This window comes from Pristiophorus japonicus, chromosome 7 (assembly GCF_044704955.1).
Source record: "Pristiophorus japonicus isolate sPriJap1 chromosome 7, sPriJap1.hap1, whole genome shotgun sequence".
In the NCBI taxonomy this organism is placed as follows: domain Eukaryota; kingdom Metazoa; phylum Chordata; class Chondrichthyes; family Pristiophoridae; genus Pristiophorus; species Pristiophorus japonicus.
The window spans coordinates 235,433,900-235,505,988 of NC_091983.1; positions in this window are offsets into that span (position 1 = coordinate 235,433,900).

Genomic DNA, 72,089 nt, shown 5'->3' on the forward strand with positions numbered 1-72,089 from the left:
ACATTACCCCCAATACCATGTGCTTTACTTTCGCACACCAATCTATTGTGTGGGACCTTGTCATATGACGCTTGAAAGTCCAAATACACCACATCCACTGGTTCTCCCTTGTCCACTCTACTAGTTACATCCTAAAAAAATTCTAGAAGATTGGTCAAGCATGATTTCCCTGTCATAAATCCATGCTGACTGGACCGATCCTGTCACTGTTTTCCAAACGTGCTGCTATTTCATCTTTAATAATTGATTCCAACATTTTCCCCACTACTGATGTCAGGCTAACCAGTCTATAATTTCCCGTTTTCTCTCTCCTTTTTTAAAAAGTGGTGTTACATTTGCTACCCTCCAGTCCATAGCAACTGATCCAGAGTCGACAGACTGGTGGAAAATGATCACCAATGCATCCACTATTTCTAGGGTCACTTCCTTAAGTACTTTGGGATGCAATCTATCAGGCCCTGGGGATTTATCAGCCTTCAGTCCCATCAATTTCCCTAACACAATTTCCTGGCGTCCTGGGCCCAATATTTATTCCTCAACCAACATCATAAAAACACATAGATTATCTAGTCAATGATCATGATACTGTTTGTGGGAGCTTGCTGTGCACAATTTGGCTGCAGTTTTTCCCTACATTACAACTGTTGGATAATTCCTTCTTTATCCTTTAAACACATTTGCACAAGTAGAGACAGTAATATGATTGATAATTCGCTTCATTTATTACCAACCAAACACTGCTCTTAAACACTCAAACCAACCAAACATTAATCTTAAGCACACTAACCATTATTTTGACTTGTTGTGAATTGCTTGTCCTCTACAGGGACCTGTACACACTGCACATTCGGTACACGTATTCTTCATAAAGAACACTGTTGCTTCTGTGGGCCCCACGCTGCCATCCTTAAAAAGGAAATGCATTCCACAGGTAACTGGTGTGACGTTTCTCCCTGCAGCAGTGCCCTTTCTGGCATCCTTAAAAGGGAAATGTACTCCTGCAAAACACATTGGTGTCATTGCAGGCACCACTTCTGGCACCCTTAAAAGGGAAATTCTTTAATGGGAACATTACAAAACCACTATCAATTATGGGGACCTTGATCACGCAGCGCAAGAGGTATAATGAAGCTGGCAAGTAAGTGAAGGGGCGAAGGGAAGGAGAGGTGTGGAGGGTAGTGTCATGTATTCAACTATCATTTAACCCATGTACAAGCTGACCCAAGTTGTACACCTTGAGTACATTGACCACAATGGGGTGAACTGGTGGGAGACACTCCTAACCTGGACTTTCAGGTATAAAAGGGGAAGCTCCACCCATCACTTGAGGTCTTGGTAATAAAGGTAACTGGTCACAGAGTGACCTTCTCTCAAGTATGGGCCTTGTGTACATTTATACTGTATAGTAAGGACATATCATTGGTGACGAGAAACTGGGATTTAAACCACGCGAGCATGGCCACTAGCAGCACAGAAGAGAGGTACTGTGTTGGTGATGATTGGGATGCATTTATTGAGAGACTACAGCAAAGTTTTGTCACTAAGGAATGGTTGGGACAGGATTCGGCCGACAAACGCAAGGCTCATCTACTGATGGTTTGTGGATCCAGAACATACTCCCTGATGAAGGACCTTCTAGTGCCAGAGAAGCTGGCGGACAAGACGTTCGAAGAGCTCAGTAAGTTGATCGGGGAACACCTTAAACCAGCGAGCAGCATGCACATGGCGAGACAGCGGTTTTACACGCACCTGCGGCGAGAAGGGCAAAGCGTTCCAGACTTCGTGGCAGATCTCCGGTGACTGGCGAGCCGATTTAAGTTCCCAAATGCATGCAGAGCAGGAATGCTGCGAGATTTTTTTATTGAGGGCATCAGGCTCGCTGGGGTTTTCAGGAAACTGATTGAGACCAAAGACTTGACCTTGGAAGCGGCGGCTCTGATAGCCCAGACATTTATCTCAGGGGAGGAAGAGATCAGAATGATGTATGACAAAAATCTTGGCTCAAATGCGGCAAACGACCAGGGAGTCAACATTGTTAATACGGCACACAGTTCTCTAGGCAGACAAGGGCAATCGGACATGCCCCAGCATGTAGTTGAACCCAAACGGGGAATTCAACAGAGACAATGGCTAGCTGAACGGCGATTCAGGCCATCGCAATGGACAATGCAGCCAGTAATGGGTTCATCGACACCTGTTAATGGTGCACTTAAGGAAAGTTACAGAGACAGTCAGAGAGGATCAACCAGTAATGGACCTTTTGTTTCCAACAACGAGGCCATCACACAGCCAGAGCTTGCAGGTATCAGCAATATATCTGCAGAAACTGCAACGTCAGTGGTCACTTGGCGCGTATGTGCAGGAAGCCTGCAGCCAGTTTGATGTTCGAGGAGGATGGGCCCAATGTAAGCCCTACGAAACCAAATGAATACTGGGAGAAAATTGCTGGAAGCTGAAGTTCAGCGAGTTCAGGTGGAGCACATATACAATTCCGATACCAGGACGCCACCGATAATGATGAAAGTGCTCCGCAATGGCATCCCAGTATTGATGGAGCTAGACACGGGGGCCAGCCAGTCCCTGATGAGTATCAAACATTTCAAAAGGTTGCGGGTGTCCAAGGCCAGGAGGCCAAAATTATTGCCGATTGACGCAAAGCTACGGACATATACAAAGGAGATCATTCCAGTGCTAGGCAGCACCACGGTAGTCATGACCCACAAAGATTCGGAGAACAGGTTGCCACTCTGGATTGTCCCGGGGGATGGTCCCGCACTACTGGGAAGGAGTTGGCTTGCTGTCATGAACATGAAATGGGGCGATGTCAATGCAATTTCTTCTGTGGAGCGAGTATCATGCTCACAGGTCCTGGACAAATTTGACTCATTATTTCAACCCAGCATCGGCACTTTCATGGGGGCTAAGGTAGTGATTCACATAAACCCGGACACCAGGCCAGTACACCACAAGGCCAGAGTGGTGCCGTACGTGATGCGGGAAAAAATAGAATGCGAATTGGACTGCCTGCTGAGGGAAGGCTTCACCTTGCCAGTCAAATTCAGTGACTGGGTGAGCCCGATCATGCTGGTGCTCAAGGCGGATGGGTCGGTCAGGATTTGTGGCGATTACAAGGCCACCATCAATCGGGTGTCACTCCAAGACCAGTACCTGCTACCGAGAGCGGAGGACCTCATTTTGCCACCTGATAGCATCGCACTTTTTTCAAAATTGGACCTGACCTCAGCTGACATGGCCCAGGAGCTGGTGAGTGACTCGAAGAAGCTGACCACCATCACGACACACAAGGGGTTGTTTGAGTATAACAGATGTCCGTTCGGGATTCGTTCGGCAGCTGCGATCTTTCAGCAAAATATGGAAAGCCTCCTCAAGTTGATTCCAAGGACGGTGGTTTCTCAAGACGACATCCTCATCATGGGTCGTGATACTGAAGAACACCTCCACAACCTGGAGGAGGTGCTACGCAGACTGGACCGGGTAGGGCTGCGACTGAAAAAGGCGAAGTGAGTCTCCTTAACTCCAGAGGTAGAATTCCTGGGGAGGAGAGTAACAGCAGACGGGATCAGACCTACTGCATCCAAAACGGAAGTGATCCAAAGAGCACCCAGATCCCTTAACACGACGGAGCTGTGTTCGTTCCTGGGACTCCTGAACTATTTTGGTAAAGTTCTTCGCAAATGGAGCATGCTGTTAGAGCCGCTACACATGCTCCTACGCAAAGGTCGGGATTGGGTCTCGGGGGACAGCCACGAACGGGCATTTGATAGAGCACGCAATTTGTTATGCTCCAATAAACTGTTAACGTTATATGACCCATGTAAGAAACTTATTTTAACTTGCGATGCATCGTCCTATGGGGTCAGGTGTGTGTTGCAACATGTGAATGCCAATGGTCAGTTACAGCCGGTAGCTTCTGCCTCCAGAAGTCTGTCCCAGTTAGAAAGGGGCTACGGGATGGTAGAAAAGGAAGCGCTAGCATGTGTATATGCAGTAAAAAAAAAAAAATGTACCAGTACCTGTTTGGCAGGAAATTTGAGCTGGAGACGGATCACAAACCCCTAACATCCCATTTGGCTGACAACAAGGCCATAAATGCAAATGCATCGGCCCACATACAGAGGTGGGCACTCACGTTAGACGCCTATGACTACACAATTCGGCACAGACCGGACACTGAAAACTGCGCCGATGCACTCAGCAGGCTCCCACTAGCCACCACTGAGTGGACAACTGAGCATGATGCTGAGATGGTCATGACTGTTGCAGCTTTCGAAAGTGAAGGCTCACCTGTGACAGCCCGTCAGATTAAAGTCTGGACAAATAAAGACCCACTACGGTCTTTAATTAAGAAATGTGTCCTGAATAGGGACTGGGCAGCCAAGTACGGGGCATGCCCAGAGGAATTTAAACCATTTCATAGGCGCAAGGATGAACTCTCGATTCAGGCCGGTTGCCTACTATGGGGAAACCGAGTCGTCATGCCCCAGATGGGCAGAGAGGTGTTTATCAGAGAACTTCACAATGAGCACCCGGGCATTGTCTGATGAAGGCAATTGCCAGGTCACACGTTTGGTGGCCAGGGATAGATGCAGACCTGGAACTTTATGTTCGCAGTGCAACACTTGTGCTCAGCAGGGCAATGCATGCAGGGAAGCCCCCCTTGGCCCTTGGTCCTGGCCCGCCAAGCCATGGTCACGCATCCATGTGGACTACGCAGGGCCTTTCATGGAAAAAATGTTTTTGGTTGTAGTAGACGCCTACTCCAAATGGATTGAGTGTGCCATTTTAAATTCAAGCACATCCTCTGCCACGGTAGAAAGTCTACGGGCATCATTTGCTGCCCATGGTCTACCGGATGTCTTGGTCAATGACAATGGCCCATGCTTCACAGGCACTGAATTCCAGGACTTCATGGCAGACAATAGAATCAACAATGCAGTTAATCAAACGGGATGCTCAGAATCCAAGGAGGTTCCCTACAAAGCCGCCTATCATGCCTCCTGTTGACCAATAGATCCCGACCACACTCGCTCACGGGTTCCACCCGCAGAGCTGCTGATGAAAAGCACGCTCAAAACCAGGTTATCCCTTATACACCCTACTATGAAAGAAATTGTTGAGAGCAGGCGTCAGTCACAATGTGACTACCATGACAGGAATGTGAGGGCATGATGTATTGATGTCAATGACTCTGTTTTTGTCCTTAATTATACTGCAGGGCCCAAATGGCTTGCAGGCACTGTGATTACCAAAGACGGGAATAGGGTTTTGGTAGTTAAACTTACCAACGGACAAATCTGCCGCAAACACGTGGATCAAACTAAAAAGGAGGTTCAGCAACCCCATAGAAGAAGCAGAGGAAGAACACGACGTAGAGTTTACTCCACCACAGGTGACCGAACACTGGAACCAAGTGGAGGAGAGCCCAGTCACTGTGAGCAGTCCGGACAGGCCTGAGGCACCGCAAACAGCAGACACTCAGGCTAGTGCCCAACAACCGCAGCCCCAACTCAGGCGCTCCACAAGGGAGCGTAAACCACCAGAGAGACTTAACCTGTGATCCCAATAAGACTTTGGGGGGGGGGGGGGGGCGGGGAGGTGATGTCATGTATTCAACTATCATTGTAACCCATGTGTAAGCTGACCTAAGTTGTACACCTTGAAAACATTGACCACAAGGGGTGAACTTGTGGGAGACACTCCTAACCTGGACTTTCAGGTATAAAAGGGGAAGCTCCATCCACCTTCATTACTTGAGGTCTTGGTAATAAAGGTAACTGGTCACAGAGTGACCTTCTCTCAAGTATGGGCCTCGTGTGTATTTATACTGTATAGTAAGGGCATATCAGGTCGAATGAGAGGGGGATGGTGGGGAAGAGAGGTGTGGGGTAAAGGAGAGCAGAGGGAGAGAGCGAAGGGGAGGAGAGGGGAAAGGGGAGAAGGGAAAGGGGAGAAGGAGAGAGAGGAAAGAACAAGCAGAGCAGGAGAGAGCGGGAAGTGGAATTAGAGATGAGATTGAAGGAGAGTGAGGATGGAGGAGGGAGGGAAGGGGAGAGAGGCAAAGGAAGGAGAGAGGAGGGCAGAAGAAGAAGAGGGGGAAGGGAGAAGGAGGGGGGAAATGGAGAAGTAGAGAGGGGAGAGAAGATGGAGGGGAGAAGAAAAGAAGAGGGGGAAGGGGAGTAGGATAGAGAGAGAGGAGATAAGAACATAAGAAATAAGAGCAGGAGTAAGCCATACGGCCCCTCGAGCCTCCTCCGCCATTCAATAAAATCATAGCTGATCTCATGGACTCAGGTACACTTCCCTGCCCGCTCCCCATAACCCATTATCAGTTCATAAACTGTCTATATTTGTCTTAAATTTATTCAATGACCCAGCCTCCACAGCTCTGAGGCAGCGAATTCCACAGATTTACAACCCTGAGAAAACATTTCTCCTCATCTCTGTTTTAAATGGGCAGCCCCTTATTCTAAGATTATGCCCCCTAGCTCTAGTCTCCCCTAAGAGTGGAAACATCCTCTCTGCATCCACCCTGTCGAGCCCCCTCAGTATCTGATATGTTTCGATAAGATCACACCTCATTCTTCTGAATTCCAATGAGTAGAGGCCCAACCTACTCAATCTTTCCTCATAAGTCAACCCCCTCATCTCCGGAATCAACCTAGTGAACCTTCTTTGAACAGCCTCCAAAGCAAGTATATCCCTTCTTCAATATGGAAGCCAAAACTGCACGCAGTATTCCAGGTGTGGCCTCACCAATACCCTGTATAACTGTAGCAAAACCTCCGTGCTTTTATACTCCATTCCCTTTGCAATAAAGGCAAAGATTCCATTGGCCTTCCTGATCACTTGCTCTACCTGCATACTAACCTTTTGTGTTTCATGCACAAGTACCCCCAGGTCCCGCTGTACTGCAGCACTTTGCAATTTTTCTCCATTTAAATAATAACTTGCTCTTTGATTTTTTCTGCCAAAGTGCATAACCTCACACTTTCCAACATTATACTCCATCTGACAAATTTTTGCCCACTCACTTAGCTTGTCTATGTCCTTTTGCAGGTTTTTTGTGTCCTCCTCACACATTGCTTTTCCTCCCATCTTTGTATTATCAGCAAACTTGGCTACGTTTCTCTCCTTCCAAGGGACTGAGTGTAAGAGAGAGAGACAGAGAGAGGAGGGGAGAAGGAGAGAGAGAGAGAGAGAGAGAGGGGAGGGGAGAAGGAGAGAGAGAGAGAGAGAGAGAGAGAGAGGGGAGGGGAGAAGGAGAGAGAGAGAGAGAGAGAGAGAGGGGAGGGGAGAAGGAAAGAGAGAGAGAGGGGAGGGGAGGGGAGAAGGAGAGAGAGAGGGGAGGGGAGGGGAGAAGGAGAGAGAGAGGGGAGGGGAGGGGAGAAGGAGAGAGAGAGGGGAGGGGAGGAGAGAAGGAGAGAGAGAGGGGAGGGGAGGAGAGAAGGAGAGAGAGAGAGGGGAGGGGAGGAGAGAAGGAGAGAGAGGGGAGAGAGGGGAGGGGAGGGGAGAAGGAGAGAGAGGGGGGAGGGGAGAAGGAGAGAGAGAGGGGAGGGGAGAAGGAGAGAGGAGGAAGGGGAGAAGGAGAGAGGAGGAAGGGGAGAAGGAGAGAGGGAAGGGGAGAGGAGGAGAGAGGAGGGGACTATTTGCATTGGATAATCCCTCAGAATAAAACAAAATGTTTGCTTATAAAGAATTAACACTGTCTGTAATCTGTCTTTGACCCGGTCTTCTGAACAAAAATCTCAGTCTCCGGGATCTCGGGAAACAGCTGATTTTTGTAAAAAATTATTTGTTTGGGAATTGCTTGAAACCAAACTTCGCCCCTGCTCACCCTCACCCCTCCCAACCTGCACCCTCCCAAACCCACACCTCAAAACCTCAACATCCCCGAGCCCAACTCCCCCATCCTACACCCCCCAAACCACATCCCCAACACCCCCCAACCTACACTCCCCCAAAACCCCGCAACACCGACCCCCATCCACCAAACCACACCCACAACAAAACCCAACCCCAACTCCCCCATCCTACACCCCCAAAACCACATCCCCAACACCCCCGATCCTACACCCCCACAAAGCCACACGCCCAACCCTGACCCCTCCATCCTACACTCCCCAAAACCACACCCCAAATAACCACACACCCTTCAACCCCGACTCCCAACCCCCATCCGACACCCCCCAAACCCACATCCCCAACACCGCTCTTTCGAAGAGCAATCCAGTTAGTCCCACTCCCCGCTCTTTCCCCATATCCCTGCAATTTTTTCTCATTTCAAGTATTTATCCAATTCCCTTTTGAAAGTTACTTTTGAATCTGTATCCACCACCCTACCAGGCACTGCATTCCAAATCCTAACCACGTGTTGTGGAAAAAAATATTTGCTCAGACGCCTCTGGTTCTTTTACCAATCACATTAAATCTGTCCCCTCTGGTTATCGTCCCTTCAGCCACTGGAAACAGTTCCTCTTTATTTACTCTATATAAACCCTTCAGGATTTTCAACACCTCTTCAAATCTCCTCTTAGCCTTCTCTGCTCTAAGGAGAACAACCCCAGCTTCTCCAGATACTCCTAAGTCTCTTCTGCATTCTCCAAGAATGCAGGTCTTTCCTAACATGTGGTGCCCAGAATTAGACGCAATACTTCAGCTGGGGCCGAACTTGTGTTTTATAAAGGTTTAGCATAACTTCCTGACTTTTGTACTCTATGCTTCTATTTATAAAGCCTACTGTCTCTCTCTATCTCACTGTACCCGTGACCATCTGGCACAGATCACAGGGAGACCCGGACCTCCCGATACTCACATACAAGGGGTCACCGTGCAAGGGTCCCTTGACCAGAATGAAGCAAGGGTACTGGAGCAGATTTACAACTGCCGCAAGAACCAGTAGCAGTCCATAGACCTTCCCAAAGTGGCGGGAGGGAACCTGCAGAGAGAGAGGAGGAGGTTCAGAGAATTACATCGGGTCGACAGCACAGAAAAGACCATTTGACCGAACTGGTCCATGCCGGCGTTTATACTCCATTCGAGTCTCCTCCCACCCCTCTTCATCTCACCCAGTCAACATATCCCAATATTCCTTTCTCCTTCATGTGTTTATCTAGCTTCCCCTTAAATGCATCTCTGCTATTTGGTAGCGAGTTCCACACAGCTTGCTTGTGTGTAAATTGGTTGCTGCGTTTCCTACATTGCACCAGTGACTGCACTCCATAGAAACATAGAAATTTAGAAATTAGGTGCAGGAGCAGGCCATTCGGCCTTTCGAGCCTGCTCCGCCATTCAATAAGATCATGGCTGATCATTCAACCTCAGTTTCCCTTTCCTGCTTTTTCTCCAGATCCCTTTGGCCATAAGGGCCATATCTAACTCCCTTTTGAATATATCTAACGAATTGGCCTCAACAACGTTCTGCAGTAGAGAATTCCACAGGTTAACCACTCTCTGTGTGAAGAAGTTTCTCCTCATCTCGGTCCTAAATGGTTACCTCTTATTCTTAAACGGTGACCCCTAGTTCTGGAACTCGCCAGCAACAGGAACATTCTTCCTGCCTCTACCCTGTCCAATCCCGCCAGAATTTTATTTGTTTCTGAGATCCCCTCTCATTCTTCTGAACTCCAGTGGATACAAGCACAGTTGATCCAGTCTCTCCTCATATCAGTCCTGCTATCCCAGGAATTAATCTGGTGAATCTTCACTGTACTCCCTCAACAGCAACTCCTTCCTCAGATTAGGGGACCAAAACTGAACACAATATTCCAGGTGTGGCTTCATCAAGGCTCTGTACAACTGCAGTAAGACCTCCCTGCTCCTATACTCAAATCCTCTAGCTATGAAGGCCAACGTGCCATTTGCCTTCTTCACCGCCTGCTGTACCTGCATGCCAAACTTCAATGACTGATGTACCATGCCACCCAGGTCTCGTTGGCTGAGAAGTGCTTTGCGATGTCTGGTGGTTGTGAAAGGCGCTATATAAATCCAAGTCTTTCTTTTTCTTTTCTTTACTCTCTGGGTAAAGATGTTTCTCCTTTCCTACTGGATTTATTGGTGACGATTTTATATTGATGATTTCCTAGTCTTGGTCCCTTCCCACGAGTGGAACCATCTTCTCTAATCATAGTGTGTGTGTGGGGAGGCTGAATGGACTCCTGGTCTCAGGGTCCAAGATTTACCTGTGTGTGTGTGTGTGTGTGTGTGTGTGTGGGGAGTCTGAATGGACTCCTGGTCTCGGAATCCCAGATCTAACAATGAGTATTGGAGTCTGAATGAACTCCTGGGCCCTGAAATTTGGCACCTTAGCGCCGGCAGTTAAGGCCGGTTTGGGTTAGGGGGAAAAATGGCGGCTGCCTCGCTTCCACCCACTTCCGGCACGGCCCACACTGGTCGCCATCTTGGTGCGAGCGATAACACGGGCGGGACGAGCGTGTGCAGGCCGTGGGCAGAGTCGGCAGATCGTGACGTCAGTCAGCGTGCAATGCTGATTTGATGCATGACCTGCCATTTTGGACATCGCCGTCCCAAACAACGGTTCTCCGAAACACACACAGCTGGACATGTGATCAGCTACACGAGGGACTCCCACCAGCGCTATTTAAAGGGAAACATTCAACTTGCATTTGTATAGCGCCTTTCACGACCACCAGACTTCTCAAAGCGCTTTACAGCCAATGAAGTACTTTTGAAGTGTAGTCACTGTGGTCAGTTGATTATTTCTCTTGTACTGGCTCTTGCAGTGTTCATATCAATACTGGCTTGTTGGAAGACATTTATAACATTGTTAAAGTATGCAGGGAGTGCTGCTGGACATGGGAAGGCATTGGTTGGAACTGGAAGGCCTCTGACTACACCTCTTGCTACCAGTCAAGGGGGCTCTACCTGTAGTCCCCCTCACACTGCAGCATAACAGGGAGATGGAGCAGTGGCAGCAAAGACAAGCTGCCCACAGTGGGAGGTGGAGGAGGGGGAGAAGGGCTGTCAGCAGAGGCCTTACCCACCGAGGGTCTTCAGGGAACACTTCTCATCCCTACACCTAAACCAGGAGCAGTGTGTTGGAAGGCTCCATGTCACCAAGGATGTAGTCACAGATTTCTGCCACCTCCTACACCCAGACCTGCAGCCTGAGATCGGGGCGACGACATTGCTGCCAGTGGCCCTCAAGGTGACTTGGCCCTGAATTTTGCCCCAACTCATTTTTCCAGGCTGAAACAGGCGACAGCGCTAATTGTCACAGTTTGCTGTCCATCGCTACATCTGCTAGGTCACAGAGGCTCTGAACTCCAGCAGAAGGGACTTCACTGTCTTCTCACATAGAAACATAGGGCTAGACTGTCCACTTTCAGGCTAAGGCCAAAAAAAATGGAGTTTTGGTCACCTTACTTAAGGAAGGATATACTAGCTTTGGAGGGGGTACAGAGACGATTTACTTGGCTGATTCCGGAGATGAGGGGGTTACCTTATGATGATAGATTGAGTAGACTGGGTCTTTACTCGTTGGAGTTCAGAAGGATGAGGGGTGATCTTTTAGAAACATTTAAATTCATGAAAGGGATCGACAAGATAGAGGCAGAGAGGTTTTTTCCACTGGTCGGGGAGACTAGAACTAGGGGGAACAGCCTCAAAATACGAGGGAGCCAATTTAAAACCGAGTTGAGAAGGAATTTCTTCTCCCAGAGGGTTGTGAATCTTTTGAATTCTCTGCCCAATGAAGCAGTTGCGGCTAGCTCATTGAATGTATTCAAGTCACAGATAGATAGATTTTTAACCAATAAGGGAACTAAGGGTTACGGGGAGCAGGCGGGTAAGTGGAGCTGAGTCCACGGCCAGATCAGCCATGATCTTGTTAAATGGCAGAGCAGGCTCGAGGGGCTAGATGGCCTACTCCTGTTCCTAATTCTTATGTTCTTATGTTCTTATGTTTTAACGAGATTGCTTCTGGAAATCATGGGTGGGGTGAGGGTAGAATTAGTGGGACTGGCACTTGAAGTAGCAACACTGGCTGGAGGAATGGGTGAGATGGAGAGCGACACAGTTAATTCAGAGACTAGGTCCTGAACTTAAAGAAAGGAAACTTCGATGGTATGAGATGTGATTTGGCTCGGATAGACTGGCGAACGATACTTAAAGGGTTGGCGGTGGATAGGCAATGGCAGACATTTAAAGATCACATGGATGAATTACAACTATTGTACATCCCTGTCTGGCATAAAAATAAAACAGGAAAGGTGGCTCAATCGCGGCTAACAAGGGAAATTAGGGATAGTGTTAAATCCAAGGAAGAGGCATATAATTTGGCCAGAAAAAGCAGCAAACCTGAGGACTGGGGAAATTTCGAATCCAGCAGAGGAGGACTAAGGGTTTAATAAGGAGGGGGAAAATAGAGTATGAGAGAAAGCTTGCAGAGAATACAAATACTGACTACAAAAGCTTCTCTAGATATGTGAGGAGAAAAAGATTAGTGAAGACTAATGTAGGCCCCTTGCAATCCACTCTGTATACCAGAGCTGGCTGTGGTGTCCCTCCCATTACCGGCATACATAGAAACATAGAAACATAGAAAATAGGTGCAGTAGCAGCCCTTCGAGCCTGCACCGCCATTCAATATGATCATTGCTGATCATGCAACTTCAGTACCCCACTCCCACTTTCTCTACATACCCCCGATCCCTTTAGCCGTAAGGGTCATATCTGACTCCCTCTTGAATATATCCAACGAACGGGACTCCACCACTTTCCGTGGTAGAGAATTCCACAGCTTCACCACTCTCTGGGTGAAAAGGTTTCTCCTCATCTCGATCCTGTATGGTTTACCCCTTCTCCTTAGACTGTGACCCCTGGTTCTGGACTTCCCCAATATCAGGAACATTCTTCCTGCATCTAATTTGTCCAATCCTGTCAGAATTTTATATGTTTCTATGAGATTCCCTCTCATTCTTCTAAATTCCAGTGAATACAAGCCTAGTCGATCCAGTCTTTCCTCATATTTCAGTCCTACCATCCCAGGAATCAGTCTGGTGAACTTTCACTGCACTCTCTCAATAGCAAGAATGTCCTTCCTCAGATTAGATGAAAACTGAACACAATATTCAAGGTGTGGCCTCACCAAGGCCCTGTACAACTGCAGTAAGACCTCCCTGCCCCTGTACTCATATCCTCTCGCTATGAAGACCAACATGCCATTTGCCTTCTTCACCGCCTACTGTATCTGCATGCCAACTGTCTATGACTGATGTACCATGACACCCAGGTCTCATTGCACCGCTCCTTTTCCTAATCTGTCACCATTCAGATAATATTCTGCCTCCCTGTTTATGCCACCAAAGTGGATAACCTCAAGAGAGAGGGGAAACTTTTAGAAGCGGTAAACAGGGACGAAGTTAAAAGTTACTTAGATAAGTGTGGATTAATTAAGGAAATCTAGGATACATGGTGGTTGAAATTTAATGCAGCAAAATGTGAAGTGATATATTTTGGTAGGAAGAACGAGGAGAGGCAATATAAATAAAAGGGTACAAGCATAAAGTGGGTGCATGAACAGAGAGACCTGGGGGTACATGTGCACAAATCGTTGAGGGTGGCATAGAGTACAAAACCAAGGAAGTGATGATGAACCTTTATAAAACACTGCTTCGGCCTCAACTGGAGTATTGTGTCCAATTCTGGGCACCGCACTTTTGGAAGGATATGAAGGAGTTAGAGAAGGTGCAGAAAAGATTTACGAGAATGGATCCAGGGATGAGAGACTTCAGTTATGTGGATAGACTGGAGAAGCTGGGGTTGTTCTCCTTGGAGCAGAGAAGATTGAGAGGAGATTTGATAGAGATATTCAAAATTGTGAGGGGTCTAGACAGAGTAGATTGAAAGAAACTGTTCCCATTGGTGGAAGGGTCGAGAACCAGAGGACACAGATTTAAGGTGATTGGCAAAAGAACCAAATGCGATGAGAAAAAAAAAAAATGATGCAGCGAGTGGTTAGGAACTGAATGCACTGCCTGAAAAGGGTGGTGGAGACAGACTCAATCGTGGCTTTCAAAATGGAATTGGAAAAGTAACTGGAGGAAAATAAATTGCAGGGCGATGGGGAAAGGGAGGGGAGTGGTGCTCTTGCAGAGAGACAGCATGGGCTCAATGGGCTGAATGGCCTCCTTCTGTGCTGTAAACAATCTGTGATTCTTGGAGAGACCTTGTGGACCCAGCCATGATACTGTGTGTGGTGGGCGATGTCACAGCTTCCATTGCAGCACAGGCGGAAGCGACGCAACGTCTCACAGCTGCAGTGGAAGCTGAGTGCCGCCATCATGGCTGGGTTTATGAATATCGTATGGGGCTTGCAGGGTGTTGCAGGTCAGTAATCTGGCCTCTAACAGATTGCTAGGAATGCTGAGGTGCCGTCCCGGGGAGTGGCAGTGGGTCTGTGCAGGACCCTCTCTCAGTATGACAGCATTCCTACTCCCACCACTGCCACTCTGTCATTGTACTTGCTGCTGCCTGTCAGACAGCCAGCCCAGATGGTGCAGTCTACAGCTGGGCCTTCTAGATCCACACCTGGTTGAGGTGGTCCTGCAAGGCCAGCTGTAGTCTCCCCCATGGAAACTCAGCAGCCTTCCACCAGCCATGCTTCAGTCACTGAGGGAGCACTGCGTAGGAGCACGAGAGTAGGAGAGGTCACACAAACGGCAGGCACTAAGGGATTGCACAAGTATGATTGGTTGATATTGCACTGTTAATTGAATACTTATAAATTCATTAATTTTGTTTAGAATTTTTGTTTTGTGGTGGCTCTCATTCCAGCTTTGTGCCCAGGAGGATGCTGCGATGTTCTGTGACAGAGGGATGGTATGATGGGGATGTGGTGAGTGACAGGGATCTGGGCCTTCATTCATTGGAATCTGACTTGGATGAGACGACACGGACAGCCTGTCCGGAAGGGGAATTTGCTGCCTGCCCCACAAGAACATAAGAAATAGGAGCAGGAGTAGGCCATTTGGCCCCTCGAGCCTGCTCCGCCATTTAATATCATGGCTGATCTGATCATGGACTCAGCTCCGCCTCCCTGCCCGCTCCCCATAATCCTTTATTCCCTTATTTCTCAAAAGTCTGTCTATCGCCGCCTTAAATATACTCAAAGACCAGCCTCCACAGCTTTCTGGGGCAGAGAATTCCACAGATTTACAACCCTCAGAATAAATTCCTCCTCATCTCAGTTTTAAATGAGCTATCCCTTATTCTGATAGTGGAAACTAAAACTAGGGGACATACTATGAATGGAAATATCCTCTCTGTATCCACCTTGTCGAACCCCCTCATTACCTTCGATAAGATCACCTCTCATTCTTCGGAACTCCAATGAGTATAGGCCCAACCTACTCAACCTATCTTCATAAGTCTACCCCCTCATCTCCAGAATCAACCTAGTGAACCTTCTCTGAACAGCCTCCAATGCAAGTATATCCATCCTTAAATACGGAGACCAAAACTTTCGCAGCACTCCAGATGTGGCCTCACCAATACCCTGTACAGTTATTGCAGGACTTCTCTGCTTTTATACTCTATCCCCCTTGAAATACGGAGAGACTGGATCAACTGGGCCTTTATACACTGGCGTTTAGAAGGATGAGAGGGGACCTCATAGAAACGTATAAGATTCTGACGGGACGGGACAGCTTTGATGCGGGAAGAATGTTCCCGATGTTTTGGAAGTCCAGAACCAGTGGACACAGTCTTAGGATAAGGGGTAGACCATTTAGGACTGAGATGAGGAAGAACTTCTTCACTCAGAGTCGTTAACCTGTGGAATTCCCTGCCGCAGAGAGTCCATTGCCAGTTCATTGAATATATTCAAGAGGGAGTTAGATAGGGCCCTTAAGGCTAAAGGGATCAAGGGGTATGGAGAGAAAGCGGGAAAGGGGTACTGAGGTGAATGATCATCCATGATCATATTGATTGGTGGTGCAGGCTCAAAGAGCCGAATGGCCTACTCCTGCACCTATTTTCTATGTATCTATGTTTCTAAATAAAGGCCAACATTTCATTTGACTTCCTGATTACTTGCAGTACCTGCATACTAACTTTTTGTGTTTCATGCACAAGGACCCTCAGGTCCCTCTGTACTGCAGCACTTTGCAATTTTTCTCCATTTAAATTATAATTTGCAATTCTATTTTTTCTGCCAAGGTGGATAACCTCACATTTTCCGACATTATACTCCATCTACCAAATTTTTTCCCACTCACTTAGCCTGTCTATATCCCTTTGCAGATTTCTCGTGTCCTCCTTACAATTTGCTCTCCCACCCATCTTTCTATCAGCAAACTTGGCTATATTACACTCGGTCCCTTCATCCAAATCATTAATGTAGATTGTAAATAGTTGAGGACCTAGCACTGATCCCTGCAGCACCTAACTAGTTACTGTTTGCCAACTGGAAAATGATCCATTTATCCCGACTCTGTTTTCTGTTAGTTAGCCAATCCTCTATCCATGCTAATATATTAATCCCAACCCCATGAACTTTTATCTTGTGCAGTAACCTTTTATGTACCTTATCAAATGCCTTCTGGAAATCCAAATACACCACATCCACTACTGGTTACATCCTCAAAGAACTCCAGCAAATTTGTCAAACGTGATTTCCCTTTCATAAAACCATGTTGGCTCTGCTTGATTGAATCATGATTTTCCAAGTGTCCAGCAACTGCCTCCTCCCTACATCCTCGTTTTCCTGATCTTCCACTTCCTTTTTCTCCTCTTCCTCTGCTTCCTCATCCTCCTTTTGAGGTGGTCCCACAATCCCTGCAGACAAGGGCAGCACTCCCTCAGTACTGCCCCTCTGACAGTGCAGCACTCCCTCAGTACTGCCCCTCTGACAGTGCAGCACTCCCTCAGTACTGCCCCTCTGACAGTGCAGCACTCCCTCAGTACACTTGATGCTCTATCACACACAATCCTACATTACCTGAATGTTTGTTATGAAAAAACACCTTCCTCCCACTGCCATCAGACAGAGCGCAGGGAACAACAGTGTTGCTGAAGCTGCAACAGAGGGGGAGAGGGAGTGTGAGAAAGAGAGAAAGAACTTTCATTTATACAGTGTCTTTCACCACCTTAGGACGTCCCAAAAACTTCACAGCCAATTAATTACTTTATCTTATTATTGTAATGTAGGAAATCCAGCAGTCAATTTGTGCCCAGCAAGCTCCCACAAACAGCAACCTGATAAATGACCAGATCTGCTGGTTTTTTTAGTGTGATGTTGGTTGATGGATAAATATTGGGCGCCCTTCTTCTACTCAATGGAAAAAGAGGGAGGGGTTCCGTAAGGAGCTCTTGGGGCCACTGGCCAGCGACAGATCCCTCGCCTCGGATCAGAAGGGCATCAGTGCCGAGGCCCGTATCTACTATGGGGCTCTGTTCTCTACGGATCCGTCCTATCGAGGTTGCTCGCATTGTTTTGTGCGAGGACCTGCTGAAGGTCAGCCCGAAGGGTGGTGAGCAGCTCGAAGCCCCGCTAAGCCTGGGGGAGCTGGCCGGTGCCCTCAGCCAGTTCGAGGGGCAAGTCCCCAGGGCTGGACGGTCAGACCGTGGAGTTCTGGGATGTTCTGGGGTGGGCGACTACCTGTGAGTCTGGGGGAAAGTCTGGAGGCCGGGGAGATATCCCTCTCTCAGCGCAGGGCAGTCATCATCCCGCTGCCCAAGAGGGAAAATCTGCCCCTACTGAAGATCTGACGCCTGGTCTCCCTCCTCAGCACGAACGACAAGTCTTTGCTTGCCTTGGCACCATGCTGGCCCAAATGATCCACCCCGACCAGTTCTACACAGATCAGGGCCGGACCATCCACAACAGCATCCATCTGGTTCGGGACCTGGTCCACCATTCCCAGAGGACTGGTCTGTCGGTGGCATTCCTTTCCCTGGATCAGGAGAAAGTTTTCAACAGGATGGATCACGAGTGCCTCTTCAGGATACATTCAGCTCATGCGCACATTCAGATTCAGGACACATTTTTTAAAACTCGAACTGACTTGCGTGGAGTGTCTGATTAAGGTCAACAGGTCTTTGACAGCGCCCCTTGGCTTCGGGATATGGGACCGTCAGGAATGCCCCTTGTCTGGCCAGTTCCATGCTTTCTGTCTGGAGACTTTCCTGCATCTTTTGCGGAAGATGTTTACGGATCCTCTCCAAGGGCCTAGCGTGGAGGTCGTGCTCTCGGCTTACGTCGCTGACGTGCTCCTCATGGTCACGGATGCCGTTGTCTTGCGGAGGTTGCGCGAGTGCCAGCGGGTCTAATCTGCCGCGTCCTCTGTGAGGATCAACTGGGAGAAATGTTCCGCACTCCTGGTCAGTCAGTGGTGGGAGGAGCTCAGAAATTATACCTGGAGTACAACTCATCTCCTCAACCTGGGAGTTTACCTTAGCCCTGCTGAGGAAGCCTGGCTGGCAAACTGGCAAGTGCTGGAGGCTAAATTCACTGCTCACCGAGGGCGCTGGACAGGACTGCTCCAAGTGCTGTCCTACAGGGGTAGGGCGCTGGTCATAAACCAACTGATGGCCGCTATGTTGTGGTACTGGTTGGTCACTTTGATACATCCCCCGCCCCTCCCCCGAATCTGTCGCCAAGATTCAGAAGATGCTTGTTGACTTCTTCAGGGTCAAAGGGAAGCATTGGGTCTGTGCCATGGTTATCCTACTCCTGCTTAGAGAGGGTGGTCAGGCGCTGGTGTGGGTGTGTACCCAGGCTGTGACTTTCTGTCTTCAGACCCTGTAGAGATATCTGTACGTCAGGGATCTTCCCAGATGGTGTGCGCTGGCGACGTATTTCTTCCACTAGCTGCACGGACTCAATTATAGCACTCAGCTCCTGCCAATAAATCTGGGGTGTGGCTGGGCCTCCTTGCAGGAGCTGCCTGTCTTTTACCATGTAATGATCAGGATCTGCAAAGCTGTCACCTCCAGCCGGAGTTCTCCCCGGTCAGGAGTGATGGCTATACTCCAGGAATCCGTGCCTCCACGTCCGCGTGTCACGTGGCTGGCAGAGGGAAAGACACTGGCTGGCAAGGTGACCAGAGTCAGGGACCTATTGGATAAAGGAGGAGCGGGCTGGATGTTCCATGAAGAGTTAGCACAGCGCATGTCGTGGCACGGTATCTGGTCCATGGCCAAAGCCATCGAGACGCTAAAAGAGGAACTTAGCCCTGAATCCACGAGGCGTGTCGAGGAGGCGCAAGTGCGTGGAACAATCCCGTCTGTGTTTTCTCATCGGCACCAGGGCTCGAATCCTCCCTCGGGATCCGGCGCCTCACAGCTTGAGCAGTCTCCTGGAGATCCCTGCCGTCCTTTTCCACTCTGCACGGAGGGGTTTCCTGTACGGGCTGCTCTTGCACACTCTCCACTTTGTCTTCCTCGTCTGCTGTCCGGACACGCCTTGGCGGGCCATCTTGCCCTCCGGAGGAGGCGGGGCTCCCCAGTGGAGGTCACTCAATGTGGGACTCCTCCCCTTTTCTATTGGGGAGATGGAACCAGCCATCAAACACTGAAATCAACATGGAAAAATTGTCAGTAACTAAGGACTGGTGCTCTATCCTTCACTCTATCCAACTTTTATAATGCTGATAGAGTTAGATGAGGAAGGATGGGAGGAGGCTGGAGTGGAGCACAAAAGCCGGCATGGACTGGTTGGGCCGAATGGCCTGTTTCTGTGCTGTATATTCTACGTAGGTATTGAAGGACCATGTGTGGGACCTCACTGGGTTCTGACAGGGGGAGGGGCTAGACTTACCAGCAGTGGAGAAGGCGATGATCAGAGTCGCGGTGGTGTGGAGGAATCTGTGGAGATAAAAATCAGAGCTTAGTTTGAACTCCTTTGTCCCCACATTCACCTCCCCTTCCCCTGAAAGGAATGAGCTCCCAGATATTCAATGTCTCTCACCACCTCAGGACGATCCAAAGCGCTTCACAGCCAATGAAGTACTTGATAAACAGACCCAGAGTACAAAAGCAAGAAGTTATTGCTAAATCCTTCATAAACCACTGGTTAGGCCTCAGCTGGAGCCTTGTGTTCAATTCTGGGCACCGCACTTCAGGAATGAGGTCAAGGCAATAGAGGGCGCAGGGGGGATTTACCAGAATGGTACCAGGGATGAGAGACTTCTGTTATTTGGAGAGACTGGAGAAGCTGGGGTTGTTCTCCTTAGAGCAGAGAAGGTTAAAAGGATAATTGATAGAGATGTTCAAAATGATGACCGGTTTTGATCGAATAAATAAGGAGGAACTGTTTCCAGTGGAAGGAGGGTCGGGAACCAGAGAACACAGATTTAAGGTCATTGGTGATAGAACCAGAGGCAACATGAGGGACAAAATTAAGCAACGAGTTATGATGATCTGGAATGCACTGCCTGAGGACGGTGGAAGCAGATACAACAATTTTCAAAAGGGGATTGGATAAATACTTGAAGGACTATGGTGGAAGAGCAGGGAATGGGTCAAATCGGACAGCTCTTTCAAAGCACAGGCAGCATGGGCCAAATGACCTCCTTCTGTGCTGTATCAGTCTATGATTCTATAAGTGCTTTTTAAAGTGCAGCCACTATTGTAATGCAGGAAACGTGGCAGCCGATTTGTGCATATCAAGCTCCCACAAACAGCAATGTGATAATTGTTATGTATTGAATAAAGAGTCTGACCAGATACTGTGAGCTCAAAGTAAGGTGTGACCGCAGTCCTTTATTACAGGTCTCCAGAGTGCCTCTACAGCCTGTGAGGCCTTCTTATGTACAGGTGCTCCCAAGCGATTGTGGGATCCCTTGGGACTCCAGGGGATGAGCCCTCCAGTGGTTAAACAAGGTATTTACGGGTTTACATATGTACAAATAATGATCAGCTTTTTTTATTGATGTTGATCAATCTTAGCCCCAGGACACTGACCCTCCCACTGAAAATGCTCTCCCTTATCCCATTGTCTCCTGTGCCCTCTCTAAACCTATCGTCATTGTCCCAGTACTGAGGGAGCACCGCACTGTGGTAGGGGCCGTACTGAGGGAGCACTGCACTGTGGGAGGGGCCCTACTGAGGGAGTGCTGCACTGTGAGAGACAGACTATTATCTGAATAGTGACAGATTAGGAAAAGGGGAGGTGCAACGAGACCTGGGTGTCATGGTACATCAGTCATTGAAGGTTGGCATGCAGGTACAGCAGATGCTTAAGAAAGCAAATGGCATGTTGGCCTTCATAGCGAGGGAATTTGAGTACAGGGGCAGGGAGGTGTTACTAGAGTTGTACAGGGCCTTGGTGAGGCCACATCTGGAGTATTGTGTACAGTTTTGGTCTCCTAACTTGAGGAAGGACATTCTTGCTATTGAGGGAGTGCAGCAAAGGTTCACCAGACTGATTCCCGGGATGGCAGGACTGACATATCAAGAAAGATTGGATCAACTGGGCTTGTATTCACTGGAGTTCAGAAGAATGAGAGGGGACCTCATAGAAACGTGTAAAATTCTGACGGGTTTAGACAGGTTAGATGCAGGAAGAATGTTCCCAATGTTGGGGAAGACCAGAACCAGGGCTCACAGTCTAAGGATAAGGAGTAAGCCATTTAGGACTGAGATGAGGAGAAACTTCTTCACCCAGAGTGGTGAACCTGTGGAATTCTCTACCACAGAAAGTTGTTGAGGCCAATTCACTAAATATATTCAAAAAGGAGTTCGATGTAGTCCTTACGACTAGGTGGATCAAGGGGTATGGCGAGAAAGCAGGAATGGGGTACTGAAGTTGCATGTTCAGCCATGAACTCATTGAATGGCGGTGCAGGCTCGAAGGGTCGAATGGCCTACTCTTGCACCTCTTTTCTATGTTTCTGAGAGGGGCAGTACTGAAAGAGTGCTGCACTGTGGGAGAGGCAGTACTGAGGGAGTGCTGCACTGTGTGAGGGGCAGTACTGAGGGAGGGGCAGTACTGAGGGAGGGGCAGTACTGAGGGAGGGGCAGTACTAAGGGTTCGCTGCACGGTGGGAGGGGCAGTACTGAGGGTTCACTGCACGGTGGGAGGGGCAGTACTGAGGGTTCACTGCACTGTGGGAGGGGCAGTACTGTGGGAGGGGCAGTACTGAGGGAGCGCTGCACTGTGGGAGTGGCAGTACTGAGGAAGAGCTGCACTGTTAGAGATGCCCTCTTTCAAATGAAAGGCTAAACCAATGTCCCTTCCGCCCTCCGAGGTGAACATAAAAGTTCACACAGCCGGTACTGGAAGAACAGGGCAATTATCCCCGGAATCCTGTGACCAATATTTATTCCTATCGCACATCACTAAAAATACAGTTGGTGTCTGGTCATATTGCATTTCTGTCTGTGGGAGCTTGCTGTGTGTAAATTGACTGCCACGTTTCCTACATTAGAACAGTGACTACACTTCAAAAGAACTTCATTGGTTTTAAAGTGTTTTGGGACATGCTGAGGTGGTGAAAGTATATAGTTCAGTCATAAATTGCTCTAATAAATGCACACAATGTTTTTTGGAGTTATTCGGGGAACTATTCTCAGAGTTTACACTGACAACAAATCAAAACAGCAATCAAACTGTATCTCGATTTGGTCTCTCTTCAATCTTCTCTGCTCGAAAGAGAACAACCCCAGTTTCTTCAATCTCTCCACATGACTGAAGTTCCTCATTCCCGGTAAACCTCCTCTGAAATCTTCTTTGTGACATCACAAACACACGGACTACAAGAACATGATGCTTTTATAATATACATCAGCAGTTGTATTTACACAGTAGTCCACTAGGGGGAGCTATATATTATACTTCTCCCCCCTTAATGAGTAATTAATCATAACAAAATAATCATCATACATAACTTGCATGGTTATACACATCAAAGATATTCGGGCCAAAATTTCCCCCCTCCCGAAATATTCCGTACACAGCACGTTTCTATGGTTTTTACCGCCATGGTGAGTGAGGTCACCTCTTGAACAAAATTCTGCTCTTTGTTTTTTTCACTCGGATCCGGAAGTCGCACTTAATGGGGGCGGATATGCGGCGGTGACAAGACTAGAGGGGGGAAGTTGCGGGGGGGGAGCTGTGGAGTGGTCCCGGCGATGAGGTCATCACAATGCCACATCACCACGGCTCTCCCCTTCACTTAAAGGTGAGAGCCTGCGCGATCTTTAAACTTCGGTCGACTGGGTCTCTAGGTTGGGTTTCTGCAGGACCAGCGGCCTGGCACTGAAGAGGGGGTGCCAGGCTGTCTGTTGGTGGCCCGGCCGAACCTGGAGGAATAATTGTCGGGCCGACATGGCAGTCGTCCGACAAAATAAAAAGCATGGCGGCAGCAGCAGTAGGTCCTCCCCTTTAAGGGGAGCTGTGCCACCATTACAGAAGGCCTCAGCCTCACTGGACCACCACAAAAAAGCTTGCTTTGGTACCACCGGGCGGGCCGTAAGTTTTCACGGCAGAATTTCGCCGTTGATGGGGGCGGGGCGGGGAGTAGATCGACGGTACACACTGTGATGATGTACTTAGCACGGATCGGCAACAGCGGAGCAGTGGGGGGGAGCGGGTCACCACCGGGATAGCACAGAAGCGGAATTGTGATAATGGCAGCCATTACACGAAAAGTCAGCGGCCATTGCACTCCGCAGTGTGGCCGCCACTTTCCGGTGTTAAAAGGCCGAAAGGAAAGGAGCAATTTCAGCCCCATGGACTTAGTTTGCCTTATTTACAAATCAAACTTAACCAGGGGTTTCTGTTTCGATGAGGATACCTTCGTTCTGCAAACTTGGTGTCGCAGTTAGACTCATCCTAGGCTGAGCCTGAGGAGAGTTTTTCTTCAAGAGATGCTCTTGATCTACATTTGACCCCTCTACAACTTCAGACTGTCTGCCTGCCTGACTCAGACTTAAATTCTGACTTTCTCTTGGACTTGTTTCGAGCACATCAGATGTAGGATTTGCTATTGGTACTCTACTTATAACAAGACTGTCTGACTCATCAGAAATAATCGAATCATTTTAACTTTCAACTCCTTCAATATGAACAAACCCAACATTTCCATCATCAAATATGTGCGAGGACCATATATCTTTACTATTCCTGGTAACCACTTTAACCATTTATGGTGATGGTTCTTCATTCTAACCTTCTGATTCAATATTACACATCTCTCTCTCTTACTCTACCTCTATCATGATTCTCTTTCTGTCTTAATTGTTTCTCTTCTACTGACTGTGTCAAGTCATATCACCTCGAACAACCCAAAAGCCCAGAAGAGGGCAAGTACTTACATGGCCAGGACGTGGGTTATCATGGTACCGAAGTAGTCAAACAGTAAACCACTGGGGAAGGCCACAAAGCTGATGATGCAGGAGGCGAGGGTGAAGATGAGGGCGAAGCGCTCATCCTGCCGATCGCAGTCCACTGAGAGAGAGAAAGAAAGGACGAGAAAGTGAGTGAGACAGACAGAGAAAGAGCATCGATTTCTACAGCGCCTTTCACCAACTGAAGACGTCCCAACTGAAGTTGTTTTGAAGTGTAGTTACTGTTGCAATGTAGAAAACATGGCAGCCAATTTTCACACAGCAAGACCACACAAACAGCAACGTGTTTAATGACTGGATCATCTGTTTTTTTGTGATATTGGTTGTGGGATAAATATTGTCCCTATACCTTGGACAGAACTGCCCCTGCTTTTCTTCCAATAGTGGCTGTGGGAACTTTTCTTCCACTAAGAGGGCAGACTGGGGCCTTGGTTTAATGTCTCATACGAAAGACGCACCCTCCAACAGTGTGGCGTTCCCTCAGTACTGCCCCTCCGACAATGTGGCGCTCCCTCAATACTGCCCCTCCTTTTGACCCTATGCCAATTTGCTCGTGGCTCAGGTAATAATGCCATGATTATTACCTTTGTGGTTTTGTTTTTCAATTTAGTCCCGAGATGTTCAAACTCTCTCAGCAGAACCTCTTTCTTAGTCCTAACTCGGTCATTGGTACCTACATGTACCACGGCAACTGGATCCACCCCTCCCACTCCCAGTTCTTCTCCGGCCTGGCGGAGGAGATGTCCTTTATCCTGGCACCGGGGTAGGCAACATCGCCTTCGGGATGCACACTCTCAGCTGCAGAGAATCCCATCGATCTCCCGAACTATACTGTCCCCTTCTCCAACCACCTGCCTCTTTACTCCCCGCACTTGAATGGCTTTCTGCACCACGGTACCTTGGTCAATCTGCTGGTCCACCCCGCAGTCTGCACACTTATCCACAAGTGTTGCAAGAACCTCAAATCTATTGGACAAGTGCAGGGACTGAGGCCCCTGCAATACTACCTCCTGGATCCCCTTACCTGCTTCACTCGCAGTCACATGCTCCAGTCCCTGACCATGTGTCAATTCTAAAGTATTTAATCTAGAGGGTGTGGCTGCCTCCTGGAGCAACTGGTCCAAGTAACTTTCTCCCTCTCTCATGTCTCGCAATGTCTGCAGCTCGGACTCCAGCTCCTCAACCCGGAGCCGCAGACACTTACCGCAGATGTAGTCGCTCTGGACCAAAACTTCTAGAACCTCACACATATTGCAGCAACAACACATCTTTTGTTTTCCCATTATTTTATTTAATTAATTAGTTTAGCGTTAAACTATATCGGGTAAATACTTGATTATCAAAATTAGTTAAACAAGTAAAGGTCAGTTTTTAACAGTTAGTTATATGCTATTAATTTAAAAGAAAAACTTAGCCCACAATCACTACCAATCACTTACCTGTATTACCTGTGATGTCACACACTGAATTCTCCTCACCTGGAGCCATGCGATCTCCTGGGAGAGGCAAAAAAAAGAAAAAAACCCAGGTCAATTGCGGAAAAATCTGGGAAAATTGCTCTCCGACCCAACTAGGCGATCAAAACTAGTCCAGGAGATAACACTGGCTGTATGCTGATGGTATGTTGCCTCCCGAGTGCAAGGGTCAAGGATGTCTCAGAGTGGCTGCAGCACATTTGAGAGGGAGGGTGAACAGCCAGTTCTCGTGGTGCCTATAGGTAAAAAACGGGATGACGTCCTACAAGCTGATTTTAGGGAGCTAGAAGTTAAATTACAAAGTGGAACCTCAAAAAGGTAGTAATCTCAGAATTGCTACCAGTGCCACGTGCGAGTCAGAGTAGTAATTGCAGGATAGTTCAGATGAATTGCAGGATAGCCCAGGAATGGTGCAGAAGGGAGGGATTCAAATTCCCGGGACATTAGAACCGGATCAGCGGGTGGTGGGATCAGTACAAACTGCACCTGGGTAGGACCGGAACCAATGTCCGAGGGGGAGTGTTTGCCCATGCTGTTGGGGAGGGCTTAAACTAATATGGCAGGGGGATGGGAACCTAGGCAGGGATAGAGAGCGAAGTAGATTGGGGGCAGAAGCAAAAGATAGAAAGAAGAAAAGTAAAAGAAAAAGTGGAGGGCAGAGAAACCCAAGGCAAAAATCAAAAAGGGCCACATTACAGCAAAATTCGAAAGGGGCAAAGTGTGTTAAAAAGACAAGCCTGAAGGTTCTGTGCCTCAATGCGAGGAGTATTCGTAATAAGGTGGTCGAATTAATTGCGCAGGCAGCAATTAACGAATATGTTATAATTGGTACCATGGAGACATGGCTCCAGGGTGACCAAGGCTGGGAACTCAATATCCAGGGGTATTCAACATTCAGGAAGGATAGACAGAAAGGAAAAGGAGGTGGGGTAGCATTGCTGGTTAAAGAGGAAATTAACGCAATGGTAAGGAAGGACATTAGCTTGGATGATGTGGAATCTGTATGGGTGGAGCTGACCAAACTGGTAGCAATACGGTGAGGAGGATTTACTGGAGTGTATTAGGGATGGTTTTCTGGACCAATATGTCGAGGAAGCAACTAGAGAGCTGGCCATCCTAGATGGGTTATGTGTAATGAGAAAAGACTAATTAGCAATCTTCTTGTGCGAGGCCCCTTGGGGAAGAGTGACCATAATATGGTAGAATTCTTTATTAAGATGGAGAGTGATACAGTTAATTCAGAGACGAAGGTTCTGAACTTAAGGAAAGGGAACTTCGATAGTATGAGACATGAATTGGCTAGATTAGACTGACGAATGATATTTAAAGGGTTGATGGTGGATAGGCAATGGCAAACATTTAAAGATCACATGGGTGAACTTCAACAATTGTACATCGCTGTCTGGAGTAAAAATAAAACGGGGAAGGTGGCTCAACCGTGGCTAACAAGGGAAATTAAGGATCGTTTTAAAACCAAGGAAGAGGCATATAAATTGGCCAGAAAAAGCAGCAAACCTGAGGACTGGGAGAAATTTAGAATTCAGCAGAGGAGGACAAAGGGTTTAATCAGGAGTGGTAAATAGAGTAAGAGGAACATAAAGGCTGATTGCAAAAGCTTCTATAGATATGTGAAGAGAATAAGATTAGTGAAGACAAATGTAGGTCCCTTGCAGTCAGAATCTGGTGAATTTATAATGGGGAACAAAGAAATGGCGGACCAGTTGAAAAAGTACTTTGGTTCTGTCTTCACGAAGGAAGACACAAATAACCTTCCGGAAATACTAGGGTTCCGAGGGTCTAGTGAGAAGGAGGAACTGAAGGAAATCTTTATTAGTCGGGAAATTGTGTTAGCAAAATTGATGGGATTGAAGGCCGATAAATCCCCAGGGCCTGATAGTCTGCATCCCAGAGTACTTAAGGAAGTGGCCTAGAAATAGTGGATGTATTGGTGATCATTTTCCAAAAGTCTATCGACTTTGGATCAGTTGCTATGGACTGGAGGGTTGCTAATGTAACACCACTTTTTAAAAAAGGAGGGAGAGAGAAAACGGGGAATTATAGACCGGTTAGCCTGACATCAGTAGTGGAGGAAATGTTGGAATCAATTATTAAAGATGAAATAGCAGTGCATTTGGAAAGCAGTGACAGGATCTGTCCAAGTCAGCATGAATTTATGAAAGGGAAATCATACTTGACAAATCTTCTAGAATTTTAGGATGTAACTAGTAGAGTGGACAAGGAAGAACCAATGGATGTGGTGTATTTGGACTTTCAAAAGGCTTTTGACAAGGTCCCATACTAGAAATTGGTGTGCAAAATTAAAGTACATGGTATTGGGGGGTAATGTATTGACGTGGATAGAGAACTGTTTTCAGACAGGAAGCAGAGAGTCGGGATAAATGGGTCCTTTTCAGAATGGCAGGCAGTGACTAGTGGGGTGCTGCAGGGCTCAGTGCTGGGACTCCAGCTATTTACAATATACATTAGTGATTTAGATGAAGGAATTGAGTGTAATATTTCCATGTTTACAGATGACACTAAGCTGGGTGGCGGTGTGAGCTGTGAGGAGGATGCTAAGAGGCTGCAGGGTGACGTGGACAGGTTAGGTGAGTGGGCAAAAGCATGGCAGATGCAGTATAATGTGGATAAATGTGAGGTTATGCACTTTGGTGGCAAAAACGCGAAGGCAGAATATTATCTGAATGGTGGCAGATTAGGAAAAGGGGAGGTGCAACGAGACCTGGGTGACATGGTACATTAGTCATAGAAAGTTGGCATGCAGGTTCAGTAGGCGGTGAAGGAGGCAAATGGTATGTTGGCCTTCATAGCTGGGGGATTTGTGTATAGGAGCAGGGATGTTTTACTGCAGTTATACAGGGCCTTGGTTAGGCCTCACCGGGAATATTGTGCTCAGTTTTGGTCTCCTAACCTGAGGAAGGACGTTCTTGCTATTCAGGGAGTGCAGCGAAGGTTCGCCAGACTAATTCCCGGAATGGCAGGACTGACATATGAGGAGAGACTGTATCGTCTGGGCCTGTGTTCACTGGAGTTTAGAAGGATGAGAGGGGGTCTCATAGCTACATATAAAATTGACGGGACTGGACAGGTTAGATGCAGGAAGAATGTTCCCGATGTTGGGAAAGTCCAGAACCAGGGGACACAGTCAAAGGATAAGGAGCAAGCCATTTAGGACTGAGATGAGGAGAAAGTTCTTCACTCAGAGTTGTTAACCTGTGGAATTCTCTACTGCGGAGAGTTGTTGATGTCAGTTCATTGGATATATTCAAGAGGGAGTTAGATATGGCCCTGACAGCTGAAGGGGTCAAAGGGTATGGAGAGAAAGCAGGAAAGGGGTACTGAGGTGAATGATCAGCCATGATCTCATTGAATGGTGGTGCAGGCTCGAAGGGCCGAATGGCCTACTCCTGCACCTATTTTTCTATGTTTCTATGTCTGCTGTGGCTTTTATTCCCACCCTCGGGCCTCGGTCTGCTCCGGCTCAGGTACGCCGCCGCTCTGCGGAAAAAGTTGGGAAAAACAAGGCAAAGCAAAACCTCCCGCCCCCACTTCACCAGACACTCTCACTTACCAAACCCTGTTTTCCCACTCTGAGCTGCTGCACTCCGAGCTAACAGCACGAGCCCTCGATTTTTAAATTGCTTGTGGCTCAGATGAGTCACCACTGGTCAGCTGCTCAAAGAACCGATTTTAACTAGTTTTAACTAACTGGCTATTTAGCAAACTACTGGAGAGCTAGCTAGCTAGTTTGTCTCTACCTCAGCCTGAAAGAATCCTAAATATTTAACTGTTAATCTTACTTAGAGGCTACGAGCAATTGCCACCAACCTCCAAACCCTCAAGACTCTCCCACTTACCAAACTCGGTTTTCCCACTCTGAGCTGCTGCACAGATGCAAAGTTTTCATTATGTATCTTACCGACATCTTCTGCCTCTACACACAGATTTCATTTACGGTCTCGAATAGGCCCCACTCTTTCTCTAGTTATCTTCTTGCTCTTAATATATCTATAAAACATCTTTGGCTTTTCCCTGATTTTACTGCCAACATTCTTTCATGCTCTCTCTCTCTAACTTCCTGATATCTTTTTTATTTGCAACCCTGCACTTCTTATACTCCGCTAGAGTTTCTGCAATGTTGAGTTCTCCGTATCTGTCATAAGCTTCCCTTTTTTTCTTTATCTTACCCGATAAGTCCCCTGACATACAGGGGTCTCTAGATTTGTTAGCACCACCCTTTTTTTTTAAAAAAAAAAGGGAACATACTTGCTCTGCACCTTCAGGATCTTCTCCTTGAATGTCTCCCACTGCTCGGACACTGATTTACCATCAAGTAGCCGTCTCCAGTCCACTTTGGCCAAATCCCATCTCAGCTCAGCAAAATTGGCTTTTCCCCAATTGAGAACTTTTACCCCTGGTCCCTGTCATGTATTCAACCATCATTGTAACCCATGTATGCACTGACCCAAGTTGTACACCTTGAGAACATTGATCACTGGGTGGTGAACTTGTGGGAGACACTCCTAACCTGGACTTCCAGGTATAAAAGTGGAAGCTCCACCCACCTTCATCACTTGATGTCTAGTTAATAAAGGTTACTGGTCACAGAGTGACCTTCTCTCAAACATGGGCCTCGTGTGCATTTGTACTGTATAGTAAGCACATATTATTGGCGACGAGAAACTGGGATTTAAACCACGTGAGCATGGCCACTAGCAGCACAGACGAGGGGTACTGTGTTGGTGATGATTGGGACGATTTTATTGAGACTACAGCAAAGTTTCGTCACTAAGGAATGGTTGGGACAGGATTCGGCCGACAAATGCAGGGCTCATCTCCTGACGGTTTGTGGGTCCAGGACGTACTCCCTGATGAAGGACCTTCTAGCGCCAGAAGACGGCGGACATGACGTTTGAAGAGCTCAGTAAGTTGATCGGGGAACACCTTAAGCCAGCGAGCAGCATGCACATGGCGAGACACCGGTTTTACACGCACCGGCGGCGAGAAGGGCAAAGCGTTCCAGACTTCGTGGCAGATCTCTGGCACCTGGCGAGCCTATGTAAGTTCCCAGATGCATGCAGAGCGGAGATGCTGCAAGACTTTTTTTTTTTAAATTGAGGGCATCGGGCATGCTGGGGTTTTCAGGAAACTGATCGAGACCAAAGATTTGACCCTGGAAACGGCGGCTTTGATGGTTCAGACATTCATCTCAGGGGAGGAAGAGACCAGAATGATGTTTGACAAAAATCTTGGCTCGAATGCAGCAAATGGACAGGGAGTTAACATTGCTAATGCGGCACACAGTTCTCCAGGCAGACAAGGGCAATCGGACATGCCCCAGCATGTAGTCGAACCCAAAGGGGTAATTCAACAGAGACAATGGCTAGCTGAACAGCGATTCATGCTATCGCAATGGACAATGCGGAAAATAATGGGGCCATCAACACCTGTCAATGTTGCGCTTAAGGACAGTTACAGAGACAGTCAGCGACGACTGACTCATAATGGACCTTTTGTTTCCAACAACAGCTCATGTTGAAGTTATGGAGGCAAACACCCAGCCAGAGCTTGCAGGTATCAGCAATATACCTGCAGAAATTTCAACGTCAGCGGTCACTTGGCATGTATGTGCAGGAAGCCAGCAGCCAGGTTGATGTACAAGGATGGGCCCGATGTAAGCCCTATGAGGCCAAATCAATACTGGGGGAAATCGCTGGAAGCTGAAGTTCAGCGAGTTCATGTGGAGCATATATACAGTTCATACACCAGGACGCCACCAATAATGATGAAAGTGCTCCTCAATGGCATCCCAGTATCAATGGAGCTAGACACGGGTCCCAGCCAGTCCCTGATGAGTATCAAACAGTTCGACAAGTTGTGGGCATCCAAGGCCAGGAGGCCAAAATTAGTGCCGATTGATGCACAGCTACGGACATATACAAAGGAGATCATTCCGGTGCTAGGCAGCGCCATGGTACTCATGACCCACAAAGATTCGGAGAACAGATTGCCACTCTGGATTGTCCTGGGGGATGGTCCCGCACTACTGGGGAGGAGGTGGCTTGCTGTCATGAACTGGAAATGGGGCAATGTCAATGCAATTTCTTCTGTGGAGCGAGTATCATGCTCACAGGTCCTGGACAAATTTGACTCATTATTTCAACCCATCATTGGCACTTTCATGGGGGCCAAGGCAGTGATTCACATAAACCCAGACGCCAGACCAGTACACCAAAAGGCCAGAGTGGTGCCGTACATGATGCGGGAAAAGATAGAAGGCGAATTGGATCATCTGCTGAGGGAAGGCATCATCTCGCCAGTAGAATTCAGTGACTGGGCGAGCCCGATTGTGCCAGTGCTCAATGCGGATGGGTCGGTCAGGATATGTGCCGATTACAAGGCCACCATCAATTGGGTGTCACTCCAAGACCAGTACCTGCTATCGAGAGCAGAGGACCTCTTTGTGACGCTATCCGGTGGCAAACTTTTTTCAAAATTGGACTGACCTCAGCTTACATAACCCAGGAGTTGGCGAATGAGTCGAAGAAGCTGACCACCAGAAAAGTAAGCGCTAGCATGTGTATATGCAGTAAGAAAAAATGCACCAGTACCTGTTTGGCAGGAAATTTGAGCTGGAGACGGATCACAAACCCCTAACGTCCCTTTTGGTCAAAAACAAGGCCATAAATGCGATTGCATCAGCCCGCATACAGAGGTGGGCACTCACGTTAGCCGCCTATGACTACACAATTCGGCACAGACCAGGCACTGAAAACTGCGCCGATGTACTCAGCAGGCTCCCACTAGCCACCACTGAGGGGGCAACTGAGCATGCTGCTGAGATGGTTATGGCTGTTGAAGTTTTCGAAAGCGAAGGCTCACCCGTGAAAGCCCGCCAGATTAAAGTCTGGACAAATAGAGACCCACTACTGTCTTTAGTTAAGAAATGTGTCCTGAGTGGGGACTGGGCAGCCACGTATGGGGCATGCCCTGAGGAACTGAAACTATTTCACAGGCGCAAGGATGAACTCTCGAGTCAGGCCAATTGCCTACTATGGGGAAACCGTGTAGTCATGCCCCAGATGGGCAGAGAGGTGTTCATCAGAGAACTCCACAATGAGCACCCGAGCATCGTCATGATGAAGGCAATTGCCAGGTCACACATTTGGTGGCTCGGGACAGATGCAGACCTGGACCTTTGTGTTCGCAGGTGCAACATGTGTGCCCAGCTGGGCAATGCGCCCAGGGAAGCTCCCCTTAGCCCCTGGTCCTGGCCCGCCAAGCCATGGTCACGCATCCATGTGGACTACGCAGGTCCTTTCATGGGAAAGATGTTTTTGGTTGTAGTTCAAGCCTACTCCAAAATGGATCGAGTGTGCCATTTTAAATTCAAGCACATCCTCTGCCATGGTAGAAACTCTACAGGCCATGTTCACCACCCATGGTCTACCGGTTGTCTTGGTCAGCGACAATGGCCCGTGCTTCACAAGCACTGAATTCCACGACTTCATGGCAGGCAATGGAATCAACAATGTCAGAATGGCACCGTTCAAGCCTGCCTCAAACAGCCAGGCGGAACGAGCAGTGCAGATAATCAAACAGGGCATGCTCAGAATCAAAGGGGGTTCCCTACAAAGCCACTTATCACGCCTCCTGTTGGAAAATAGATCCCGACCACACTCGCTCACAGGTGTTCCACCCGCAGAGCTGCTAATGAAAAGGACGCTCTAAACCAGGTTATCCCTTATACAACCCACCATGAAAGAAATTGTAGAGAGCAGGCACCAGTCACAATGTGACTACCATGACAGGAATGCGAGGGCGCTATGTATTGATTCAATGACCCTGTTTTTGTCCTCAACTAGGCTGCAGGGCCCAAATGGCTCGCAGGCACTGTGGTTGCCAAAGAGGGGAATAGGATTCTGGTAGTTAAACTTACCAATGGACAACTCTGCTGCAAACACGTGGATCAAACAAAAAGGAGGTTCAGCAACCCCATAGAAGAAGCAGAGGAAGAACACGATGTAGGGTTCACTCCACCACAGGTGACCGAACACCAGAACCAAGTGGAGGATGTGACGTATGTAACCTTCATGTAACTGTAACCTTCATAACAACACTGCATACACCTAATAAATGCACACCTTGACCACAGGGGGTGAACTTGTGGGAGACAGTCCTCACCTGGTCATCCAGGTATATAAAAAGGGAGGTCACACGCAGGGTCATCATTTCTTGGTCCTGTGAATAAAGGTTCAGGTCACAGAGTGACCTTGTCTGCAGAATGTGCAAGGACATTACAGAGGAGAGCCCAGTCACTGTGGGCAGTCCAGACAGGCCTGAGGCTCCGCAAACAGCAGACACTCAGGCCAGCGCCCAATTGGAGCCCCAACTCAGGCGCTCTACAAAGGAGCTTAAACCACCAGAGAGACTCAACCTGTGATCCCAATAAGACTTTGGGGGGGAGGGGGGGAGGTGATGTCATGTATTCAACCATCATTGTAACCCATGTCTGCACTGACCCAAGTTGTACACTGAGAACATTGACCACTAGGTGGTGAATTTGTGGGAGACACTCCTAACCTGGACTTCCAGGATTAAAAGGGGAAGCTCCACCCACCTTCATCACTTGAAGTCTAGTTAATAATGGTTACTGGTCACAGAGTGACCTTCTCTCAAGCATGGGCCTTGTGTGTATTTGTACTGTATAGTAAGGATATAGCAGTCCCCGTTTGTCCTTTTCCATAACTACCGTAACTCTTACTGAATTATGACCATTGGCACTAAAATGCTCTCCCACTGATACCCCTTCCACTTGCCCCTCTTCATTCCCCAAAACCAAGTACAGAACCGCCCCTCCCTTGTTGGGCTTATGTACTGACTGAAGAATTTCTCCTGAATGCATTTTCGGAATTTCGCACCCTCTGTACCATTCACACTACCTTGTTCCAAGTTAATATTAGCATAGTTGAAATCTTTCATTGTTACAGCTCTATAGATTTTGTACTTCACAGCAATTTGCCCACATATTTGTTCTTCTATCTCCCTCTGATTGCTTGGGGGTCTATACTACACTCAGTATTGTGATCGCCCCTTTTTTGTTCTTTAATTCAACCCTTGTGGCCTCATTTGATGACTCCTCTCACATATCATCCCTTCTCACAGCGGCGATTGTTTCTTTAATCAATACTGCAACATCCCCTCCTGTTTTACCCCCCTCTCTATCCCGTCTGAAAACCCTGTAACCAGGAAAGTTGAGCTGCCATACCTGCCCTTCTTTCAGCCATGTCTCAGTAATAGCTATAATATTGTACTCCCAAATGTCAATCTATGCTCTTAGCTCATCTGCCTTATTTCCTATACTCCTGACATTGAAGTATATAACATTTAGTATTGCTAAACTCCCCTGTTGTCTATTTTCCAGCCCTTGTTTCATCTGTCTCACAAATTCACTTTCTACTTCTACTACTCTGCTGCCCAATTCCAGCTTTACTTCTCTCCCCAGTGAATCTATTCTCCAGTTCCCATCCCCCTGCCAAGCTAATTTAAACCCTCCCCAATAAGAATAGCAAAACCTCCCGCGAGGATATTGGTCGTGGGTATATTGAGGTGCAACCTGTCCGGCTTGTACAGGTCCCACCTCCCCCAGAAACAGTCCCAATGCCTCAGGAATCTAAAGCCCCCCCGCATGTACCATCTCTCCAGCCACGTATTCATCTTCTCTATCCTCCTATTTCTGTACTCACTAGCACGTGGCTCCGGGAGTAACACGGAGATTGCTACCTTTGAGGTCCTGCTTTTTAATCTTTCTCCGAGCTCCCTAAACTCTGCCTGCAGGACCTCACCCCTCTTTCTACTTATGTCATTCCCTTCACTTACCTCTTCCTATTTACATACCTATAGAAATGGTTACAATCTGCTTTTATGTATCTTCCTAATTTACTCCCATATTCTTTTTCTCTTTCCTGATCAATTTCTTGGTCCTCCTTTGCTGAATTATAAAATCCTCCTAATCCTCAGGCTTATTAGTCTTTTTGGCACCATTATAAGCCTCTTCATTCGATCTAATACTAGTTTTAACATCTCTTGTTAGTCACGTTTGACCAGTTTTCCAGTGAGGTTTTTGCGTCTTAAAGGAATGTATATTTGTTGTAAATGATGTATTAGATATTTAAATGCTAGCCATTGCTTGTCTACCATCATATCTTTTAATGTACCTTAGCCAACTTCCCTCTCATACCTACATCGTTTGCTTTGTCCCTCTCTGTCACTCTCTCTCCATCCGTCCCTCGGTCGCCACCCCCCTCTCCATCCGTCCGTCCCTCACTCCCCCTCTCTGTCCCTCACTCCCCCTCTTTCCCTTCCCTCATCCCACAGATACTCACTGGTGCCATTCCTCGCACCGGGGTCGCTGGAGTTATGCAATGGGACACAGAGGTCAGAGAAATATTCCTCCTTCTTCAGTACGAAGACGAGGGGAACCCAGCCGAAGATCACGCCCGTGAAGCTGATGCACTCGAAGAGCCCGGTGGCAAAATTCAAATACCGCTTGCCCTTCATTTTCAACGGTGCCATTGACCAGTCTTGTAAATTGCCCTTTTATAACCTGGGAGGTTCCTGATCCAGTGCCTGAAAGAAAGAGCTCCCATTTCTACAGTGCCTTTCACCACCTCAGGACATCCCAATCGCTGTACAGTCAATGACCTATTTTTGAAGTGTAGTCATTGTTGTAATGAAGGAAACGCCGCAGCCAATTTGCACACAGCAAGAACCCACAAACAGCAATGTGATCAATGACTAGGTAATCTGTTCATATTGATGTTGGTTAAGGGATAAATATTGGGTCCCAGGACACGGGGGAAACCTCATCCCCTGATCTTCTTCCAATAACGGCCAGAGCTTCTTTTATGTCCTCCCAAGGGGATAGATGGGACTTTGATTTAAAATCCCGAAAGACAGCATATCCTACAGTACAACACTCACTCAGTACTGACCCTCCGACAGTGCAGTGCTCCCTCAGTACTGACCCTCCGACAGTGCAGCGTTAGGAGAGGCCCCTTGGGGAAGAGTGACCATAATATGGTAGAATTCTTTATTAAGATGGAGTGTGACAAAGTTAATTCAGAAACTACGGTCCTGAACTTAAGCAAAGGTAAATTTGATGGTATGAGACATGAATTGGCTAGATTAGACTGACAAATGATACTTAAAAGGGTTGATGGTGGCTCGGCAATGGAAAACCTTTAAAGATCACATGGATGAACTTCAGCAATTGTACATCCCTGTCTGGAGTAAAAATAAAACGGGGAAGGTGGCTCAACTGTGGCGAACAAGGAAAATTAAGGATAGTGTTAAATCCAAGGAAGAGGCATACAAATTAGCCAGAAAAAGTAGCAAGCCGGAGGATTGGGAGAAATTTAGAATACCGCAGAGGACGACAAAGGATTTAATGAAGAGGGGGAAATAGAGTACAAGAGGAAGCTTGCCGGAAACATAAAAAATGACTGCAAAAGCTTCTATAGATATGTGAAGAGAAAAAGATTAGTGAAGACAAATGTTGGTCCCTTGCAGTCGGATTCGGGTGAATTTATAATGGGGAAGAAATGGCAGACCAATTGAACAAGTACTTTGGTTCAATCTTCACAAAGGAAGACACAAATAACCTTCCCGATGTACTAGGGGTCCGAAGGTCTAGTGTGAAAGAGGAATCCTTATTAGGCGGGAAATTGTGTTAGGGAAATTGACGGGATTGAAGGCCGATAAATCCACAGGGCCTGATAGTCTACATCCCAGAGTACTTAAGGAAGTGACCCGAGAAATAGTGGATGCATTGGTGATAATTTTCCAACAGTCTATCGACTCTGGATCAGTTCCTATGGGCTGGACGGTTGCTAATGTAACACCACTTTTTAAAAAAAGGAGGGGAAGAGAGAAATGGGTAATTATAGACCAGTTAGCCTGACATCAGTAGTGGGGAAAATGTTGGAATCAATCATTAAGGATGAAATAGCAGCACATTTGGAAAGCAGTGATAGGACAGGTCCAAGTCAGCATGGATTTATGAAGGGGAAATCATGCTTGACAAATCTTCTAGAATTTTGAGAGAATGTAACTAGCAGACAGGGGAGAACCAGTGGATGTGGTGTATTTGGTCTTTCAAAAGGCTTTTGACAAGCTCCCACACAAATGATTGGTGTGCAAAATCAAAGCACATAGAATTGGGGCTAATGTACTGGCGGGAGAGAGAACTGGTTGGCAGACAGTCGGGATTAACGGGTCCTTTTCAGAATGGCAGGCAGTTATTAGTGGAGTGCCACAGGGCTCAGTTCTGGGACTCCAGCTCTTTTCAATATATATTAATGACTTGGATGATGAAATTGAATGTAATATCTCCAAGTTTGCAGATAATACTAAACTGGGTGGCGGTGTGAACTGTGAGGAGGACACTAAGAGGCTGCAGCGTGATTTGGACAAGTTAGGTGAGTGGGCAAATACATGGCAGATGCAGTATAATGTGGATAAATGTGAGGTTATCCACTTTGGTGGCAAAAACAAAAAGGGAGAATATTATCTGAATGGCGGCAGATTAAGAAAAGGGGACGTGCAACCAGACCTGGGTGTCATGGTACATCAGTCATTGAAAGTTGGCATACAGGTACAGTAGCCGGTGAAGGCGGCAAATGGTATGTTGCTAGGGGATTTGAGTATAGGAGCAGGGAGGTCTTACTGTAGTTGTACAGGGCCCTAGTGAGACCTCACCTGGAATATAGTGTTCAGTTGTTGTCTCCTAATCTAAGGAAGGACGTTCTTGCTATTGAGGGAGTGCAGCGAAGGTTTATCAGACTGATGGTGGGACTGACATATGAGGAGAGACTGGATCCACTGGGCCTGTATTCTCTGGAGTTTAGAAGGATGAGGGGGGAGCTCATAGAAACATTTAAAATTCTGACGGCTCCGGACAGGTTAGATGCAGGAAGAAGGTTCCCGATGATGGGGAAGTCCAGAACCAGGAGACATAGACTAAGGATAAGGGGTAAGCCATTTAGGACTGAGATGAAGAGAAACTTCATCAGAGTTGTTAACTTGTGGAATTCCCTACCGCAGAGAGTTGTTGATGCCAGTTCATTGGATATATTCAAGAGGGAGTTAGATATGGCCCTTACGGCTCAAGGGATCAAGGGGTATGGAGAGAAAGCAGGAAAGGGGTACTAAGGTGAATGAACAGCCATGATCTTATTGAATGGTGGTGCAGGCTCGAAGGGCCGAATGGCCTATTCCTGCACCTATATTCTATGTTTCTATGTGCGTGCAGCCCAATGGCCTCCAACAATGATGCCATCTAGTGGCTAGTGATGTCAAAAGTATATACATGACAATAACCCTCTCAGAGTCTTTTACAAATTGAGACTGTCCAGTGTTTTACGCTCTCAGGTTGACCGTCTCAGTTCAACTCCAGCCTTGGGTGAGTGTTCAGAGTCTGTTGTGACTGTTGGCTGGGTGACTGACCTGGTGGGAGTGGCAATGGCCATGTCAGGGATTGAAAGTCCATTTTCATTGAACATGTCAGTGATTGAAGGCCCGATTCACTGATGACCGCCGAGTCCTCTGATGACTGGGCATACGTTGGTTAGTCATCGATTGTCTCTTCCTCCGACTGTTCCGGTTCATCTGTGTGCCGCAGCTTTGTTTGATCCATATGTTTCCTACATGATTGCCAATTTTTGAGCATGACAATAAATATTCTGTTGCCCTCCTTGGCCATGACAGTACCAGCAATTCACTTGGGACCCTGACCATAATTCAGAACATAGACAGGATCATTTACAGAAATATCACGTGACCCAGCTGAGCGATCGTGATACCCTTGCTGACTTTATCTTCTATATTCAACATGATTATTCAAGTCAGGGTGTACAAGAGATAGATTGGTCTTAAGACCTCTCCATCATTAGTTTAACAGGCGAGACCCCGGTAAGCGTGTGTGGTCTTGTCCTGTAACTAAGCAGTATGCATGACAGGTGGGTCTGCAGTGACCCTTGGGTTACTCGCTTCATACTCTGCTTAATGATTTGGACAGCACGTTCTGCTTGCCCATTGGATGCAGGTTTGAATGTTGCTGACTTTACATGTTTGATATCATTGAGTTTCATGAACTCTTGAAACTCCTGACTGGTGAAGCACGATCTGTTGTCGCTAACTACTATGTCAGGCAGACCATGTGTCGCGAACATTACACTGAGATTCTCAAATTGTAGATGTGGATGTGCTGGATAACATGATTATACACTTGATCCACTTCGAATATGCATCCACCACAATTAAAAACATCTTCCCCAGGAAGGGACCTGCAAAGCCTATGTGGATCCTGGACCATGGTTTAGATGACCACGACCACAGGCTCAGCGGCGATTCCGCTGGTGCTTTGCTGAGCTGCATGCAAGTGTTGCACTGATGCACACCTGATTCCAGCTCAGAATCAATTCCCAGCCACCATACATGAGACCTGGCGATGGCTTTCATCATTACAATGCCAGGCTGTGTGCTATGTAGCTCACGTACAAATTTCTCTCTCCCTTTCATGGGCATAACACAGTATACAATCCAACTGAATAGACAGTTCATCTTTGCGACGAATGTAAGGTTTGGACTCCTCGCACATTTGCTTGGTATGGCAGACCAATCACCTTTGAGGATGCAACTCTTCACCACCGATAAAATAAAGGTCCTGGCTGGTCCAGGTCTTAACTTGTTGAGCTGTGTCAGGGGTTCCTTCACTCTCAAAAGCATCCATAACTAACAATAGGTCCGCCAGTTGTGGCGTTTCCACTTCTGGTGTGGGCAATGGCAGACGGCTCAAAGCATCGACACAATTCTCGGTGCCAGGTCTATGGCGAATGACAATCATAAGCAGATAATGTCAACGCCCACCTCTGGATGCACGATGGAGCATTGGTATTGATACCTTTGTTTTCAGAGAACCATGAAATGATCTGTCTCCAATTCAAACCAAAGTTCAAACAGGTACTGATGCATCTTTTTAACCACATACACACAGGCTAGTGCTTCTTTCTCTACCATGCTATAGGCTCTTTCCACTTTGGACAAACTTTTTGAAGCATACACGACTGGTTGAAGTTTACCCGACTCATTAGCTTGGAGTACGCAACCAATTCCATATGACAAAGCATCACAGGCCAATATTTAATGTTTACATGGGTCATAATGTACCAACAGATTGTTGGAGCAAAGCAGATTAGTGGCTTTCTCTAAAGCTCTCGAGACACACCCCACACCCAGTTGTCGCCTTTTTTTAGCAGCATGTGCAGTGGTTCTAATAAGGTGTTCAATTTAGGTAGGAAGTTACCGAAGTAGTTGAGTAGACCCAGGAACAAATGCAGCTCCGTCACATTCTGCGGCTTGGGTGCATTCTTGATGGCTTTGGTTTTTGTGTCCGTGGGCCTGCTGCTGTCAGCAGCAATTTTCCTCCCCAGGAATTCAACTTCTGGTGCCATGAAGACACACTTCGAGCATTTCAGTCTGAGTCCCACTTTGTCCAGACGATGTAGAACCTCTTCCAGGTTGTTCAGAAGCTCCTCGGAGTCACGACCTGTGATCAGGATGTCATCTTGGAACACGACGGTTCTGGGAACGGACTTCAGTAGACTCTCCATGTTCCTCTGCAACATTGCTGCAGCCGAGCGAATTCCAAAAGGGCACCTGTGATAAACAAACAGTCCTTTATTCGTGTTAATGCACATAAGTCTCTTCGACATCTCGACCAGCTCCTGTGTCATGTAGGCCAATGTCAAGTCCAGTTTGGTAAACGACTTCCCCCCCCGGTTACCGTTGCAAACAAATCAGCCGCCTTCGGTAATGGGTACTGATCCTGTTGATCGTAGCCTTGTAGTCTCCACAGATTCTGACTGTGCCATCACTTTTCAGCACAGGAACAATGGGGTTGGCCCATTCATTAAATTCAACCGGTGATATGATCCCTTCACGCTGGAGTCTATCTAGTTCAATTTTGACCTTCTCCCTCATCATATACGGAACTACCCAAGCTTTATGATGGACGGGTCTTGCATCCAAATCCACGTGGATCTGCATCTTGGTTCCCGTGAAGTTGCCGATGCCTGGTTCGAACAGTAAGGGGAACTTGTTCAGTGCTTGGGCATATGTATCTTCCTCCAATGACAACGCCTTGATGTTGTTCCAGTCACATCTGATTTGTTCAAGCCAGTTCCTGCCGAACAGCGTTGGGCCATTGCCTGGGACAATCCATGGCGGTAACTCATGAACCGCACCATCATACGACACTTTAATTGTGGCACTGCCAATCACCGTTATGAGTTCTTTGGTGTACGTTCACAACGTGGCATTGACTGGAATCAGCCTGGGCCTCACAGCCTTAGTGTCCCACAGCTTGTCGAATGCCCTCTGGCACATTATCGATTGACTCGCCCCCGTGTCCATTTCTATCGATACCGGTACCCCATTAAATTTCACGTTGATCATTATCAGTTTGCTCTGAGTTAGGAACGAGTACAGTCCATACACTTCCTCCTCTGGTATCTCAGATTGCGCATCCGGATTCGTGCTAGTCTGACCATTGTCCTTCATGTGGTGTGTTGCAGCACGCTTGCTCATCTGCGGACACTTGCGCTGGAGATGCCCCACTCTCAGACAGCCTTTGCAACTATATTGCTTAAATCGGCACTGCAGGTGCCGGTGATTTCCCCCACAATGCCAACATGGAGAAGTCAAATTCATTCCCACTGGCGGCCTTTGGGCAGCCACAGGTTTCGCGTACGCAGTCGGTTAGGCCCTGCCATGTGCTGCTCTGCCGAATCAATCATATATACAGTACTTGCCGAGTTTTGACTTTTCACTGATATCTGCTTTCGACATCTATCCATCGTCATGCGATCGTGATGCCCCTGTTCAAGTCCAACATCTCCACCGCCAGTAGCTAACGCAGGATCACCTCGTGGTTGATGCCGACTACAAAGAAGTCTCACAGCATGTCTGCCAACACAGCACCGAACTTACACGGTCCCACTAGATGTCACAGGTCAGCAACGAATTCCGCCGCATTCTGGTCCTCTGAGCGAACATGCATATAAAATCTGTATCTCAAGATGATGATGCCTTCGTCTGGCTTAAGGTGGTCCTGTACCAGTGTACACAATTCTTCATACGTCTTCTCTGTTGGACTCACAAACAGGAGTAGATTCTTTATCAGACCATAAATTTTTGGACCGCAAACTGTGAGGAACACCACCTGGTGCCGATCTGCGTCGCTGACCTCCTCCATTTTGTGCATGCAATAAAGGTGCAGCAGTTAACATGGGTGACTTTAATATGCAGATAGATTGGGCTAACCAAACTGGAAACAATACGGTGGAGGAGGATTTCCTGGAGTGCATAAGGATGGTTTTCTAGACCAATATGTCGAGGAACCAACGAGGGGGGAGGACATCTTAGGCTGGGTGTTGTGTAATGAGAGGGGATTAATTGGCAATCTCGTTGTACGAGGCCCCTTGGGGAAGAGTGACCATAATATGGTGGAATTCTACTTTGGATGGAGAAGGAAACAGTTAATTCAGAGACCGTGGTCCAGAACTTAAAGAAGGGTAACTTTGAAGGTATGAGGCGTGAATTGGCTAGGATAGATTGACGAATGATACTGAAGGGGTTGACTGTGGATGGGCAATGGCAGACATTTAGAGACCGCATGGAGAAACGACAACAATTGTACATCCCTGTCTGGTGTAAAAATAAAAAAGGGAAGGTGGCTCAACCGTGGCGATCAAGGGAAATCAGGGATAATATTAAAGCCAAGGAAGTGGCATACAAATTGGCCAGAAATAGCAGCGAACCCGGGGACTGGGAGAAATTTAGAACTCAGCAGAGGAGGACGAAGGGTTTGATTAGGGCAGGGAAAATAGAGTACAAGAGGAAGCTTGCAGGGAACATTAAAATGGACTGCAAAAGCTTCTATAGATATGTAGAAAGAAAAAGGTTGGTAAAGACAAATGTAGGTCCGCTGCAGTCAGAATCAGGGGAAGTCATAACTGGGAACAAAGAAATGGCAGACCAATTGAACAAGTACTTTGGTTCGGTATTCACTAAGGAGGACACAAACAACCTTCCGGATTTAAAAGGGGTCAGAGGGTCTTGTAAGAAGGAGGAACTGAGGGAAGTCCTTATTAGTCAGGAAATTGTGTTGGGGAAATTGATGGGATTGAAAGCCGATAAATCACCAGGGCCTAATGGTCTGCATCCCAGAGTACTCAAGATGGCGGCCTTGAAAATAGCGGATGCATTGACAGTCATTTTCCAACATTCCATAGACTCTGGATCAGTTCCTATGGAGTGGAGGGTAGCCAATGTAACCCCACTTTTTAAAAAAAGGAGGGAGAGAGAAAACAGGGAATTATAGACTGGTCAGCCTGACATCGGTCGTGGGTAAAATGATGGAATCAATTATTAAGGATGTCATAGCAGTGCATTTGGAAAGAAGTGACATGATAGGTCCAAGTCAGCATGGATTTGTGAAAGGGAAATCATGCTTGACAAATATTCTGGCATTTTTAGAGTATGTTTCCAGTAGAGTGGACAAGGGAGAACCAGTTGATGTGGTGTATTTGGACTTTCAGAAGGCTTTCGACAAGGTCCCACACAAGAGATTAATGTGCAAAGTTAAAGCACATGGGATTGGGAGTAGTGTGCTGACGTGGATTGAAAACTGGTTGGCAGACAGGAAGCAAAGAGTAGGAGTAAATAGGTACTTTTCAGAATGGCAGGCAGTGACTAGTGGGGTACCACAAGGTTCTGTGCTGGGGCCCCAGCTGTTTACATTGTACATTAATGATTTAGATGAGGGGATTAAATGTAGTATCTCCCAATTTGCGGATGACACTAAGTTGGGTGGCATTGTGAGCTGTGAGGAGGATGCTATGATGCTGCAGAGTGACTTGGATAGGTTAGGTGAGTGGGAAAATGCATGGTAGATGAAGTATAAGGTGGATAAATGTGAAGTTATCCACTTTGGTGGTAAAAACAGAGACACAGACTATTATCTGAATAGTGACAGATTAGGAAAAGGGGAGGTGCAACGAGACCTGGGTATCCTGGTACATCAGTCATTGAAGGTTGGCATGCAGGTACAGCAGGCGGTTAAGGCGGCAAATGGCATGTTGGCCTTCATAGCGAGGGGATTTGAGTACAGGGGCAGGGATGTGTTACTACAGCTGTACAGGGCCTTGGTGAGGCCACACCTGGAGTATTGTGTACAGTTCTGGTCTCCTAACTTGAGGAAGGACATTCTTGCTATGGAGGAGTGCAGCGATGGTTCACCAGACTGATTCCCGGGATGGCGGGACTGACATATCAAGAAAGACTAGATCAACTGGGCTTGTATTCACTGGAGTTCAGAAGAATAGAGGTGATCTCATAGAAACCTTTAAAATTCTGACGGGTTTGGACAGGTTAGATGCAGGAAGAATGTTCTCAATGTTGGGGAAGTCCAGAACCAGGGGTCACAGTCTAAGGATAAGGGGTAAGCCATTTAGGACTGAGATGAGGAGAAACATCTTCACCCAGAGAGTGGTGAACCTGTGGAATTCTCTACCACAGAAAGTTGTTGAGGCCAATTCACTAAATATATTCAAAAAGGAGTTATTTGTCGTCCTTACTACTCGGGGGATCAGGGGGTATGGCGAGAAAGCAGGAATGGGGTACTGAAGTTGCTGGAGTTGTGCAGTGGGATACAGAGGTTGGAAAAATATTCATCCCTCGTCAGTATGAAGACAAGCCCAGCCAAAGATCACGCCCGTGAAGCTGATACACTCGAAGAGCACCATGGTGGCAAAGGTCAAATACCGCTTAACCCTCTCATTCAGCGCTCTCATTCACCCTGAGTCCACTAGTGATTCACGGCTGTGTGCTTTCCTTCTCCTTCCTATATTAGGTTTCAGCTAATCCATTCTCCTGTCGGAAACCAGCCACTCTATTAACACTGTCATCTACACACCTTTAACTGGTGCTGACCCATGGGAAACCAATGTTAGTGGCTCAAGGAGGAGGCGCGGTGTATCGGGAGGCCTATAAAAGGCCCAACAGTCGAGGAGCGGCAGCGTAAAAGAGGAGGAGGCATGGTGAGTCAGGAGAGACCTGCAAAAAAAATTGGAAAGAAATCGACGGGTGATGTCACAGCCAAGGGGGTAACTGATTGGCTGGTGAGTAGTTTTTCTTCTATATCTTTTCCTTAATCAGGAGGTAACCTTTCTCATTGTTGCCAAATTAAATTAATTTAAGGGTTAAGTCATGGCAGGAGAGCCCAGTCACGTGTCATGCTCCTCCTGTGCTATGTGGGAACTACGACAACATGTGCAGGAAGCGTATCCTGCTGCAACTCCTGACAGACCGTATTGCGGCATTGGAGCTGCGCATGGATTCACTCTGGAGTATCCGCGATGCTGAGGATATCACGAATAGTGAGTTGGTCACACCGCAGGCAAAGGTTACAAAGGCAGAGAGGGAATGGGTGATGAGCAGGAAGAGCAGTAGAAGGAAGGTAGTGTAGGGGTCGCCTGTGCTCATTTACCTGCAAAACAGATGCAACATTTTGGGTACTGTTGGGAGGCATGACTCATCGGGGAGGGCAGCAGCAGCCAAGTTCACGGCACCATGGGTGACTCTGCTGCACAGGATGGCAGCAAAAAGAGTGGAAGAGTTATAGTGGTCGGGGATTCTATTGTAAGGGGAATATATAGGTGTTTCTGCGGCCACAATCGAGACTCCAGGATGGTATGTTGCCTCCCTGGTGCAAGGGTTAAGGATGTCTCAGAATGGCTGCAGGACATTTAGGAGGGGGAGGGTGAACAGCCAGTTGTCATGGTGCATATAGGTACCAACAATATCGGTAAAAAACGGGATGAGGTCCTACAAGCTGAATTTAGGGAGCTAGGAATTAAATTAAAAAGCAGGACCTCAAAAGGTAGTAATCTCAGGATTGCTACTAGTACCACGTGCTAGTCAGAGTAGAAATAGTAGACTAGCTAAGATGAATGCGTGGCTTGAGGAGTGGTGCAGGAGCGAGGGATTCAAATTCCTGGGACATTGGAACCGGTTCTGGGTGAGGTGGGACCAGTACAAACTGAACGGTCTGTACCTGGGCAGGACCGGAACCAATGTCCGAGGGGGAGTGTTTGCTAGTGCTGTTGGGGAGGGGTTAAACTAATATGGCAGGGGGATGGGAACCTAGGCAGGGAGACAGAGGGAAATAAAATGGAGTCAGAAGCAAAAGATAGAAAGAAGAAAAGTAAAAGTGAAGGACAGAGAAACCCAATGCAAAAATCAAAAAGGGCCACATTACAGCAAAATTCTAAAAGGGACAAAGTGTGTTAAAAAGACAAGCCTGAATGCTCTCTGCCTCAATGCGAGGAGTATTCGTAACAAGGTGGATGAATTACCCGCGCAGGTAGCTATTAACAAGATGATATAATTGGGATTATGGAGACATGGCTCCAGGGTGACCAAGGCTTGGAAATCAACAACCAGGGGTATTCAACATTCAGGAAGGATCGACAGAAAGGAAAAGGAGGTGGGGTAGTGTTGCTTGTTATAGAGCAAATTAACACAAGAGTAAGGAAGGACATTAGCTTGGATGATGTAGAATCTGTATGGTTAGAGCTGTGGAATACTAAAGGGCAGAATACGCTAGTGGGAGTTGTGTACAGACCACCAAACAGTAGTAGGGAGTTTGGGGACAGCATCAAACAAGAAATTAAGGATGCATCCAATAAACTTACAGCAGTTATCATGGGTGACTTTAATCTAAATATAGATTGGGCTAACCAAACTGGTAACAATACGGTGGAGGAGGATTTCCTGGAATGTATTCAGGATGGTTTTCTAGACCAATATGTCGAGGAACTAACTAGAATGCTGGCCATCCTAGACTGGGTGATGTGTAATCAGAAAGGACTAATTAACAATCTTGTTGTGTGAGGTCCCTTGGGGAAGAGTGACCATAATATGGTAGACTTCTTTATTAAGATGGAGAGTGACACTGTTAATTCAGAGACTAGGGTCTGGAATTTCAGGAAAGGTAACTTTGATGGTATGAGATGTGAATTGGCTAGATTAGACTGGCGAATGATACTTAAAGGGTTGACGGTGGATAGGCAATGGCAGACATTTAAATATCACATGGATGAACTTCAACAATTGTACATCTGTCTGCAGTAAAAATAAAACGGGGAAGGTGGCTCAACCATGTCTAACAAGGGAAACTAGGGATAGTGTTAAATGCAACGAAGAGGTGTATAAATTGGCCAGAAAAAGCAGCAAACCTGAGGACTGGGAGAAAATTAGAATCCAGCAGAGGAGGACAACATGTTTAATTAGGAGGTTGTAAATAGAGTATGAGAGGAAGTTTGTTGGGAACAAAGAAACTGACTGCAAAAGCTTCTATAGATGTGTGAAGAGAAAGAGATTAGTGAAGACAAACATAGGTCCCTTGCAATCAGAATCAGGTGAATTTATAATGGGGAACAGAGAAATGGCAGACCATTTGAACAAATACTTTGGCTCTGTCTTCACGAAGGAAGACACAAATAACCTTCTGGAAATATTAGGGGACAGAGGATCTAGCGAGAAGAACTGAAGGAAATCCTTATTAGTCGGGAAATTGTGTTCGGGAAATTGAAGGCCGATAAATCGCCAGGGCCTGATAGTCTGCATCCCAGAGTACTTAACTAAGTGGCCCTAGAAATAGTGGATGCATTGATGGTCATTTTCCAACAGTCTATCGACTCTGGATCAGTTCCTATGGACTGGAGGGTAGCTAATGTAACCCCACTTTTTTTTTTAAAAAAAGGTGGGAGTGTGAAAACAGGGAATTATAGACCGGTTAGCCTGACATCAGTACTGAGGAAAATGTTGGAATCAATTATTTTTCCAGCATTTGGAAAGCAGTGACATGATCGGTCCAAGTCAGCATGGATTTATGAAAGGGAAATCATGCTTGACAAATCTTCTGGAATTTTTTTGAGGATGTAACTAGTAGAGTGGATAAGGGAGAACCAGTGGATGTGGTGTACTTGGACTTTCAAAAAGCTTTTGACAAGGTCCCAAGAGAGATTTGTGTGCAAAATTAAAGCACATGGTATGGGGGTAATGTATTGGCGTGGATAGAGAACTGGTTGGCAGACAGGAAGCAGAGAGTTGTGATAAACGGGTCTTTTTCAGAATGGCAGGCAGTGACTAGTAGGGTGGTGCAGGGTTCAGTGCTGGGACCCCAGCTATTTACTATATACATCAATGATTTAGATGAAGGAATTGAGTGTAATATCTCCAAGTTTGCAGATGACACTAAGCTGGGTGGGGGTGTGAGCTGTGAGGAGGAAGCTCAGAGGCTGCAGGGTGAATTGGTCAGGTTAGATGAGTGGGCAAATATATGGCAGATGCAGTATAATGTGGATAAATGTGAGGTTATCCACTTTGTTGGCAGAAACGTGAATGGCAGCGGATTAGGAAAAGGGGACCTGGGACGAGACCTGGGTGTCATGGTTCATCAGTCATTGAAAGTTGGCATGCAGGTACAACAGGCGGTGAAGGCGGCAAATGGCATGTTGGCCTTCATAGCTTGGGGATTTGAGTATAGGAGCAGGGAGCTCTTACTACAGTTGTACAGGCCCATGTTGAGACCTCACCTGGAATATTATGATCAGTTTGGTCTCCGAATCTGAGAAAGGACATCTTGCTATTGAGGGAGTGCAGCGAAGGTTCATCAGACTAATTCCAGGGATGGCTGGACTGTCCTATGAGGAGAGACTGGATCAACTGGGCCTTTATTCACTGGAGTTTAGAAGAATGAGAGGGGATCTCAAAGAAACGTTTAAAATTCTGATGGGTTTACACAGGTTAGATGCAGGAAGAATGTTCCCAATGTTGGGGGAAGTCCAGAACCAGGGGTCACAGTTTAAGGATAAGGGGTAAGCCATTTAGGACCGAGATGAGGAGAAACTTCTTCACCCAGAGAGTGGTGAACCTGTGGAATTCTCTACCACAGAAAGTAGTTGAGGCCAATTCACTAAATATATTCAAAAGGGAGTTAGATGAAGTCCTTACTACTCGGGGGATCAAGAGGTATGGCGAGAAAGCAGGAAGTGGGTACTGAAGTTGTATGTTCAGCCATGAACTCATTGAATGGCGGTGCAGGCTAGAAGGGCTGAATGGCCTACTCTCTATGTTTCTATGTTTCTATGTCTATGCTTGAATTGTATAAAACACTGGTTAGACCGCAGCTGGAGTACCGTGTGCAGTTCTGGTCACCGCATTACAGGAAAGATGTGATTTCACTGGAAAGGGTGCAGAGCAGATTTACAGGAATGTTGCCTGGACTGCAGAATTTTGGCTGTGAGGAAAGATTGGAGATGCTGGGTCTGTTTTCTTTGGAACAGAGGAAGCTGAGCAGAGATCTGATTGAGGTGTATAAAATTATGAGGGGCATGGATAGAGTGGATAGGAAGGACCTGATTCCCTTGGCAGAGAGGTCAACAACCAGAGGGCATAGATTTAAAGTAATTGGAGGGTGGTTCAGAGGAGAAAAGCAGGAAACTATAGACCAGGAAACTAAAATCTGTCATTGGGAAAGTGCTGGAGTCCATTATTAGGGAAGCAGTAGCAGGACATTTGGAAAAGCATGATTCAATCAAGCAGAATCAGCATGGTTGTATGAAAGGCAAATCATATATTTGACAAATCTGTTGGAGTTCTTTGAGGATGGTTAAGGGGGAACCAGTGGATGTGGTGTATTTGCATTTCCAGAAGGCATTCGATAAGGTGCCACATAGAGGTTACTGCACAAGATAAAAGCTTACGGAGTTGGGGGTAATATATTAGCATGGATAGAGGATTGGCTAACTAACAGAAAACAGAGAGTCGGAATAAATAGGTAATTTTCCAGTTGACAGTGACTAGTGGGGTGGCGCAGGGATCGGTGCTGGGGCCTCAACTATTTACAATCTATATTAATGAGTTGGATGAGGGGATCGAGTGTAATGTAACCAAGTTTGCTGATGATACAATGACAGGTGGAAAAGCAATTTGTGGGGAGGACACAAAAAATCTTAAAGGGATATAGACAGGCTAAGCAAATGGGCAAAAATTTAGCAGATAGAGAGAGTATAATGTGGGAAAATGTGAGGTTATCCACTTTGGCAGAAATAATAGAAAAGCAAATTATAATTTAAATGGAGAAAAATTGCAAATTGCTGCAGTGCAGAGACACCTGGGTTCCTTGTGCATGAAACACAAAAAGTAATCAGGTACAGCAAGAATCAGGAAGGCAAATGGAATGTTGGCCTTTATTGCAAGGGGGATAGAGTATAAAAGCAGAGAGGTCCTGCTACAACTGTACAGGGTATTGGTGAGGCCACACCTGGAGAAATGCATACAGTTTTGGTCTCCATATTTAAAGGAAGGATATACTTGTATTGGAGGCTTTTGAGAGAAGGTTCACTAGGTTCATTTCAGAGATAAGGGGGTTGACTTATGAGGATAGGTTGAGCCTATACACATTAGTGTTCAGAAGAATGAGAGGTGATCTTGTTGAAACATGTATGATAATGAGGGGGCTCGACAAGTTGGATGGAGCGAGGATATTTCCACTTATAGGGGAAACTAAAGCTAGGGCACATTGTCTCAGAATTAGGGGCTGCCCATTTAAAACTGAGATGAGGAGAAATTTCTTCTCAGAGTTGTAAATCAATGGAATTTTCTGCTCCAGAGAACTGTGGAGGCTGGGTCATTGAATATATTTAAGGTGGAGATAGACAGATTTTTCAGCGATAAGGGAGTAAAGGATTATACGCAGTGGGCAGGGAAGTGGAGCTGAGTCCATGATCAGATCAGCCATGATCTTATTGAATGGCGGAGCAGGCTCGATGAGCCAAATGGCTGACTCGTGGTCCCATTTCTTATGTTTTTATGTTCTCGGAAATAAGAGGGGTAATCTCTTCACCCAGAGGGTGGTGGGGGTCTGGAACTCGCTGCCTGAAAGGGTGGTAGAGGCAGAAAGCCTCACCACATTTAAAAAATACTTGGATGTGCACTTAGTGCCGTGACCTACAGGGCTACGGACAAAGAGCTGGAAAGTGGGATTAGTCTGGATAGCTCTTCATCAACCGGCGCGGACACGATTGGCTAAAATGGCCTACTTCCCGCTGTAAATTTCTATGATTCTATGATTCAAGGAAGTTATGATGAACATTATAAAACATTGGTTCGACTTCAACTGGAGTACTGTGTCTAATTTTGGGCAGCACACTTTTGGAAGGATGTGAATGCCTTAGAGAGGATGCAGAAAAGATTTACGAGAATGGTTCTAGGGATGAGGAACTTAGTTACGTGGATAGACTGGAGAAGCTGAGGTTGTTCTCCTTACAGCAGAGAAGGTTGAGAGGAGATCTGATAGAGGTGTTCAAAATCATGATAGGTCTAGACACAATACATTCTGTTCCCATTGATGAAAGGGTTGAGAACCAGAGGACACAGATTTAAGGTGATTGGCAAAAGAACAAAAGGCAACATGAGGAAAAACCTTTTTATGCAGCGAGTGGTTAGGATCTGGAATGCACTGCCTGAAAGGGTGGTGGAGACAGACTCAATCGTGGCTTTCAAAAGGGAATTGGATAAGAACCTGAAGGAAAAGAAATTGCAGGACTACGGAGAAAGGGTGTGGGAGTGGGACTAGCTGAAGTGCTCCTGCAGAAAGCCAGCACCAGCTCGATGGGCCAAATGGCCTATTTCTGTGCTGCAACCATTCTATGATTCTATGACGTCAGACCAGTGATCAAGGTTAGTGAATTCATTTTCAAAAACCGTCCCCTACCAATTGCACCACTCGCCTCACGCACTGCTCAATGCACGACTCCCCCACCCCTCACTCCAACCCCACTCCCCATCTCTCACTGAACAGCAATCTCTACCAAACATGAGGGACAGCTCACATTCTTAGCTTCACCTTAACCCTTGGAGGAGACGACGTGGCCATTTTTGGCAGGGGCATGGCTGAGCCCTTGGCCAGCAATGGGCCTGAATAAATACAAGATGCTGGCATCCTGATATCCTCTTTCTCACGTTCCACTTCCCGCTCATCCCACAATATCTTCTGATGTACAAGCTGCGCATGGTGTAAGCATGTATCCCTTGATTTCTCGCCCTCCGCTCTCCATAACCGTACCATTCTGGCTAATTGGCCGTGACTGCTGCCAACGAATCGGAAGCATTCTGTGCATGCACACTGCCGGCTCTTCATGGGAGCCGGTTCGGTGAAAAAAAAAAGAAAGTCTGGAAGTGAGCGGGTTGGTGAGAAAAAGCCAGGAAAGAAAGCTGGAAATTGAAATAAAGACAGAATGCTGGAAATACTCAGCAGGTCAGACAACATCTCGACCTGAAACACTAACTCTGTTTCTCTCTTCATCGATGCTGCCCAACCTGTTGAGTATTTGGAGCATTTATTTTCTTATCCGAGGCCTTCATTTACCATCCAAAGCCTTGCGAGCATCGAATCGCACTCCCTTCACACTTTAACAACATTTTAAATGTATTGCAACTTCAATAAAATACAAAAAAACACTCCAAAATCTGAAATCGCACTTACCTGAAAGCTGTGTGTATTCCTTTATGAAGTGCTCACAGCAGGACTGCTGCACGCACGTTCTTCAATGTGTAGTTAATCCACGGCATTGTGGCTCGAGTTCAAAATCACAGTCTTGTGTCAATCAAGTGTTGCACTCCGATCTGCCCATTTGAATTTGAGAGATGAATGCTGGCAATGTCCACCACTACCGATCGAGAGTTATTTAAACGATGTTGATGTTCCTTGGGCTTATGACTTGTGAACTCATCACCATTACAGGTGGATAAGAGCAAATAAGGATTGAATAATTGAGTGTGATTAAGGTACCTGTGGTGTGTATATGATGACAGCGTGAATATGGTTGTTAAGCTCATAATGTCAGAATGGTATCTCCAATAATAAGAGATTTAAGGAAAACTTTTGTGCTTCAATGAACATTTTAAATTGTGGATTTATCTTGACGGACATTTACATTATACCACTGTTGACATGCACAATTTTTAAAAAAGTGGATAAAAAGCAGCTTTGTAGAATTACAAAGTTACAATTTGAACAGTTAATACACGTTTTTAATTTGACTTGTTCTTGTTCACTCCTGCCCAGCCTCAGGGGTTTTCACAGTGAACAAGTAATTAACTCCTTACTTCTATTTGCCACATTGGATTGCTGAATATAAAGACAGGGCTGTATTTGTTTTTTAAGTATCAGCTCGAAGTGATACCGTGATGCTCACTACTGCAAAAGTTCTTTCGAGGTGGGGAGTTCAAGGTGATCGACAGTGATAATGGAGCGTGACTTGTGGGCTCGGTCATGAACGGAATAAATAGGCAGTCAGAGAACGTTGTATCAGAACAACAAAGACTATAAAAAACAATTGATCTCAAAGGCAATTACATGTTGTATGATTGGAGGTTTTTAATTAATCAGATCAAAAAGGGGTTCAATGATTGCCTAATATAACATTTGGGAACCAAACAAATGAAAATCTGGAAATCAACTCGGACTATGCTTTATTGTAAGGGGCAACGATTCCGATTGGTGAAGGATGCCACTGCAAGATTCCAAAATTTGTGGAACGCCCCCTAGTGTTTGGACTCATTGAAAAGGAAACTCGATTTGGGACTATTAAGCAGGAAGTTTGGGATCCTAAAATGCTTATGGAAGAAATCTACACATTTTAACCAAGTTTGGGATTTTTAAGGTGAATGTTGGGTCTGTGAGAAAAAGGCTGCAAGAAAAGGGGTGGGTTCAACTTCTAAAATGCCAGTTTGGATATTGGAGCTAATCAAGCTGTCTGGCGACATTTGAGTTAATCAAATTGTCTGGGGAACTGTTTACCCTCGAAACCTGCCCCGAGAAGACATTTACATTTCAACAATCGACCCAAGGAAGTACAGTTTCAAACCCAAGCACAGAACCCATCCAACACATGCATAATGCTTATCACTTGTCCGGTCTGCATAGAAAGCTGGGACCCAGGCAGACAGCTCAATATCAGAAACTAACTTTAACAATTGCGACTTGAAACCCACAGATAATTCCAGCAATTGACACATTTTCAATCCAGTTACCAATAACGAGCCCACCAAAACTTAAACAAAGAACCAAGGTTGATTTGGCGCGCAGATAAGGAAGCCTCTATGGGTATAATTGAGGCCTGTTTTACAGTCAGGACTACACTTTGCTTCTACACCAGCTTCGTATGCTTCAGACCTGGCAGACTTCAAGATCAGCACACCAGCTTCACTAACCTGGTTCTTCAGAACACCAACCAAGACAGTATCGCCAGCGACGAGGACACCAAGCACGCTGCGGCAGCAAGAGGCTCAAGAAATAATCACCGAGATATTACCAGCAACCAAATTGGTAATATTGAGCAACCACAACCAACGATTTCAAAACCGAAGTCAACTCGACAAAAACCCGAAGACTCGCAAACTGTTTCCACTCTACAAGCTATCCCTGAGCTACTAATGGGTAAAACATTACCTAAAAGAACTTTAAAACCTACAGCTGAAGGAAGAAAGTGGGTACATCCCCATAGATCTAATACGCGCCGTACCGCCCAAGTGAGGAACATGCAGCAAGACGTCCTCTCCTACTTTCGGGGTATGGCTAGCAGAATCGACCAAATCCAATGAACCCCAAAACCGCGACCCTTTACCAACTGTCAAGAAAGGATTGGTGAGCATAGCCCCTGAAGACCCAGAGCCTAACTTAGATAGATAGGGGTATTGGGAGGTGGGAGGTGTTGTACTGCTGTGTTTTCTCTCATTTAAAGTGATAAGTTTTCTCAGTTTTAATAAAAGGTGTATTCATTCTTCTTGAATAAAAACCATACATTTCTTTGTACAAAATGATTGTCTGCTGCACTTTATCACATCCTGATTAATAAATCCAAGCTCAAGAACCAGGGAGTGGGAGCGACTCGCAACCGCTCTGGGTCAGGAAGGCAAGCTGACAGACCCACCACCCCCTACAGAATGGCAAGCCAGGTAGGAGCGTGGTCAAAACGGTGTGATGCAGTAGACACTGTTTTTGAGGAAAGAAGCAAAATAGAAGAGACAATTTCCTCTTACATATTCAAGAAAGTCAATAAAACAAAGAAATGGGTACTGAACCTATTGCGCGCTGAGCGTCCTGTGGACGCTGCAGCCAAATGTACTGAGAGTAAGGACCATAAGCGCTCTGTGGAGAAAGCAATATGGTTAGTCTGCTTACACCGATAGGTCCAGCAATTGGACAAGAAAGTCGAGTCGCTGGAGGCAGACCTCAGGGAGTCCGAGGAACACTTGAATGCCAGCGCTATCATGGGGGCGAGTATGGGTCACAGAGGTGAAATCGATACCAGAGGGTACACAATGCAGTAACTTCGTGTCATCTTAAACCTTACAGAAGTACACTTACCTACATGGTGCCCGAAGGAAACGGAGCAGCTATACCAGGCCCTACTCAGAGAAATGTTCAAGAAATTTTACAAGTTAGATTTCGGCAACGTAGACAAAGCAGATCTATACACCCTATGCGCTGGGAACACTATGGGCATGGGGAGACAAAGGAGGGGAACCTGGAATGACATTTTTACTGCATATAATACAGGATCATCTGTGATAAATAGCATGGACAATATAGAACTGCAAACACAAATAAATGGTCTAAAAAAACCTACTACGGAAGATCCTAAGGGAAGACATAGTAGTAGGCTCAGAGCTACACGAGCACCTGGCTATGAGGGTCCATTTAAAGGAGATTATTGCTGAGCTAGAAAGACAGTAAATGAAATTATACAGGAGGATAGGAATGCCTCAGATCAGGCTATCAGGAATGAAGTGTGTGTGCTGTACGGGGCATGGTTGTTGGGCAAGGGCCGTAACAACCTGGAGGATTTAAAGCAAGGTTTAGTCCCCTCCTGCAACAAGCACCTCGCAGCTCTCCACCCATTTAGTAATTCTCTAAACCCGTGTCAGCTCCGTCTAGCTTCTGAAACCTACCCTGTCCCAGTGGATTGTGGGCGTTCCAATCATACTATCATGGGAATAGTAGTGAGGATGCCAGTCATGGGTAGGACAGCCCAACCCGCACCATTATACAGGGTGGAGAACATTGGGGTCATTCAAGAGAGTGCACATGTTCGTTTCACAGCGGTCCCACCCTATGTCATAAAGTGGGAGCACGCTATGACAGGTACTGACCTCTCTGGGTGCCGGAGCCATTCTGAAAAGGACCCGTTCATTCCTACTCTTTGCTTCCTGTCTGCCAACAAGTTCTCTATCCACGTCAATACATGACCCCCAATATCATGTGCTTTAATTTTGCACACTAATCTCTTGTGTGGGACCTTGTCAAAAGCCTTTTGAAAGTCCAAATACACCACATCTACTGGTTCTCCCTTGTCCACTCTCCTAGTTACATCCTCAAAAAATTCTAGAAGATTTGTCAAGCATGATTTTCCTTTCATAAATCCATGCTGACGTTGTCCGATCCTGACACTGCTCCAAATGCGCTGCTATTTCAGCCTTAATAATTGATTCCAACATTTTGCCTACTACCGATGTCAGGCTAACTGATCTATAATTCCCTGTTTTCTCTCTCCCTCTTTTTTTTAAAAAGTGTTGTTACATTAGCTATCCTCCAATCCATAGGAACTGATCCAGAATCTAAAGAATGTTGGAAAATAACCACCATTGAAATCACTATTTCTAGGGCCACCTCCTTAATTACTATTAAGTCCTGGGGATTTATCGGCCTTCATACCCATCAATTGCCCTAACACAATTTCCTGACTAATAAAGATTTCCTTCAGTTCTTCCTTCTCGCTAGACCCTCGGTCCACTGTTATTTTTGGGAGGTTATTGGTGTCTTCCTTACTGAAGACAGAACCAAAGTATTTTTTTCAATTGGTCTGCCATTTCCTCGTTCCCCATTATGAATTCTTCTGATTCTGACTGCAAGGGACCTATATCAGTCTTCACGAATCTTTTTCTCTTCACATATCTATAGAAGCTTTTCCAGTCAGTTTTTATGTTCCCTGCAAGCTTACTCTCGTACTCAATTTTCCCCCTCTTAATTAAACCCTTAGTCCTCCTCTGCTGGATTCTCAATTTCTCCCAGTCCTCAGGTTCGCTGCTTTTTCTGGCCAATTTATATGTCTCTTCCTTGGATTTAACACTATCCTTAATTTCCCTTGTTAGCCACGGTTGAGCCACCTTCCCCTTTTTAGTTTTACGCCAGACAGGGATGTACAATTGTTGAAGTTCATTCATTTGACCTTTAAATGTCTGCCATTGCCCATCTACTGTCAGCCCTTTAAGTATAATTTTCCAGTCTATCCTAGCCAATTCACATCTCACACCATCGAAGTAACCTTTCTTTATGTTGAGGACGCTCGTCTCCGAATTAACTGTGTCACTCTCCATCTTAATGAAGAATTCTACCATATTAGGGTCACTCTCCCCCAAGGGGCCTCGCACGACCAGATTGCTAATTAATCCTCTCTTATTACACAAGACCCAGTCTAGGATGACCTGCTCTCTGGTTGGTTCCTCGACATATTGGTCAAGAAAACCATCCCTTATGCACTCCAGGAAATCCTCCTCCACAGTACTGCTACCAGTTTGGTTACCCCAATCGATATGTAGATTAAAGTCACCCATGATAACTGCTGTACCTTTATTGCACGCATCCCTAATTAACTGTTTGATGCCATCCCCAACCTCCCTACTACAGTTTGGTGGTCTCTACACAACTCCTACTAACGTTTTCTGGCCTTTGGTGTTTCGCAGCTGTACTCATATAGATTCCACATCATCCAAGCTAATGTCCTTCTTTACTATTGCATTAACCTCCTCTTCAGCCACCTTATCTACCTGACCTGCTACCTTCATGGATCTGTGGACCTGCATTCCAAGGTCCCTTTGTTCCTTGTACCATTTAATATATATTCCCTTTCCTTGTTAGCCATCCCCAAATGCATCACCTCACACTTATCCGGATTGAATTCCATTTGCCACTGTTCTGTCCACCTGACCAGTACATTGATACCTTCCTGCAGTCTGCAGCTTTCTTCTTCATTATCAACCACAGAGCCTATTTTAGTGTCATCTGTAAACTTCTTAAGCATACCCACAACATTTAAGTCCAAGTCATTGATATATACTACAAAAAGCAAGGGATCCAGTATTGAGCCCTGCAGAACCCCACTGGATAAAACCTTCCAGTCACAAAAATACCCATCAACCATTACCATTTGCTTCCTATTGTGTTCTTAACACAGATGAGACTGCACACAGGGAGGTCAAAGTAACAGTGACCTCAGTCTTTAATAAGACACTCCAGAGTGAGGAACAGGCCTTAGAGGCCAGCTTATATACAGTGCTCCCAAGGAATGCTGGGATCCCTTGGGACTTCATGGGATGCGCTCTCTGGTGGTGGAACATGGGAGTGCATGCTTTACAGTTACACAATATCACTCCCTGCCAAAGTCAAAGTGAAAACTATTTAATAGTGAGGCAGTCGGGAGCCTTTCTTTCCCTGGTGGACTGCCTCAGTAAAAATGTCTGTTCTGGTGTGTTGGCTGTGCCCTCGCTGGGCTGGCGTGTTGTTGGCCATGCAGGGCTGCTGGGTGATCCTGGCCTTTCTGGGTTGTTGGGCATGATGGGTTCGATTTCCTGGTCCGGCGTGGTGTCGTTGATCCTTTGGGTGTGTGTTGTGGGCTCAAAAAAGGTGGTGTCTGCTTTGGGTTGTTCAGGGCAGTCTGTGAACTGCAGCCTCGTTTGGTCCAGGTGCTTTCTGCAAATTTGTCCATTGTCTAGTTTGACTACAAACACCCTACTCCCTTCTTTAGCTATCACCGTGCCCGCGATTCACTTGGGACCATGTCCATTGTTTAGCACATACACAGGGTCATTCAGATCAATTTCCCATGACACAGTGAAGCGACCATCATTTACATTTTGTTGCTGCCATCTGCTCTCTACCTGATCATGCAGGTTGGGGTGAACCAGCGAGAGTCTGGTTGTAAGTGTCCTTTTCATGAGTAGCTCAGCCGGGGGCACCCTTGTGAGCGAGTGGGGTCTCGTGCGGTAGCTGAGCAGTACTTGGGACAGGCGGGGTTGGAGTGAGCCTTCTGCGACTCGTTTGAGGCTCTGTTTGATTGTTTGTACTGCCTGCTCTGCCTGCCCATTGGAGGCTGGTTTAAATGCGGCCGAGGTGACATGTTTGATCCCATTGGGAGTCATGAATTCTTTCAATTCGGCACTGGTGAAACATGGCCCGTTGTCACTGTCCAGTATGTCAGGCAGGCCGTGGGTGGCAAACATGGCCCTCAGGCTTTCAATGGCGGCGGTGATGGTGCTTCCCAACATTATTTCACATTCAATCCATTTTGAAAAAGGATCCACCACCACCAGGAACATTTTACCGAGAAACGGGCCCACAGTGTTGACATGGATTCTCGACCATGGTCTTGAGGGCCAGGACCACAAACTTAGTGGTGCCTCTCTGGGCGCGTTGCTCAACTGAGCACATACGCTGCATTGCCGTACACAGGACTCGAAGTCAGAGTCGATACCGGGCCACCACTTGTGGGATCTGGCTATCGCTTTCATCATTACTATGCCCAGGTGTGTGGTGTGGAGATCCGAGATGAACATCTCCCTGCCCTTTTTGGGTAGCACTACGCGGTTACCCCACAACAGGCAGTCTGCCTGAATGGACAGCTCGTCCTTTCGCCACTGGAATGGCTTGATTGGCTCTTGCATTTCAACTTGGATGCTGGCCCAGCTCCCATGCAGTACACAGTTTTTTTACAAGGGACAGTAGAGGATCCTAGCTGGTCCAAGTCCTAATCTGGCGGACCGTGACAGGTGATTTATCATTTTCAAACGCTTTCATGACCATCTACAAGTCTGCGGGCCATGCCACCATCAATAAGTTTGCAGGCTGTGCCATTTCCAACCCCGTGGTGGGCAATGGTAGCCGACTGAGAACATTCGCACAGTTCTTGGTGCCTGGTCTATGGTGGATGGTATAGTTATACGCTGATAGCACGGTTGCCCACCTTTGTATGCGGGCTGAGGCATTAGTATTTATCCCCTTGTTTTCAGTGAACAGGAATATAAGGGGCTTGTGATCGGTTTTTCAGCTCAAATTTGAGGCCAAACAGTTACTGATGCATTTTTTTTACCCGGAACACACAAGCTAATGCCTCTTTCTCAATCATGCTGTCAGCCCTCTCGGCCTTAGACAAGCTCCTGGAAGCATAGGCAACAGGTTGCAACTTCCCCACAACATTAACTTGTTGTAATACATCCCCAACTCCGTACGACGAAGCATCACATGCTAGCACAAGTCTTTGACACGGGCTATACAATACAAGCAGCTTGTTGGAGCATAAAATGTTTCTGGCTTTCTCAAAAGCAATTACTTGTTTTTTTCCCCATACCCAGTTCTCATCTTTACGCAATAACACATGAAGGGGCTCTAAGAGGGTGCTTAACCCCGGTAGGAAGTTAGCAAAATAGTTGAGGAATCCCTGGGACGACCGCAGCTACGTGACATTCTGTGGCCTGGGTGCATTCCTGATAGCCTCTGTCTTGGCATCTGTGGGCCGAATGCCGTCCGCCGCGATCTTTCTCCCCAAAAACTCCACTTCCGTTGCCATGAAGACACATTTCGACCTCTTCAGCCGCAGCCCGACGTGATCCTGTTGCTGGAGGACCTCCTCCAGGTTTTGTAGATGCTCGACGGTGTCCGGACCCGTGACCAATATGTCATCCTGAAAAACCACCGTGCGTGGTACCGACTTGAGTAGTCTCTCCATGTTTCCCTGGAAGATCGCTGCAGCCGACCGAATTCCAAACGGGCATCTGTTGTAGATGAACAGTCCCTTGTGCGTGTTGATGCAGGTGAGGCACTTCGAAGACTCCTCCAGCTCCTGCGTCATGTAGGCCGAAGTCAAGTCGAGTTAGGTGTACGTCTTGCCTCCTGCCAGTGTTGCAAATAGGTCATCTGCCTTAGGTAGCGGGTATTGGTCCTGTAACGAGAAACGATTCATGGTTACTTTATAATCGCCGCAAATCATGACCGTGCCATCACTTTTGAGCACTGGAACAATCTGGCTGGCCCACTCGCTGTATTCCACTGGGGAGATGATGCCCTCGCGTTGCAGCCTGTCCAGCTCGATTTCCACTCTCTCCCTCATCATGTGAGGTACCGCTCGCACCTTGTGGTGAATGGGTCGTGCCTTTGGGACCAAGTGGATCCACACCTTCGCCCCAGAAAAGTTTCCAATGCTTGGCTCAAAAAGGGAAGGAAATTTGTTAAGAACCTGGGTACATGAGGCCTCATCGACTTGTGATGTCATCCCAGTTCCAGCAGATTTTGCCCAGCCAGCTCCTTCCAAGCAGTGTGGGACCATCGCCCAGGACAATCCAGAGTGGCAGTTCATGCACCGTGCCCTTGTAGGTGACCTTGACCATGGCGCTGCCCAGGACAGTGATAAGCTCTTTGGTGTACATTCTCAGTTTCGTGTGGATGGGGCTCAGGGCTGGTCTGAGTGTCTTGTTGCACCACAGTCTCTCAAACATCTTTTTACTCATGATGGATTGGCTAGCGCCAGTGTCCAGTTCCATGGCTACAGGTAAGCCATTCAATTTTACACTTTGCATTATAGGTGGACATTTCGTCGAAAATGTGTGCATCCCATGTACTTCAGCATCTGCCTCCTCTCTCTGAGGCTTGAAATTGCTTTGATCCACTATGGACCTCTGCCACGTGATGGTTAGCAGGTTTTGCAGAGCTTGCAGCTCCTCTGCAAGCTCGTTGGAGGTGCCCCATTGTTCCACAGCTCTTGCAAACATATCCTTTGAAGCGGCATGAATAGGCTGAATGGAAGCCTCCACAACACCAACAAGGTGTGAATTGCCTTGGATTCATTCTTTGTTGCGGACTCTGAGTCATCTGGGTCACCTGAGGCCTGCTGGCAGTTGCAGACTCGTGGTTTATACCCTGTACATTTCTGCTGGCAAACACAGTTCCAGTTAATTTATGAACATTGCTAGCACTTGTGGGCTGAGAGATTTGTTTGGTGTTATCACTGGTGGATATAAACGCCTGTGCTATCGCAATGGCCTGACTGAGGGTCGGTGTCTCTACAGTCAAAAGTTTTTGGAGGATGGTCTCGTGGCCAATGCCCAGTACAAAAAAGTTTCTGAGCATTTGCTCCAGGTAGCCATCAAACTCACATTGTCCTGCAAGTCGCCTTAGCTCGGCGACGTAGTTCGCCACTTCCTGACCTTCAGATCACTGGCACATGTAGAACCGATACCTCGTCATCAGCACGCTCTCCCTTGGGTTAAGGTGCTCCCGAACCAGTGTACACAGCTCCTCATATGACTTATCTGTGGGTTTCACCGGAGCCAGAAGATTCTTCATGAGGCTGTAGGTCGGTGCCCCGCAGATCGTGAGAAGGACCGCTCTTCTTTTTGCAGCACTTCCTCCTCCATCCAACTCGTTGGCTACAAAGTACTGGTCTAGCCATTCGACATAGGCTTCGCAGTCCTTACCCTACAGGATGCCCACAGTTTGCTGCATCATTGCGTTGGATTCGTATACTCGTCACCAGTTATTGTGTTCCTAACACAGATGAGACTGCACACAGGGAGGCTAAAGTAACCGTGACATCAGTCTTTAATAAGAAACTCCAGAGTGAGGAACAGGCCTTAGGGGCCGGCTTATATTAGCTGGTATCCCTTGGGACTTCAGGGAATGCACTCGCTGGTGGTGGAACATGGGAGTGCATGCTTTACAGACACACAACACTTCCTGCCTCTGAGCCAATTTTGGATCCAACTTGCCACTTTACCCTGGATCCCATGGGCTTTCACTTTCGTAACCAGTCTGCCATGTGGGATCTTATCAAATACTTTGCTGACATCCATTATTCACTACATCATATACACTGTCCTCATTGACCTTACTCATTACCTCCTCGGAAAATTCAATCAAGTTCGGCAGACACGACCTTCCCTCGACAAATCCATGCTGACTGTCCTTGATTAATCCATGTCTTTGCAATTGAAAATTTATCCTATCGCTTTTTAGCCATCCTCCAGTCCTTCGGCACCACACCTGTAGCCAGAGAGGATTGGAAAATGATGGTCAGAGCCTCTGCTATTTCCCCTTTTCCTTCTCTTAACAGCCGGGGATGCATTTCATTCAGGCCTTGGTAGTTATCCACTTTCAAAGCTGCAATGTCCCTTAATACTTCCTCTCTCACTATGTTTATTTCATCGAATATTTCGCACTCCTCCTCCCTGAATGCATTGCCCCTCTCTTCTGTGAAAATGGATGCAAAGTATTCATTATGAATCCTACCAACATAAGAACATAAGAAATAGGAGCAGAAGTAGGCCATACGGACCCTCGAGCCTGCTCCGCCATTAAATACGATCATGGCTGATCCGATCATTGACTCAGGTGCCCTTCCCTGCTGGCTCCCCATAACCGCTTATCCCCTTATCCTTTAAGAAACTGTCTATTTCTGTCTTAAATTTATTCAATGTCCCAGATTCCACAGCTCTCTGAGGCAGCGAATTCCACAGATTTACAACCCGCTGAGAGGAGAAGAAATTTCTCCTCATCTCAGTTTTAAATGGGCAGCCCCTTACTCTAAGATTATGCCCTCTAGTTCTAGTCTCCCCCATCAGTGGAAACATCCTCTCTGCGTCCACCTTGTCAAGCCCCCTCATAATCTTATGTGTTTCAATAAGATCACCTCTCATTCTTCTGAATTCCAATGAATAGAGGCCCAACCTACTCAACCTTTCCTCATAAGTCAACCGCCTCATCTCTGGAATCAACCTAGTGAATCTTCTCTGAACCGCCTACAAAGCAAGTATATCCTTTTGTAAATATGGAAACTAAAACAACACACAGTATTCCAGGTGTGGCCTCACCAACACCCTGTACAGCTGCAGCAAGACTTCCCTGCTTTTATACTTCATCCCCTTTGCAATAAAGGCAAATATTCCATTGGCCTTCCTGATCACTTGCTGTACCTGCATACTATCCTTCTGTGTTTCATGCACAAGTACCCCCAGGTCCTGCTGCATTGCTGCACTTTGCAATCTTTCTCCATTTAAATAATAACTTGCTCTTTGATTTTTTTTCTGCCAAAATGCATGACCTCACGCTTTCCAACATTATGCTCCATTTGCCAAATTTTTGCCCACTCACTTAGCCTGTCTATGTCCTTTTGCAGATTTTTTGTGTCCTCCTCACACATTGCTTTTCCTCACATTTTTGTATCATCAGCAAACTTGCCTTCGTTAAACCCTTCTTCCAAGTAGTTAATATAGATTGTAAATAGTTGGGGACCCAGCACTTATCCCTGCGGCACCCACTAGTTACTGATTGCCAACCAAAGAATGAACCATTTATCCCGACTCTGTTTTCTTTTAGTTATCCAATCCCTTATCCATGCTAATATATTACCCCCAACACCATGAACATCTGCACATCTTGTACAGTAACCTTTTATGTGGCACCTTGTTAAATGCCTTCTGGAAGTCCAAATACACCACATCCACTGGTTCCCCTTTATCCACCCTGTTCGTTACATCCTCAAAGAATTAATGCAAATTTGTCAAACATGACTACCCCTTCAGAGAGAAAACGGGTAATTATAGACTGGTTAGCCTGACATCAGTAGTGGGGAATATGTTGGAATCAATTATTAAAGATGAAATAGCAGTACATTTGGAAAGCAGTGACGGGATCAGTCCAAGTCAGCATGGATTTATGAAAGGGAAATCATGCTTGATAAATCTTCTGGAATTATTTGAGAATGTAACTAGTAGGTTGGACAAGGGAGAACCAGTGGATGTGGTGTATTTGGACTTTCAAAAGGCTTTTGCCAAGAGATTGGTGTGCAAAATCAAAGCACATGGTATTGGCGGTAATAGAGAACTGGTTGGCAGACAGGAAGCAGAGAGTCGGGATAAACGGGTCCTTTTCAGAATGGCAGGCAGTGACTAGTAAAGTACCGCAGGGTTCAGGGTTCAGCTATTTACAATATATATCAATGATTTAGATGAAGGAATTGAGTGTAATATCTCCAAGTTTGCAGATGACACTAAGCTGGGTGGCGGTGTGAGCTGTGAGGAGGACGCTAAAAGGCTGCAGGGTGACTTGGACAGGTTAGGTGAGTGGGCAAATGCATGGCAGATGCAGTATAATTTGGACAAATGTGAGTTTATCCACTTTGGGGGCAAAAACACAAAGGCAGAATATTATCTGAATGGTGGCAGATTAGGACAGGGGGAGGTGCAACGTTACCTGGGTGTCATGGTGGCATGCAAGTACAGCAGGCGGTGAAGAAGGCAAATGGTATGTTGGCCTTCATAGCTAGGGGATTTGATTATAGGAGCAGGGAGGTCTTACTGCAATTGTACAGGGCCTTGGTGAGGCCTCATCTGGAATATTCTGTCAGTTTTGGTCTCCTAATCTGAGGAAGGACACTCTTGCGATTGAGGGAGTGCAGCGAAAGTTCACCAGACTGATTCCCGGGATGGCGGGACTGACATATGAGGAGAGACTGGATCAACTGAGCCTTTATACACTGGAGTTTAGAAGGATGAGAGGGGATCTCATAGAAACTTACAAGATTCTAACGGGATTGGACAGGTTAGATGAGACTTTGGCGGGGAGGTGGTGTCATGTATTCAACCATCATTGTAACCCATGTCTGCACTGATCTAAGTTGTACACCATGAGAACATTGACCACTAGGTGGTGAACCTGTGGGAGACACTCCTAACCTGGACTTCCAGGTATAAAAGGGGAAGCTCCATCCACCTTCATCACTTGAGGTCTAGTCAATAAAGGTTACTGGTCACAGAGTGACCTTCTCTCAAGCATGGGCCTCTTGTGCATTTGTACTGTATAGTAAGGATATTTCAGTCCCCGTTTTTGCTTTTCCATAACTACCGTAACTCTTATTGAATTATGATCATTGACACTAAAATGCTCTCTCAATGATACCCCTTCCACTTGCCCCTCTTCATTCCCCAAAACCAAGTACAGAACCGCCCCTCCCTTGTTGGGCTTGTTATGTACTGACTGAAGAATTTCTCCTGAATACATTTTCGGAATTTCGCACCCTCTGTACCATTCACACTACCTTGTTCCAAGTTAATATTAGCATAGTTGAAATCTTTCATTGTTACAGCTCTATAGATTTTGTACTTCACAGCAATTTGCTCACATATTTGATCTTCTATCTCCCTCTGACTGCTTGGGGGTCTATACATCACTCCCAGTATTGTGATCGCCCCTTTTTTGTTCTTTAATTCGACCCATGTGGCCTCATTTGATGACTCCTCGAACATATCATCCCTTCTCACAGCTGTGATTGTTTCTTTAATCAATACTGCAACATCCCCTCCTGTTTTACCCCCCTCTCTATCCCATCTGAAAATCCTGTGACCAGGAAAGTTGAGCTGCCATACCTGCCCTTCTTTCAGTCACGTCTCAGTAATAGCTATAATATCGTACTCCCAAGTGTCAATCTGTGCTCTCAACTCATCTGCCTTATTTCCCATACTCCTTGCATTGATGTATATAACATTTAGTATTGCCAAACTCCCCTGTTGTCTATTTTCCAGCCCTTGTTTCATCTGTCTTCCAAATTCATTTTCTATTTATACTACTCTGCTGCCCAATTCCAGCTTCACTTCTCTTCCCACTGAATCTATTCTCCAGTTCCCATCCTCCTGCCAAGCTAATTTAAACATCCCCAATAAGGATAGCAAAACCTCCCGCGAGGATATTGGTCGTGGGTATATTGAGGAGCAACCTGTCCGGCTTGTACAGGTCCCATCTCCCCCAGAAACAGTCCCAATGCCTCAGGAATCTAAAGCCCTCCCGTATGCACCATCTCTCCAGCCACATATTCATCTTCTCTATCCTCCTATTTCTGTACTCACTAGCACGTGGCTCCGGGAGTAACACGGAGATTGCTACCTTTGAGGTCCTGCTTTTTAATCTTTCTCCTAGCTCCCTAAACTCTGCCTGCAGGACCTCACCCCTCTTTCTACCTATATCATTCCCTTCACTTATCTCTTCCTATTTACATACCTATAGAAATGGTTACAATCTGCTTTTATGTCTCTTCCTAATTTACTCCCATATTCTTTTTCTCTTTCCTGATCAATTTCTTGGTCCTCCTTTGCTGAATTCTAAAATCCTCCTAATCCTCAGGCTTATTAGTCTTTTTAGCACCATTATAAGCCTCTTCATTCGATCTAATACTAGTTTTAACATCTCTTGTTAGCCATGTTTAACCAGTTTTCCAGTGAGGTTTTTGTGTCTTAAAGGAATGTATATTTGTTGTAAATGATGTATTAGATCTTTAAATGCTAGCCATTGCTTGTCTACCATCATACCTGTTAATGTAGTTTCCCAATCTACCTTAGCCAAGTCACCCCTCATACTGATATAGTTTGCTCTGTCCTTCTCTCTCTGTCACTCTTTTTCTCTGTCCCTCTCTTTGTCCCTCTCCTCGCTCTTTCTCTGTTTCTCTCTCTCTCTGTCCCTCTCTCTCTCTCTGTCCCTCTCTCTCTCTGCCACCCCTTTCTCTCTGTGTCCCTCTCTCTCTTTCTCTGTCCAGCTCTCTCTGTCCCTCTCCCTCACTCTCTCTCTCTCCTGCTCTCTCTCTGTCCCTCCTTTCTCTCTCTCTGTCTCCCTCTCTCTCTCGCTGTCCCTTTTTCTCTCCCTCTGTCTCCCTCTCTCTCTCTGTCTGTCTCTCTCTCTGTCTGTCTGTCCCTCTCTCTCTCTGTCTCTCTCCCTCTCTCTCTCTGTCTGTCTCCCTCTCTCTCTGTCTGTCTCTCTCTGTCACCCCTTTCTCTCTTTCTCTGTCCTTCTCTCTCTCTGTGCCTTTCTCTCTCCCTCACTCTCTGTCCCTTTCTCTGTCACCCCTTTCTCTCTCCCTCTCTCTCGCCCTCCCTTCGGACACTTACTGGTGCCATTCCATGCTCCGTCACTCCCTCTCACTCTTTCCCTTCCCCCCTCCCTTCCCTCATCCCACAGATACTCACTGGTGCCATTCCTTGCTCCGGGGTCGCTGGAGTTGTGCAGTGGGACACAAAGGTCGGAGAAATATTCTTCCTTCTTCAGTACAAAGATGAGGGAAGCCCAGCCAAAGATCACGCCCGTGAAGCTGATACACTCGAAGAGCCCGGTGGCAGAAGATACAGGTACGCGGAGTCAGAGGAAATATATTAGCATGGATCGAGAATTGGCTGGCTAACAGAAAGCAGAGAGTCGGGATAAATGGGTCCTTTTTGGGTTGGAAATCGGTGGTTAGTGGTGTGCCACAGGGATCGGTGCTGGGACCACAACTGTTTACAATATACATAGATGACCTGGAAGAGGGGACAGAGTGTAGTGCAACAAAATTTGCAGATGACACAAAGATTAGTAGGAAAGCGGGTTGTGTAGAGGACACAGAGAGGCTGCAAAGAGATTTAGATAGGTTAAGCGAATGGGCTAAGGTTTGGCAGATGGAATACAATGTCGGAAAAAGTGAGGTCAATCACCTTGGAAAAAAAAAACAGTAAAATTGAATATTATTTGAATGGGGAGAAATTACAACATGCTGCGGTGCAGAGGGACCTGGAGGTCCTTGTGCATGAATCCCAAAAAGTTAGTTTGCAGGTGCAGCAGGTAATCAGGAAGGCGAATGGAATGTTGGCCTTCATTGCGAGAGGGATGGAGTACAAAAGCAGGGAGGTCGTGCTGCAACTGTACAGGGTATTGGTGAGGCCACACTTGGAGTACTGCGTGCAGTTTTGGTCACCTTACTTAAGGAAGGATATACTAGCCTTGGAGGGGTTACAGAGACGATTCACTAGGCTGATTCTCGAGATGAGGGGGTTACCTTATGATGATAGATTGAGTAGACTGGGTGTTTACTCGTTGGAGTTCAGAAGGATGAGGGGTGATCTTGTAGAAACATTAAAATAATGAAAGGGATAGACAAGATAGAGGCAGAGAGATTGTTTCCACTGGTCGGGGAGACTAGAACTAGGGGGCACAGCCTCAAAATACGGGGGAGCCAATTTAAAACCGAGTTGAGAAGGAATTTCTTCTCCCAGAGGGTTGTGAATCTGTGGAATTCTCTGCCCAAAGAAGCAGTTGAGGCTAGCTCATTGAACGTATTCAAATCACAGATAGATAGATTTTTAACCAATAAGGGAACTAAGGGTTATGGGGAGCAGGCGGGTAAGTGGAGTTGAGTCCACGGCCAGATCAACCATGATCTTGTTGAATGGTGGAGCAGGCTCGAGGGGCTAGATGGCCTACTCCTGTTCCTAATTCTTATGTTCTTATGTTCTTATGTTCAAAGGTCAAATACTGCTTGACCTTCTTGTTCAACGGTGCCATTGACCCCGAGTCTTGTAAAATGTCCTTTGATAACCTGGGAGGTTCCTGATCCAGTGCCTGAAAGAAAGAGCCCCCATTTCTACAGTGCCTTTCACCACCTCAGGACATCCCAATCGCTGTACAGTCAATGACCTACTTTTTGAAATGTATTCATTGTTGTAATGAAGGAAACGCCGCAGCCAATTTGCACACAGCAAGAACCCACAAACAGCAATGTGATCAATGACCAGGTAATCTGTTAATATTGATGTTGGTTGAGGATAAATATTGGGTCCCGGGATATGGGGGAAACCTCTTCTCCTGATCTTCTTCCAATAACGTCCAAGGGGATAGATGGGACTTTGGTTTAAAATCCTGAAAGACAGCATTTCCTACAGTGCAGCATCCCTCAGTACTAACCCTACAACAGTGCAGCGTTCCTCAGTACTGACCCTATAACAGTGCAGTGCTCCCTCAGTACTGACCCTACAACAGTGCAGTGCTCCCTCAGTACTGACCCTACAACAGTGCAGTGCTCCCTCAGTACTGACCCTACAACAGTGCAGCTTTTCCTCAGTATTGACCCTACAACAGTGCAGCGTCCCTCAGTACTGACCCTACAACAGTGCAGCGTTCGTTTAGTACTGACCCTACAACAGTGCAGTGCTCCCTCAGTACTGACCCAAAAACAGTGCAGTGCTCCCTCACTACTGACCCTACAACAGTGCAGTGCTCCCTCAGTACTGACCCTACAACAGTGCAGTGCTCCCTCAGTACTGACCCTACAACAGTGCAGCGTCCCTCTGTACTGACCCTACAACAGTGCAGCGTTTCCTCAGTATTGACCCTACAAGAGTGTAGCGTCCCTCAGTACTAACCTTCCAACAGTGCAGCATTCGCTTGGTACTGACCCAACAACAGTGCAGTGCTCCCTCAGTACTGACCCTACAACAGTGCAGTGCTCCCTCAGTACTGACCCTACAACAGTGCAGCGTCCCTCTGTACTGACCCTACAACAGTGCAGCGTTTCCTCAGTATTGACCCTACAAGAGTGTAGCGTCCCTCAGTACTAACCTTCCAACAGTGCAGCATTCGCTTGGTACTGACCCAACAACAGTGCAGCGCTCCCTCAGTACTGACCCGACAACAGTGCAGTGCTCCCTCAGTACTGGCACTACAACAATGCAGTGCTCCCTCAGCACTGACCCGACAACAGTGCAGTGCTCCCTCAGTACTGACACTACAACAGTGCAGTGATCCCTCAGTACTGACCCTACAACAGTGCAGTGCTCCCTCAGTACTGACCCTCCAACAGTACAGTGCTCCCTCAGTACTGACACTACAACAGTGCAGTGCTCCCTCAGCACTGACCCTCCAACAGTGCAGTGCTCCCTCAGTACTGACACTACAACAGTGCAGTGATCCCTCAGTACTGACCCTACAACAGTGCAGTGATCCCTCAGTACTGACCCAACAACAGTGCAGTGCTCCCTCACTACTGACCGTACAACAGTGCAGTGCTCCTTCAGCACTGACCCTCCAACAGTGCAGTGCTCCGTCAGTACTGACACTACAACAGTGCAGTGATCCCTCAGTACTGACCCTACAACAGTGCAGTGCTCCCTCAGTACTGACACTACAACAGTGTAGTGATCCCTCAGTACTGACCCTACAACAGTGCAGTGATCCCT